This window comes from Camellia sinensis, chromosome 3 (assembly GCF_055761805.1).
Source record: "Camellia sinensis isolate YWXY chromosome 3, ASM5576180v1, whole genome shotgun sequence".
NCBI classification, from domain to species: domain Eukaryota; kingdom Viridiplantae; phylum Streptophyta; class Magnoliopsida; order Ericales; family Theaceae; genus Camellia; species Camellia sinensis.
In genome coordinates this window covers 144,006,010-144,078,098 of record NC_138963.1, presented here as the reverse complement: position 1 = coordinate 144,078,098, position 72,089 = coordinate 144,006,010, and the positions used below count along the sequence as shown (strand labels likewise).

The 72,089-nt window shown below is 36.9% G+C and overlaps 2 protein-coding genes across 4 annotated transcripts; both read right to left on the bottom strand.

Annotated features, from left to right (window-relative positions):
- Nucleotides 1–13,450: 13,450 nt before the first annotated feature.
- On the bottom strand, nucleotides 13,451–36,799 carry LOC114265009 (P-loop containing nucleoside triphosphate hydrolases superfamily protein). Of its 3 annotated transcripts, none has more exons than XR_014364549.1 (18): nucleotides 36,190–36,799; nucleotides 34,606–34,672; nucleotides 34,366–34,479; nucleotides 29,116–29,330; nucleotides 28,617–28,784; nucleotides 28,195–28,500; nucleotides 27,950–28,053; nucleotides 26,268–26,352; nucleotides 25,446–25,658; nucleotides 24,898–24,957; nucleotides 24,547–24,626; nucleotides 18,861–19,186; nucleotides 18,681–18,772; nucleotides 18,469–18,598; nucleotides 15,783–17,065; nucleotides 15,399–15,696; nucleotides 14,157–14,327; nucleotides 13,451–14,045 (listed from the first exon to the last, which is right to left on the bottom strand). XR_014364549.1 is itself a non-coding variant. In XM_028205742.2 (18 exons), exons 1-18 carry the CDS (start codon nucleotides 36,421–36,423, stop codon nucleotides 13,916–13,918), a joined length of 4,065 nt encoding a protein of 1,354 aa, XP_028061543.2. In that variant the 5' UTR covers nucleotides 36,424–36,799; the 3' UTR covers nucleotides 13,451–13,915. The 3 variants fall into 3 exon arrangements, 2 of the variants coding, with proteins under 2 accessions (XP_028061543.2, XP_028061544.2); XM_028205742.2 differs by having other exon boundaries at nucleotides 15,399–15,685; XM_028205743.2 differs by having other exon boundaries at nucleotides 15,399–15,685; nucleotides 15,792–17,065.
- Nucleotides 36,800–38,235: 1,436 nt separating this feature from the next.
- LOC114258409 (uncharacterized) lies at nucleotides 38,236–40,433 on the bottom strand. The gene is made up of 3 exons (XM_082918464.1): nucleotides 39,361–40,433; nucleotides 38,498–39,281; nucleotides 38,236–38,412 (listed from the first exon to the last, which is right to left on the bottom strand). Exons 1-3 carry the CDS (start codon nucleotides 40,431–40,433, stop codon nucleotides 38,236–38,238), a joined length of 2,034 nt encoding a protein of 677 aa, XP_082774590.1.
- Nucleotides 40,434–72,089: the final 31,656 nt, after the last annotated feature.

Genomic DNA, 72,089 nt, shown 5'->3' with positions numbered 1-72,089 from the left:
TGTCTTGAAAACCTCATGTATTGAATGATTCATATGTTGAAATTGTGATTTTTTATAGGCTTATTTTGGGCCAATTTTGAGCCCAAATTCAAGCGGGCCCACATGTCTTTTGGGGTGGATCCAAAGAGATGACGTATTCCTTGCCGCATGTCAAGTCACATGGTGCAAATGGTTTGTCAAAACCATTTATGAGTGAATGAGAAGTTGACATCATTTTCGGGTTCGTGGAATGGACAATTGAAGAGTCAAAAGTGGGTTTCCTTTAAATGGTTGTCCGACATTGAAACTTTAAGAGAACTTGTGTGTGTTTATAAGCTCTAGGTGGACAAACTTAGGTTGGGCCCCAAAGGGCACCCCAAGTTTGTAAAAGGGAGAAGTTATGGACAAAATAGGCTTTGTTATTTGTTATTGCTTATCGCATCTGCTATTGCTTAGTGCATCATCTTGCATGATCATGAGTTTTCAAAATAGCCAGCTTCGCGTAGCGTGTGAGTATAGCTTTCAAAGTTTTTTCCATATATATCATTTGCATGTTGCCCTAAAACTACGCTGGTTTGATTTCCTGCAAAGGGATACACAGGTAGCTTGCGAGCTCAACCACTTTTATGTATGTCTTGATTGTTTGCCCAAGTCTTACAGCCTTGTCAAAATTGTTCATCTTCGGGCTTTGCCATTCACTCACGTCATGCTATGATTTCGAGTGTCAAAGAGGGGCAACTGTAGACACCCTATTTTTGACCGCCTTTACGACTTGGGTGCCACTGATTGATCACTCAATAATGAATACGTACGCTTGCCGAATGCTTAACTTCCTCAGCAGGAAACCTCAGTTTTGAACCTTCAAATCTTGTACCTTGCTTTGGACCAAAATAGTGGTTTTTCAGGCCTGTGCCTTCAGGGACCTGCCGTTCACTAGTGTGGCTTGCCGCCCACTAATGTGGCCTGCTGGCCACCCACTATTAGTGGCCGGCTGGCCACTAATGCAAAAAAAATAGATATTTTCTACTAGTTGTCCTCCCCCATGTGCATGCACCATTTCTAGGAGTGTAAAAATGGCCTGTGGCCCGTGGGCGGCCCGAAGTCCACTCGCGGCCCAAGGTGGGTTGGGCCCATTTAGGCCCAAGCCCAGCCTGAGGTCTTGGGCCTAGGCTTGGGCCTTCGTTTTGAAGCCCGGCCCGACCTGTGGGCTAAGCCCATTTGGCTTGGCCTATCGGCCCGCTCAAGGCCCACTCAAAAGCCCGACCCGAGGCCCAGTGTTATTTTTAATAAAAAATAATAAAATTTTGGTGAAAAAAATAAAATAAAATAAATTGTTTAGGCCTGCCCAAGCCCACCCAAAGCCCGAGTCCAGGCCTAAGCCCAGCGGCTCGGCCTGAGGCCCGGCCCACTGGCTCGCCCAAAGCCTGAATACCCCTAGGCCTGTGCTTGGGCCTGGGCCTAGTTTTTTGGCCAGTGGGCCAGCTCGGCTCGTTTCAATTTTTTGTGGGAGCTCGCAAGGCCCGACATGGGCCGGGCCCAGCCAGAGCCCGGATAGGCCGAGTCGGGCCAAAATTGCATCCCTAACCATTCCAGTTGTATGTATGTAGATATTTTCGAGATAGGTACATGGTTTTCTATATATAGATGACCTCCCCTTTTAGTTTTAAGGTTAGAAAAATTAAAAAGTGAGAAAATATTTTTAGAAAAGCAAATTTCTCTCTCTCTCTACAATTCTCTCTCTCTCTCTTGCAACTTACATAGCCTTTACTCAGACACTCTAAAGCAAACCTAAAGAGTTCCTTATTGAGGTTATTTGGGCTTGAATTTTAGCTCTTGAGGCACTTAAGATTGTGAAATTGGTGATTTGTAACTCAAGGGTTCATTCCTCTTCAAGAGGTATACCTTTTAGTACTTTTTGTACCATCTTTACACTACTTGTTTTCTATTATTTCTTGCTGTTTTTGAGCTATTTATTACCTGTGTTTTTGGGTTGAAACTTGTGGTTTAAGGCCATTAAAGGTAGAGGGGTTGATAACCCTTCGTTAAACGTTGCTTCTAGGGCCTTTGCCCTTGTGTTTCCCACCTTCTCATCACCTTTTTTTGAGCTTTTTACCACTGATTTTCAAAAAAATTTCAGAGGTAAAAATCATGTTTTGAAGTCCCAAAAGTGGAGGAGTTAGCCTCCCATTATTGTGCTTGTGTGCTAGTTTTAATACCTCAATATTTTAGCTAGTTGTTTTAGTGGTTTTTGTCTTAATTTCAGCACTTTTTTGGGCTGTTTTAGGACTGTTTTTATGAGCTAGCTTCATTCATGCTTTGTGTGGTAGGCTTGTAGTGTAATGGTCCTCATAGGTTTGGTGGTTTAGCCCTTAGCCACCAACCTATTTGAGTTGATAGTGTTTATTTCTTACTTTCCATACTTGTATTCATCTCTAATCACTTCTGCAACCTTCCTCCTTTCTTGGCTTTTTCTTTGTTTTGAAAGTGGTTTCAAACTAGTTGCTTGTTTAAGCTTGAGATAGAGGTATTGTGCTTAATAGTTTAATCCCTTTGGAGGTTCATTACCAATGGCATGGTGCTTCTCTCATGCCCAAAACAACTCTTTGTTTGATGCTCCTTTCCATTATAGGACTTAAAACTCATTTTTGGACTTAATGAATTAAGATATGAAAGGTAATTAAAATGAAGTAATAAAACTTGGGACTAAAAGTGATGCAAGATAATAAAAGGTTTTAGTGTTCAATCGGACGTTAATTGAACACATGGAGACTTGGCTCATTTTATACTTGTTAGTGATGAAATGGTTCAAGTTTCCAAGGTCAACCACTTCCCTTGATCAATCCATGATAGGGAGGAGGTTTTGTTCGTCTTTTGTTATGCATTTATTGAAATTATGTCCCTTGATTCATAAGTCATCACGCAATGAGATTACACTGATTGATGATTTGCGAATCAAGCATACCCCTCCTTTGACCTGTTTACTGATAAGGAGAGGTAGGATGGACAAACATCTCCAGAAAATACTCTGGTTTGTGCTCTGTTTGTCCTCTGTTACTGCAGGAAAGAACCAACATCAGTGGCCGGCAGACCACTTTTCTGGACGGCAACCCACTTTTAGTGGGTGGCCGGCCACTACTTCTGGGTTGCCGGTCGCTTTTTTCAAGCAGGCAATGTCCTTTTTCCAGCAGAGCGGAGCAAAGGCTGAGGTAAAAAACAGTGCAATTTTTCAACTGTGCAACAGAGGTATTCTGGCAGCAAAACAAAGGGCTTTTTCGGTTGAAAATCCACATGCATACATAAGCATTCGTCACTTCCCGGGGCTGATTAGTTAGAGTAGTTAATTACTTAGCTTAGTTATTTCTTTAGTTGTATTCGTATTGTTAATTTGTAATTAATTAATTAATGTAATTAATTAGTTAGTTCCAATTTGTAATAGTTAGCTAGAATACTTAATTATTGTGGTATTGTAATAATTAGCTAGTTTAGTTAATTTATTTCATTTGGGTTTGTAATAGTTAGTTAATTAGGTAATTAATTAGCTAGTCTCTTCATTTGGACCCTCCTACGCGAGGGCAAATTGTAATAATGTGTATGTCTTCCACCCCCAAGTCTTTCTCCCTTTTATTTACTTGCTTTCGAATAGAACATCATGTTTCTTTTAGCATATTTCATGTTTGCATCCACTTATCTTGTATGCATCGAGGCTCGGTTCATCATTCTAATAATGCATTGTCGTTTAAATATTTCTTTGAAAAAGTGCTTAAACCGCATGCTATCAAATTGATTCACATGGCATAATTAGTAGCCAAGCCTATTAGTCGCACCATTGCATGTGTTGCATTAGTCATATTGCATTAATTAGGGACATGCATATTTTCTAATTATTTTGTTTGTTTTGGCTCGCCTTGGAATACTAGGTAAGCATTTTTGTGCTTTAGTTTATCGCATGAGTGTGATTGTTGCCATGTCTAGCATGCTTACCATGAGGTTAAGTTCTTAATTGATAAATTGCTTGAACGCCTATGGGTGAAGGCTATGCTATCACTTTTTCAAGTGGTACATATTCGAAACAATTTTCAAAACAAACATGAATCAAAGTGTTCCAATTTTTACAAATTAGTCTATACTTGTGTACGCATCACATAGTAATGTTAGCCTAATAACCGAAACAAGAGCATGTAATGTAAATAAGATTCACATCATGATTAGTAGAGGCCGATCTTTGATCGAGCGAGTGAGGTCATCAATTCATGACCTTCCCCTCTCATGCTTAGGTTCCCGAGCTGAAACAATCTTGGTAATGATGGACACGTGGCCTTTGACACGAGTCATAGGTTTTCTAAATTTTCCAAAATATTTAGGTGGCGACTCTGTATCTGGAAAAGTAGCCCATTTTTGGCATTTTGATTTAAAATCTATTTTCTAAAAGATTTGTCGGATTTAGACTCTTTGGTGTTTATCTATTTCACATTGCACTTGTGAGATCAGATTCAGAACTACGGGAGTCCGAACTGTAGGGCTAGTCATATCCGAAAAGAGCACGAAAAGTTGAGCTACAAGTATAAAAACTCTAATTATAATTTTGTTTTATAATTTGGAATTTATGGTTACTGAAACCAGTCAAACTAACACTGGTATGGTGACTGCTATTGCTCCAACCCCTCCTCCTATTGTGACTGTGCCAGTCAATCATGATGAAAAGCCACAAAAGTTCTTAGGAACTGATTTTAAAAGATGGCAGGAGAAAATGTTATTCTATCTTACTACTCTCAACCTGGCACGTTTCCTTCATGAGAATGCTTCTACTCTGAACGAGGATGAAGCCGACCAACAAGTGGTTACTGCGGTTGATGCCTTGAAACATGCTGATTTCCTTTGCCGGAACTACACCTTGAACGGATTTAATAACACATTGTACAACGTCTACAACACTATCAAGACGGCAAAGGAACTTTGGGAGGCTTTGGAGAAAAAGTACAAAACAGAAGATGCTGGCTCAAAGAAATTTGTGGTTGGCAAATTCCTAGATTTTGTGATGACTGATTCAAAGACTGTGGTCAGTCAAGTTCAAGATCTCCAACTTATTCTGCATGACATTCATGCAGAAGGCATGGCTCACAGTGAATCCTTCCAAGTTGCTGCCTTAATTGAAAAATTACCACAAGGTTGGAAGGAATTCAAGAATTACCTTAAACACAAGCGCAAAGAATTGACTTTGGAAGAATTGATTGTGCATTTGAGGATTGAGGAGGACAACCGCAATTCTGAGAAGCGGGCTGGTAAGCATCCAATGGAGTCTAAGGCAAATATGGTGGAACATGCTCCAAAAGCAAAGAAACATAAGTATTCTAGAGAAAGTTCTGCACAAGGCTCTAAAGGAGGGGAAACTAAGAAGTACAAGTTCAATGGCAAATGTTACATCTGTGACAAAGAGGGACATCGGGCCAAAGATTACCGTAGCAAGCGCAAAGGCAAAGGAAGATCAAGCAAAAAGCCTGCTCAAGTCAATATAACCAAAGTGAACAAAATTTTCAATGGTGTAAATGACATAAATCTTTCTGCAGTTGTTTTCGAGGCAAACCTTGTCGGAAATCCTAAAGAATGGTGGGTGGACACTAGTGGTACTCATCACATCTGTGCCGACAAAAAAATGTTCACATCTTATTCTGTGGTGGACAACGGCAAACAACTTTTTATGGGCAATTCCTCGACTTTTAAAGTTGAATGACAAGGAAATATTATTCTGAAAATAACATCAGGAAAGGAACTCACTCTTAACAATGTGTTGCATGTATCGAACATTCGCAAGAATCTAGTCTCCGGATCTTTGTTAAGTAAAAATGGGTTTAGGCTAGTTTTGTGAAAGTGACAGATTTGTACTTACCAAAAACGGGATATAATGACTGTTGTACTCACATCTGATGGCCTTTTCAAAATAAATGTAATGATTGTTGTACCCTCTATTATTAATGATAACACATCGTCTTCTTACTTGCTTGAGTCTTCAAATTTATGGCATGGTAGATTTGGACATATTAATTATGGATCTTTGCATAGATTAATTAATATGGAATGTTTACCTAAATTTGACATTAATCCAAATCCTAAATGTGAAATTTGTGTTGAGGCAAAATTAAACAAAACTCATTTTCATATAATTGAAAAAAGTACGGAACCATTTGAATTAATTCATAGTGACATTTGTGATTTTAAATCAATTCAAACTAGAGGTAGAAAAAAATATTTTATCACTTTCATAGATGACTACACTAGATGTAGTTGTGTTTATTTAATTCGAACCAATGAAACTTTGGAAACTTTCATTCAATATAAGAATGAAGCTGAAAATTAACTTGGTAAGAAAATTTAAAAAACTAAGAAGTGATAGAGGTAGTGAATATGAATCACCTTTTAGTGAGTTTTGTAAAGAACATGGAATAATTCATCAAACCATCGCTTCTTACTCATCTCAGCAAAATGGAATTGCTGAAAGAAAAAATAAGACTTTAAAAGAAATAATGAATGCCAAGTTAATAAGTTCTGGATTACCCCAGAACTTGTGGGGGGAAGCAATACTTTCTGCTAATTATATTCTTAATAAAGTAACCCGAAAGAAAGTAAATCAAACACCTTATGAAATGTGACATGAGATAATACCATCATACAAATACTTAAAAGTGTGGGGTGTTTGGCTAAAATAGCTATTCCTAATCCTAAAAAGACTAAGATAGGTCATAAAATTGTTGATTGTATTTTCATTGGTTATGCCAAAAATAGTAGTGCATATCGTTTTTTGATTCATAAGTCAGAACATTCCAAAATGCATGTAGATATTATTATAGAATCTCAGAATGCATCATTCTTTGAACACATTTTTCCTTATAAAACTGGACAAGAGACTAGTACTAATAAAAGATCTTATGATGCTATTACTAGTCATGATCACAAACAAGAACAAGAGCAAAAGTTAGATCAAAATGAGGAAGAGGAACTTAGACGTAGTAAACGTGCTAGAACCTCAAAATATTTTATTCCAGATTTTCTGACATTTTTGTTAAAAAATGAGCCTTTAACTTTTAAAGAAGCTATATCCAGTCCTGAGGCTCATTTATGGAAAGAGGCTGTAAATAGTGAAGTTAAATCCATCTTGCAAAATCACACTTGGGAATTAGTGGATTTGCCACCAGGTTGTAAACCTCTTGGGTACAAGTGGATTTTCAACAGAAAAATGAAAGAGGATTGATCAATTGACAAATACAAGGCAAGACTTGTGGTTAAAGAATATAGACAAAAAGAAGATCTTGATTACTTTGACACATACTCACCAGTTACTAGAATAACATTCATTAGAATGCTCATTGCCATTGCATCCTTGAACAATCTAGAAATTCATCAAATGGATATGAAAACCGCTTTCTTAAATGGTGAGTTAGATGAAGAAATTTCCATGAAACAACTAGAAGGATTTTCTGTTCCGGGAAAAAGAAAAAAAAAAGTGTGTAAATTAGTTAAATCATTATATGGTTTAAAATAAAGCGTCAAAGCAATGGCATGAAAAATTTGACAAGGAAATGATGTCAAATGGATTTAAAATTAATGAATGTGACAAATGTGTTTATATTAAAAGTACAGACAAAGGTTATGTAATAGTATGTCTTTATGTGGATAATATGCTCATCATATGTAGTAATAATGACATAATTAAAACTACTAAAAAAATACTGAATAAACATTTTGACATGAAGGACATGGGGATTGCTGATGTAATTCTTGGTATGAAATTACCAAAATATCATAAGGATATCATTTGTCACAATCACATTACATTGAAAAAATACTTGACAAATTCAGCAAAGATGATAATCATCTTACTAGAACACCTGTGGATGTTAATTTATTCCTTTCTAAAAATGTACAGGAAATTATTTCTCAATTAGAGTATGTCCAAATTATTGGAAGCTTAATGTACTTGATAAACTGCACTTGCTCAGATATAGCTTATGCAGTAAGTAAATTAAGTAGATATACGAGTAATCTAGAAGTAAAACACTAGAAAGCTATTATAAAGGTTCTAAGATATCTCTGATTTACTCATAACATTGGGCTATATTATACTAGATATCCATCAGTACTTGAAGGATACTATGATGCAAATTGGATTTCGGATACTAGAGACTCAAAAACTACCAGTGGGTATGTCTTTACCTTTGGTAGGGCAACTGTGTCTTGGAAATCTTCCAAACAAGCTTGCATTGCTAGGTCTACTATGGAATCAAAATTTCTAACTTTAGATGAAGCTGGGAAAGAAGCAGAATGGCTTCGTCACTTCCTTGAAGATATTCTAATGTGACCAAAATCGGTGCCTGCTATGTGCATACATTGTGATAGTCAATCAGCAATTAGTAGAGCACAGAGTCATATGTATAACGGTAAGTCACGACACATTTGTCATTGACATAACATAGTGAGACAACTACTCTCTAATGGAATTACTTCTATTGAATATGTGAAATCTAAAGACAACATAGCGGATCCACTAATCAAAGGGTTAGCAAAAAAGTTAGCTGAGAATTCATCGAGGGGAATGGGACTTAAACCTATTAAATAAGCATTACCACAACGGCAACCCAACTTAGTCGATTGGAGATCCCAAGATTTAGGTTCAAAAGGACAACCGAGTTGTGTATGACTCATAAAGATCACTAGGGAGTCAAACTTCTACCCATTTCTATGATGAAATAGTGATGTCTGCAGCGTTTTAGGTTAAGTAATATTTTTAATGATTCTTATATCTAGGAATACCTAGTGGAGTATGGCAGGATATTCTTTATAAGAATCACCTATATGAGTGTGAACTGGGCCGGTTATATGAGATTTGTGAGGAGTTACAATTCTCTAAAGCACTCATGAAAGACCAGGTTGTTCAGGATCAAAATGAGCACAATAGTGAGAACTAACCTGTGTCTGGTAATATACTGTGTGAATTCTATTGTCTTGGTTTGCACAAATGGCTGAACAGTTCAAGACGTCATGTTCACTGGTTAGCTAGTAAATTCGATAATCTCATAAGGGAAGGTTCAAAGCCAAAAACTATATATCCTTTGCAGAACATCACCGATTTCTATACTCTCTGTAATTAGATCATGTTATTACATTTTCTCTTTGTCAAATTCCATTCATGTGGGAGATTATTGGAATTATGATTTTTTATAGGCTTATTTTGGGCCAACTTTGAGCCTAAATTTGAGTGGGGCCCACATGTCTTTTAGGGTGGGTCCAAAGAGGTAACGTGCTCCTTGCTGCAAGGCAAGTCGCAGGGTGCAAGCGGTTCGTCAAAACCATTTATGAGTGAATGGAAAGTTAACGTCGTTTTTAGGTTCGTGGAATAGACAATTGAAGAGTCAAAAGTGAGTTTCCTTTAAATGGTTGTCCCACATTGAAAAGTTAAGAGAGCTTGTGTGTGTTTATAAACTCTAGGTGAACAAACTTGGGTTGGACCCCAAGGGGCACCCCAAGTTTGTAGAAGTAAGGAGTTATGGACAAAGTAGGCTTTGGCTTAAACCACCACACACGCGCGTCGCCGTCGCCGCTGCGTCCGTCCGAGCGCGGGTATGGGTTATAGGTTTAGTCGGTCCTAATATTAATTTTTTGGACAAAATTTAAGGGAAAATTATTTTTTCTAAATGAAATTAATTCAAATTTTGCGCCAAAATTGAATTCAAATTTTGTGTCCAAAATTGTGCCTCTTCCGGTCCAAAATTTCCTTCCACATTTTCCAGCAAATCAAATAGATTTGAAAAATCTACACCGCACCTGTTCAGTTTAAATTATGTTTCTGTTCAATTTGAATTGAACCTGTTCAGACTATCCGAACAGGCACCACTTGCCTATAAATACTAGACCATTCCAGCATATTTCTATATCCAAAAATCATATTCTCTTCCTGTTTTTGCTCTCTCTTTGCATTGTTCTTCATACTAGTTTTTTAGATAAAATTCTGAGAATATAGAACGCAGGTTCTAGTTCGTCGTACAGATTGTTTGGAGTGCTACTACAATCTATGTAAAGATCATTGTATTCTGAGAGATAGACGTCATTTATCTGTAAACACCGAAGCGGGGCGAATTTGTCTTAAGGATAGAGTGTTACACACTCAACTTGATTAATTTTGTACTTATTTGTTTCGGTAAATAAATTCTTTATTTATTTTACACAAAAGATTATACATATACACAAGAGAGATTTATTTTATTATGTTAATTATTGCCATTTTATTGTCACCAGAGTTTATTTATCGTGGCTTGGACCCTGTAAATTTAGGGTGTGACACTGTTACTACTTTTGTGATATTTGATTATGATTTGTTCTGGTGCTAGTTATGACTTAATTATGGCTCATGCGATTGTTATGACTAATATTAGTTATGACATTATTTGATTATAATTCAAAAATCCTTTAATTATGCATTATGTGATGTTTAGATAAGGTAAATGTCATAACTTGATATGATACAATATAACCGATATTGCTTAATTTAGAAAAAATAATGGGTATTCTCACTTACATAGAAAGATAAATGAAACACGAGTATAATCAACATTTTATTTTAACCCATTCTAACATACCAAACAATATAAAATTATAAATTATCCAAATCTTAAGAATAAAGATGATGGCTTTTGTATTGATAAAAGGTCTCTTTTGGGATAAGATATTTTAACCTAAAACTCACTATAAGGTGTTATATTATTTTTTTTAAAAAATTTTCTATATATCTTTTTGTAAAAAATTAAAATAATAAATTCTTAAAACTTAAAACAAAATTGAGGCCTAGCCATATTTTGGTCCTTTTTGTGTTTTGAGCTTAATTGTAATGATATAATTCTAATAATATATCCTAGATAATGGAATCATTATTAAAAAGACTATTTTAACTCTAATTACATAAGAAATTTTATGATACACATTTCAAGATGGGTGTGTATCATATGTCTTCAGTTACGACGTTTGTAACTTTTGGTTATAATCTATTGTAGAGTTGGTTGTAACTTGATTATATATAGGGAATGATTTTAGTTATGATATTATTTTGGTTATCATTTAAAAAAAAAATTAAAAATTAGATAGGGAGAGTAATTACATAGAAGAAGGAACCTTAGAAGCTACAAACGCCATTAAAGATGGAGGAACTTCCTCCATCCAAATGCGTAGTGAATCAAAGTCAAAGGTTAACCTATTTTAACAATAAGCCACAAAATTACCTTCTCTATAAACGTGTGAGACCGATAATGAATGAAACTGTAAAAGGAGCGCGTAGGCAACACCCACCAAATGATTATAGCAAGACAAATTATCATCCAAAATGTTTTAAATATAGCTTATGTAATATTTGATTATGACACGTTTTTTTATTTTTTTTTATTTTAATTAGGACTTATTCAATTATAATATTTATGATAATTACATAATTATCATAATTCAATACACATTTTTTAAGAGTGTGTATCATAGCATAATTCCCTTATATTATATATATAGTTATGTTTTTTCAAAAGTGAATAATGTAGGTGTTTAAGAAGTTGTTATTTTAATAGATTATTTTAGTTTTTGATTATTTTAGTAGGCTAAAATTTTTTGTGTTTGAGAAGATTGAATTTTTTTTATAGTTAGATATGATATTTGTGAGAAAAAAAAGTAAAATAATTATGAATTTAATATAATATTTTATTTTATTAATTATTTTAACCTATTTTATTATTTTATAAATTTTAACCTAAATTAATCTAAAATCTCACAGCCCAAACAGTTTCAATATGTAATATTTTAGTGTGGGGGGTGTGGATGTGTGTGTGGCAGATTACAATGCAAATGTTTCACTGCAGATTCACTCACTCACTCTCTCAAGCAATTTATCTCTATCACATACTTTTTTATCAAAGTGGACAGACAGAGAGAGAGAGAGAGAGTCAGCAGGTCTTCATGGGAATTTGAGCTTCCTTGAGAGAGAGAAATTAAAAATGGCCAAACTCACACTAGCAGCCATAAAACTTTCGAAAAATAAAAGAGAGGGAATACAGACGAATTAGCATTCAGCTGCACCTTCCTAGCTCCTCCTCCTCGTGACCATTATATTTTGTTATTTTTTCTGAGATTATTCTACCAACGTACTATTATAATATAAAAATATTATTTAAAACTATACATGTTAACACTATATAGCCCATTAAAAATATTCTTATTTGTTGGTATTTTTCATTTTTACTTGGAGATAGATCTTACTTAGACATGTGTATTTTTTTATTTGTTATTCAATTCTGTGTATTAAATCAAAGAAATATACCTGGAATGTATATGTAAACCCAACACAGTCCAAGGACAGTGAACTGGACCAGAAAATGTTCTTTTATTTATTTATCTATTTTGATTGAATCCTTTTTTTAAATTAAAAAACAAAAAAAGAAAAATTATTATCTGATCATATTGAATAGACTTAAATACTCATATCTTATACATTTTTAAAGAAAAACTAGTAAGTTATAAAATACTTATTTTGTCCTCATTATACATTCATCACGTTGTCTTCTTCTCCTCTCTCCAAGAGCCTCACACCGTCACTGGTCACCACCACCATATATTGATAAGTGAAAAAAAAAAAAAACTTAAGTAAATGAATTTAGTTAATAAGACTGGCAACTTATAAAGTGTCGTTTGGAAAGTGGATTGATTTTTTAATTTTTTAATTTTTTTGGCTATTTTAACCTGAGTTAAAAAGCTTAGTTTGAAAATGACTTTTTAGTTTTATTGGCTTTTTTTTGTGAGAGAATAGTATAATTATTATGAGTTGAATGTGATGTTTTATTTTTTATAACTAAAATAACCTATTTTGTCTTTTATGACTAAAATAGTCAAAAAAATCCCAAATAACTCTTCCCAAACGGAGCCTAAATATCCTTTTAATTGTAGGAAGTGGGTTTGGTTGAGGTGGATGAGCTACTTAATATTTGCTCAAATAGCTTGGTATTACAATATATGAAAGACATCTCTCTCTCTCTCTCTCTCTCTCTCTCTCACCACAGATGGTCACCCCTCCGTGCAGCTGTTTCAGTCTCTCCCACCACACCCCCACCAGTGCATTCACACACTCTTAAATGCACTTAAAAAAATCATCAAGTTGCTCACTAACAATTCAATTGTAAACTACCTTGGGTAGACCCATTTGTCCATAACTACCTCCCCCACAAACCCCATCATCCATCAGAGAAACAATATATAAAACATTTCTCAAACAATCATCACCAATCTTCATATTAGATAATTGCAGCTCAGAAGCAATTTCATAATCATGGTTGCCCTTATTTTTGTTGATATGTGGTGGGGTTTTAGTTCATAAGAGGGGAAAACATGAACTTGGGTAAAGAACTTGCGGCGAGGGTTATGCCATGTTGGAATTTTTTTGTAGAGAGACGTGTTGGAAACTTGAATTGACCTTGGAGTGTTTTTTATTTTGATATATACTTTTTTCCAATAATTTTTTTTAAAAAAATCAAACATTTTCTTTTATCAATCAATGACTTTTTCCTCCAAAAAAACAAAAATCAATGACTTTCGGAGTTTTACATTTCTAAAAAACCGAAGGAACAACCATAAGATCTACAATTAGGAAAATAAATAAATGTTATCCTAAGTTAGGCTCAATGTACCTTCTTCTGCTGACTTTGTTTTTTTCATTCTTCGTCCAAAAATTTTGGCATCCATTTGGTGAGGGAGCATGGCCATCAACACATGGCAAGATAAATAGCCACCTCGGTCATTTTTTATGGCAAAAGGTCCTGTCTAAAATTCTCTCCATTGAATGATGCTTTTCTGTGCTGAGCCAATAACCACTTCATTGAATTTAATTGAATGGTTGATGCATCTAACTGTTGGATTTCCTTGATTATCTCCAACTTGCATCCATGGATTGAGATGAACCCCTTCCATAGCAATTATATTTACCAACCGTTGACAGATCATTGGGAGAAAACATCAGCGCACCAGTACTCAAGTAGTTTCGAGCAACACGTACCCTGTAATGTCATTGTGCAACTCTACTCAGAAAAATTTAATCCGCGCCATCAAATTTTGTGCAATGATATTTTCACACTACACTTTAAGCCTCACACAAGACAAGCACAGACCTTTTTTGCTTCGTGTTGTCAATGCTTTCAGATAAACGGGAGGCTTCTGATCTTGAAATCTGGCCCAATGAAGACAGGTATTCGTAGAGTGCACCGCCTTTTGTTGTTGCTAACAACGATCTTGACGGTACTATGGACTGAACTACAGAGATAAGCCGTGAGTCCAATTCACTGCACCACAGGCACAAACAGAATGTTTAACATATAATAGATTCTTGATGAGTAGAGAAGCCGAAGAGACTCAGACTGGAAACAGAATTTTAAACTAATGTTGATGCCTCAAGCTGCAAGACAAGTTGCATCATTGACCAAAAAGGCAAATGAAGGAAAATTCACTTGGGTTGGGTGCATGGAATGGCTGGTCATTATCCATAAACTACATCCACAGAAATGTAAATCATACAAGAAATAGGACCTTTCGGAGGTGGGGCTTGGACTATTCTTTACTAGCCTTGGCTCTACCATGTCGATTTCCCCCTATTCCCCACATATTATGAGGATGAAAAAAGTTATCTAAGAAATAGACTCCATTGTACATCTCGAAAGAAGTGACTTTCAACAACTAATAATTCTTAACCAAGCAGCCCTCATTTATTACCAAGATTTTTCGTCTTTTGCTGGGGTTGATAAGATTACCCATTACCACTTTTGCCCCATGCATAGCCTATACTCCCAAAATCAATGTGTTAATTTTCATTTTGATTGTCCCAAAACCAATGTCAAAATGAAATTATTCTTCTTTTACTTACAATATTATATATATATATATATATATTACAAATGCCATTAACACAAAGCAATCATTATTTCTCGACTTTGTTAAGGGAAATTTCAGAAAGGTAATGCCAGAAAGATGAAGTGACCTGCATTTCTTGAAGCTTCCTTAAACCTCACATTTTCAACCATGACACTTGTTATGGGATGGAAAAAGTATGTAAATTTTATTGCATTAATGATTAATCATGCATATTGTTTCCGTCTTTCCACAGGATAAACTGTTTTCACTAATGCAAAACCTTCAAGGCAGCTAAGTATCCTACAAGGAATAAAGGAACAAATATGCCAGGGACAGGTCCTTGAAGTTATGACTTGCAATAAGCACTGCTTTTAATGTTCATCGACAAAGCAGGAATTTTGATTGATTATTTATTCACATCAATATGTTGATGCAATATGTACAGAATGTGGGTGATGTGTGCAAGTACAACTATTAAAAAAGAATCTGGGCCCACGATTCTATACCTTTTTGTGGAAATGACACTTTTCAGTCTTCCCATCTCTGAATTATCAATTCTCCTATCCCGCCTGACCAATTTCCCCAATGCAGTTGTATTAGTTGAAGAAGCCAGCATCTCCAAAGCCAAATCCATTCTATTCACAGAACTGCCGTTTGATCCTACAGCAACAATTTCTTTTGCATAAAAGCAAAACCCATGTTGTGCAATTGTGGATGCCATCCACAATTGATCATCATACCAGCTGAATGAATGAGATTTCTCAGAGGGAACCATTGATGGGTCCAAAGAGTCCTGCAGAAATACTGACCTACCATCAGGGAAGGCACATGCATAAAACAAAAATTAAAAATTCACTTGATGTATAAAATCCAAACAACAAGAGACTTACACAAATTACCGGTTGGCAGTCACCAAGTAACATATCAGCTTCTGATATCAGATTACTCATTTCATAAGTAAGTTTCAGTGCTAGGGAAGCATCTTTCTGTTTGGGGGTGACATACTGTCTCAGATCTGTATGACAAGCGCGAAATCTTCTCCATGTTTCTTGAACAGAATCCATTAACATGCAGGACCTATGCTCGTCCTTGGACTTGGCACCCCTACTAAAGTCCATGCGGCTACACTCATCCATTACTTGATACCCTCTTGGAAGAGCATCCACATGCTCAGTGTGTGAGTCCCCCACCTCCTCTCCATGAGTTGATTCCTTGTAAACATCAAAATTTTCCACCATTTCTGGAATTTTGTGTAACCCAGACGTATGAATTAGGTTATTTGTCTCCACTGGCTGCAAATTTTGTATCAAATCATTAAATATAGAAACCGCTTCCGCTATATCAGGAATGTGATCACAAGAGATTGTCTTACTTAACAGTGATGTTCCATCATTGATCTCAGTTTCAGGAACAAAAGATGATTCTGGCACACAGGATATTTCAACTGATTTCCGTGTTCCATTAATCTGTGTACACACTGCAGTTTCTGAACAGTTATAACCATTTTCCTGCAACTTCTCCCCTTCAAAATTAAGAAGCTGCTCAGGTAAGGGGTTGAAGTTTTCCTCCAACTTCTCCCCTTCGAAATTAAGCAGCAGCTGCTTCTCAGGTACTGGATCAAGGCACGTTTCGGTTGCCAGACAGTAAGAGAGAGATTTGCTATCTACTTCAAGGAACATTTCACTGTTAGTGTCCTCAAACAATTTATCCCCAACTACAGGAAATCTATCATTTAAGCTCTCGTTTCCAGAATTCGAAGACAATACTGTGTCAAGTTTTCTCCGAACATTTCGACGAGTGAATGCAAGTGGTGACCCTGAGGAATTTGAAAATTCACAAGCAGTTTTACATGGACTTGCAAATTCATTCCCATCCTGAACGAAGCAATGCCTTCTTAAAATTGCTTCTTTCTTGGCCTCAATACTATCAGTTTCAGATTTATGCCTCTTCAAACGGTTCTGCCTTTCGTTTTTATTTAGCTCTCCCTCCTTGACTACCTCCATTAATTTTGAGCTTTCTTCCATCATCAACAATGACTTAGTGATCTCCTTCTCCACAAATTCAGACAATTGAGAAGGATAACTCCAAGGGATTATCTTTGGTAGTATCCGATGCCCAGCATCAAGATCAAAGAGTAGTGGACCATATCTATACGTTCTCTGCTCTTCACTATCTGAGCAATTTAAAACATGAAATTAAATACTTTTCAATGTTCTAAGCTAGTATGATAAAAAGTAAATTGAACAGAACAATTTCTGCAAGAGAATGGCATAATTAAATTACAGGATCCATTGCATTATTATTCACTGAGCATTCATTTGAACACCATGTGGTCTTAAACCACCTGATTTGATTCTATACAGCATCTAAAGGCACAAAGGCAGTGTTCAAAACAAAATGACTCCATTATTTTATGTCAATACAACTCAGCAAACAAAAGGAATTTATGAACAAGTAATAGTCATTCCCAAGTAGGTCGGGATCAAGGTTTTGCAAAGATTGTGGGTTTCTTGGTGGGGGTGGTGGGGAATTAAACATAACTTTCGATATCAAAATTTGCATATCTCTATGTAAGTAAACAAGTCCCCAAGTAGTTGGTGTACTGAGATCTTTTTGAGGTTCATTTGAATTACAAAATAATGGTTTGACTGGTTTCATTTTCTCATTCTAAATGCATTAAAAAATATAAGGTAAACGTATTTAATAATTCTTATTTTTTTTTATGATGACAAGATACAAAACTAAGCAAAAACAGAAAAGAAAAGAAAAACTACTCCTGAACATGTTATCTACATTCCTTCGTAAAATAATATTTGTTGTTAATGAATTATGTGCAAAAAATTTAACAAATTTTTTTCTCAATCTATACAAATAATTTAAGATGGGGAAAAAGAAAAAAAAAAATTGTTCTCCGTCCTTACTTTCCTTTTTTGGATCAAAAACAAAATATTTCCTGTCCTTCCTTTTCATTTTTACTGACAATGTTTTCCTTTTTTCAGTGGCAAGGTTAAACTGAGTGAAGTTGCCGAAGGTGAGGGAGATGACTGTGGTGGCTAGGCTAGGGAGAGAAAAACTAAAAGGACAATAGTGACCCTAAAAAGGGTCAGGTGAGACACGAGGTTGTTTCCGTCAACATACATAACAATTGTTTTTAATTGGACTAACTTGACCCCCAAAAAAATTTAAGGGGAAAATTGGTAAAATTGGAACTACAAGGGACCAAAATTGACGCAGAAAACTACAGGGATCACTAGAGTAATTTTCTCTAAAATTTGGAGTATTTTAGTTGTTCCTTATTAAGTACTTGTACTTGTACTTGTACTGCTTACATTCTATCCTTGTTCCAGTAAAAAAGAGGCCGCAACATGTGAGAGAAATTGGAACCTGTGTACAATGTTTCATCCAACTATTTATTAATTTAATAAAACAAGTCAACCTTTTTCTTTTTCTCTTTCTGTTATAATTTAGAACCAGTGAGAGGAATTGCCACTGCATCCTTCAGCACTGTTACGCACAAGCCACATTCACAATCAACATGATGCATTCTGCATCAATACATGTGTCTATGGGACTAACCTTTTCTATACTTCTGGCCCTGGCACCAGAACTGGAGGTGCATAATGGTTTTACGAATATCTCCTTGACAACAGCCAATAAATTGCTCCACCAAGCAAGGTTGAATTTTTGTTTTTTCTGTGGCACAAACCTACATAGAAATTACAAATGATGTAAACAGACTTCCATGAAGTAAAATCTGAGTAAAATGAAAATACATTTAAAATGCATACCATATTTACATGGCAAAGGAGCTCCTTCAGTGATGGTTTTGTGAAACACAACTCAAGCCTGTCCAAATTATTTGGCAAGACAGGGTTGTGACCTAAAATTTATCACAATAACAATCATTAAATCATGAAATGCAAGCTTGATTTGAAAATATAACTACTTCAACCAATAAGCCCTCTTACTGTTGCTGGTCAATATAATTGGCCGCTTTGCTGTCTCCGCAAGTTTTTGTATAGTGGCAATAAGACCATGATCTTCAGAAAGAATAGCATCCACATCTTCAAAGAGTATCAAGGGTTTACTTTCTTTATGATCAGTAGCAGTTCTGTTCTGCTTGCAGACAAATTTCCCTGGCGTTCCAGTGGCATTTTGTAAATCTTCCTCATCTGATAAGTGAATCAATTCAATTACTTCACTGTCACACCCTTGCACTGGCACGGTATTAGACATGATAGGGAAGGACTTCAGTATTTGCTTGCTTTCTGAACCCACAGGAGTTTCCATCGTACTGGAAGAAATATCAACAATTAAAGTGAATAAGTGATCATGTCGAATTAGAAGAAAATGGAAAGAGAGAAAAAGAAGGAAATAGGACAAGTAACTACACAATTGCTTGAACTTAAAAAGTGACGTGGTTTATCTTCAAGTCATTATTGGTCACCAAAATTGACGGCATTACAATTTCCGTACTTTGCATGGTTTCATAAGTTTTGAGTTCTCAATATCAGGCAATTCTTCATGAAATAGTTTAATGAACAAGTGAACACATGAGGCATGCAATTTAGCAATGAATTTATAAGAGAAACAAAACATAAAGAAGCTTGTTCAGAAATCATTATGACCCAGTGACTAATTAATCTCAAAGTTGGTGTTCTTAGGCGGTGTTTGGGAACTTGGTTTTTTGGTTTTTTTTTTGTTTTTTTTCACTAAAAGACAAATTGGTTACAAAACCAAAAAAAAACAAATTCAAACAAAATATCACAACAAACCCCATAATCATTTCACTTTTTCTCTCACAAACATCACATCCAACTACAAAAAAACCAACTATCTTCCCAAACACAAAAGAAAATTTCTCCAATAATATCCTACAACTAAAAAAAACTCACTTCCCAAACACCCACTTAGACAACGACTATCTTAGGGAATTAGGGAGCACATAAGCGCACATCAATACCGGCCCAATCCATTAGGGAAAAACTCTAGAGTCCACAAACGCCATGTCAAACATACATGTTAAAATTTATCACCTACTTCACCCACTTAAACCTACTCCACTAAACCTAACCCACTACACCCACTTAAACCTACTCCACTAAACCTAACCCACTACACCACTACCACCTCACCTACTCCACTAAACCTAACTCACTACACCACTACCACCTCCACTTCACCTACTCCTTACCTACTACACACTCACCCTCTTCTATATATAGGAATCATGAATCATTGTAATAAAAACAACAAACATAAATCAATCAATAATACAATTCTCTATTTCTCTTTATACATTAAATTTCTACATGGTATCAGAGCAAGGTTAACAACTTAGTCATTCCGCTTCACCGGCGGGCGGCAACCTCGCCTTGGCCGTCCGCCGGATAAACACAAATTTCCTTAATTTCTTCTTTCATGGCAGATTCAACAACAACAACAACAACCACCACCACTGTCCTCTTCTCACTGTTGTCACCACTGTCAACCTTAACCCCTCGATGTCGTCCCTTCATTGCTCACGGGTGGTCTCGTTTGCGGCATGTACCAGCTTGTTACCTGGTGTGTTCGTTACAGTCGTGGTCGCCGGTGGGCTGTTTTAATGGTTTGGTGAAGAGCTTCAACGTTGGCCATGGTGTCTTGTACCAGCTCCGGCGCTGATACTACAGTGCGTGAGGAGGGTGTGTTTCATGCTCCATTGGTGAGTGGTTCTTTTAAGTGTGATACAGCATGGGTTCACGTGCCATTGGACAGTGCGTTCCCGCCCATACGTGTGTACTGCAGTGTGTACAAGTGGGTGATATTCTGCCCACTGTTTTGTTCAAAACTTATAGCTGTTTTGTTGGGTTTTGTGGTTGTATTTGACTGGTTCATGAATGGCTCACGTGGGGTCCAACATGGGTAGCTTTTTCTGGCTGTCATTGCATATAATATTATATTTAAAAAAAAAAAAAAAAAAAAAATCCAGTGTCAACAAATTCTTTACAACCCAAACTTCTCTCTCTCTGCCCAAAGTCCACTTTTAGTTCAACATCTCACGGTCCACACCCATTCTTCTTTTATTTATTTAATCACACCCATTTCATTCTCATTATCACATCCATACACACAGCCATCATGTTGTTCCAAATTTTCTTTATTTTATATATATATATATATATATCTTTTTATTATCCTATATTATTCAAACCCTCTCCACTTTCACACCACGCCGTCTGATCCCACTATACCCTTTTCTTTATTTTATTTTATCTTCCTTCTTTCACAAAAAAAAAAAAAAAAAAAAAAAAAAAATCCATTCACACGCAACTCGTTTTCCTTCCACAAACTTGTCATTTCTTCATGCCGGGGATCAACCCCGATCAGAATTTTACACCAAAAAAAAAAAAAAAAAACACAAAACACAAAACAACTACATCCACAGGTGGGATTTTTCTTCTCTATTCAGCCGCCAGTCTCTTCTTCTTGCCTCTGTCTTGGACGGCCCTTGCCGGTGTTGCCTCCGTGTTTCCTTGTCCACCGAGCACGTTCACTCCCCCATACTCCTCCACTGCAGCATATGGAGGACCTCCAAATCGGAACATCACGGTGGCCTTCCGCTTCAGCTCCTTATTTTCTGTCTTTAGCACACTTATCTCTGCTCGCGCATCCTTATACATGCGTTGGAGCAGAGCCAGCTGGGAGTTTAACTGTTGCACCTCATTTGTCCTGCTCTGCAGCCGGTGCGACAAGTTTGTGACCGCCGTCATGGTTTCCACACATGACTTCAGAGTATACTGATTGGCCTCAATATCAGTTTGCACCGCCATTTTTTGCTCCACCGACCGCATCGGAAAGTTCAATGGAGCAAAACCAGAGGTGTTTGGTTGAGGTTCACTGGCCATCGCACCAGTTATTTCTCTTGTGGACTCGTTCAGTTCTGGAAAGAGCGTGAGCAGACCACGGGAAGAGGAGGCCATGTTCTGGGTAGCTGGACGGGAAGAAGAGGCCATGTTGCTGAGTGTTTCAGAGACGGGTTGGTTACAGAGTATTACAGAGTTTCTCAGCAAAGGAAGAGTTTGTTTCAGAGGATTTTCAGAAGTTTTTTGTCTGCCTCAGCCTCAGCCTCCGTCTTGGTTAAATAGCCGAGGCAGCCACGCGCATCGCGCGCCTCTTGCCACCAGACGACAAAACGGGCGCGCAAGCCAAGGCGCCCACGTGCCTCGCTATCATGTCCGGCACACCTTTTGATGAATTAGGCACGCCTTTTGACAAAATTGGGCACACCTTTTGAGGGTGCAACTTCTACAACGGTCCGACATGACCCTATAAACTGTCCCGACATTAATTCCGGTTAGCTCCTTTATGGGTCCGACAAGACTCTGTAAACTGTCCCGACATAGATTCCGGTTAGTTTCTACAAGGGTCCGACAAGACTCTGTAAACTGTCCCGACATTGATTCCGGTTAGTTTCTACAAGGGTCCAGCAAGACTCCGTAAACTGTCACAACAACTGTCACCACATTGTCTGCTACAACGGTCCGACATGACCCCATAAACTGTCTTCTACAACGGTTCGACATGACCCCATAAACTGTCTTCTACAGCGGTCTGACACCGCCATCCAGTGTCCTCTACACCATTATGACACCACCATACAGTGTCCTCTACAACGTTATGACACCACCATCCAGTGTCTTCACCAATGGTCTGACACGACCATACAGTGTCACCTATCCTCTTTTATTTTTATGTATTTTCTTGTTTTGTAACTCTCTCCAAACTCAAGTTGGCTAGTTCCTATCCCCCTTGAGTTTGCGGGGGGCTGTTAAAATTTATCACCTACTTCACCCACTTAAACCTACTCCACTAAACCTAACCCACTACACCCACTTAAACCTACTCCACTAAACCTAACCCACTACACCACTACCACCTCACCTACTCCACTAAACCTAACCCACTACACCACTACCACCTCCACTTCACCTACTCCTTACCTACTACACACTCACCCTCTTCTATATATAGGAATCATGAATCATTGTAATAAAAACAACAAACATAAATCAATCAATAATACAATTCTCTATTTCTCTTTATACCTCACCTACTCCACTAAACCTAACCCACTACACCACTACCACCTCCACTTCACCTACTCCTTACCTACTACACACTCACCCTCTTCTATATATAGGAATCATGAATCATTGTAATAAAAACAACAAACATAAATCAATCAATAATACAATTCTCTATTTCTCTTTATACATTAAATTTCTACAATACATTATTTGGAACTCATATCCACTTAAAAGGTTAATCCTACAAATAGAAAGCCCATCTAATGTATGTTAAGACTCATCTCTTTTACTCTTTATCCGATGTGAGACTCTACCTTCACACATGCTCCAACAGACTAATGTGATAACCCGTCATCTAACCATAGAAACCAATGCCACACCTATTGTATTTTGGAAGCCTATAACAAAAGCTACAGACCCCTTGAGAAGCAAGTAAGTGTCCAATGCCCATGGAAGTTTAGGGTTCTAATCTACTTTTATTCAAATTAATTTTCTTTTACACATTTTTATTTATGTTTTAGGGGTCAACAATAATTTAGTATATTTAAATTTTGATGGACATGGACTCTACATGGATCATATTTTGGGTCTAATTATGTTATTAGGTTATCATATGGTTATTGTTAGTTCTAGAATACTCTTAGTAGTCAAAGTGCGCAAGTCTCTTATTTTAAGGTGTTGATCCTAGTTGGAGTAGTTATTCTAGAGTCTATGGGTACTTATTTTTATCTCCCAATCAATGGGTTGAGTTTATAGGAATAAATCTTGAGCAGGTAAAGTTCTTAGATCAAGACCAAGGGGTTGACCTAGTGGATGAGGTACTCCCTAAACAAGCTTGATACCTTACCACCGTGCTATCCCCTATGCCCTTCGACCAATTTTAAAAACAAAATAAAATAAAGTTCTTAGATCTTTTTCCTTTTTCTCCTCACATAGTGTCAGATTACCTTTCAAAGTAGATCGCTGTGAAGTGTGAACACAACATGGACATTTAACGTACAAATCAGGTTGAATAATGTTAGAGAAGTTAAAACTCTTAACATGATCTACATATCTAATAGGCAAATCATGTAGACCCATTTTATGGGCTATACCCTTTCAAGGTCAATGTAAACCCTTTCACACCGTCCAGGGACAGACCCATGCTTACGTCTTGTTTTTGGGATAGCAACCCTTAATTGATCCCACCAAGTAAAGATTTTGTCTTACCATTGAAGCCTTTAAACCTCCATTCAAGCATTTTCTGGATGCTAGCATTTATCAATCATCATGCTTAGATTGCATTTGCTCCTAAGGAAAAGTAACAGGTCTTTGAAAGATAGGAAAGTTCTAAAAATCTCATACGAACGATTCATGTAGACCTCTATTCTCATTATCAATAAGAAGTCTAATGGGCAAATCATGTAGACCTCTATTATCATGTTCAGTAAAGAAAAAGTGGTCTAATTTTCAAAACAAATTACACTTCAAATCATGAACAATTAAGGTAAGGAAAAGCTGTTGTGGGCATGTTATCTACAGTTCTAAAACAACAGTTGAGAAGCAACATTCAAAATGGAAACAAATAACAAAGATTTTAACAAACCGTTGAACCCAATATGATTCTACACCACCCCCAAATCTTTGCATCACATTAGTTCGCGTTCGCCAATCTGATGCATTGACCTAGCAACACAACAGAACATATGTTAGAGCTTTGCAGTCTATGGATGCTTTCAATGGTTAGATAAAATTATAGAAAAAGAAAAGGCTTGATTTTAATTCACTTCGGGAAGAGAAAATTGTATCTGATTGAATGATAAATTGCGCATTCAGAAGTTTCTGTGTGGGTTGGACAGATGGTAGGGCCATCACTCAAGTTGCATGTGCCTTTAATTTTCAAAAAGATAATAAGCAAAATGGTCCAATAACAAGGATATCACCAATTTATCAGTACCTCAATAACATGAAAACCTTGTTCTTTTGCACAAGCATAGATAGCTGCAGACTTCCCACTCTGCATTTAAAGAGGCATAGTTTTAGCCACTACAATCAAAATTGCACATATATTTAACTGATAAAAATAATTGGCAGTAATACTAAACAGAACCCTACAACAGTGCAGTAACATGATCTTTTATTCAATCAAAGAAAATTTAATGGAAAAATAGGTAATTTTTAAAAACTAATATGATCTATTCCATTGGATCAAAAAGATGGTAAATTTCCTATAAATTCCTTCAACACACTAAAAGGCAACAACACTATAGCCTGGAAAAGTATGGTTGCAGTAGTATGAAGTATAGATTTATCAAGTATAACAAGATATAAGCATTCAACAAAAAACATGAGAAGTTATAATGTATCAAATATGCAATGAAGATGGTGACCCTAAGGTGCAAACACATATTGCAGTTTTCACTATTTCTACCTCAAAAGTGAGCATGTGTGTGCATGTGCATATCCATATCCATAAAAGGAATGGAAAGGAATCGAGATGTATACCCCAACTGGACCCGCAACTAAGAGAACATTCTTCAGGCCATTTTCTTCATCTTTATTTTCAGAATCACAGTCACTTTGGTAACAGTTATAATCATCGTCTTGGACAATAAATTTTTTACCAACATTACGATCTTTGCTGGATCGAAAACCACTTTCATGCCAAAGGTGTAGCCACTCACTTAAGAAATTCACAGATTCTTCGTTACCACATACCTGCAGAACCACACATCATAGGCAAATATAGCTTATCACATACATAATTATTTATGTGAAATGGATATATGTTAAGAAATATGTTTCATTTTAATTGACTGCAGCAGTTAGGAAAGGGGCAATTCTGTTAAGAAGAGATTGTTCACACTTTACAGCATCACAGTGAAGTCAAGATCATATCTTGGAATGCAAGGAGCATGAATGATCTGGGCAAATGGCGGTTATGGAACATATGATCCAATCTTGAAAGTTCATTTGGTGTGGTGTGTTTGTGAGAAACATAAAGACAGTCAGGAGTAGATTTGTGGATTGGGAGTTTTTGGGGGCAATGGAACGGTTGGTGCCGAGGTGATACCTTATGTAAATGTATGTATGTGCAAATAAAAAGCCACTCCATCCCATCTCCTCTCAATTGTTGATGATATCTTGGGTACTTTTGGAACTGTATGGTTCAGTTATTGATGCCAATAGGAAAGCGTTATAGGTGGAAGTGGTGGCAGCTAATTAAAGGTGGAAGCAGGAATGGGTGCCCTTCTATCATGATAACTATAAGCAAATTTTCTAATTTCATTGAAGATTTTTTAATTGATACATTTCAGGATATCTCACCTCCATGGCCTTTTCAGGCAGGTATTTATTTGTCCACAGGCTGTTCTCTGGGTGATTGCGACAACCATGATAATATGCCATCATCCTGTGCAAGCAACAGTAGAATGGAAAGCAAATGATCACTGAAACACAATGTTGTGCATGAATAACTGCAAACAAGTACTTTCAAACCTATCAAACAATAAAAGGTCAAATCTAAGACAAAATCAGCAATTAAACTCTGCTCCAAAAAATATAAAGCAAATAATAACAGTGGTGATACATACCACTAAAAAGAGAGCATTAAGCCAGCTCTAATGAGCTGGCAGTGCAGGAAATAAAAGAAAAAAGAAAAAACAAAGAGCAAAACATCAAATCAATTGGAGCTACAGTGTGTTTAGAGCTATTAGAGCTCATTGTTTTAGAGCTCTTAAACAATTTTCAAATAATAAAGTTGACACTGCTATTTTATGGAATATAAATATCTTGAGCAGCATATGATCTACTGAATATAGTCTACACAAGTTTTATGTTCGCAAATTGATACTAGAATTTATAACTACATCCTGCCTTCACACAATCATATCCAAAGTGGTACAAAATTTAGCAAATAACATAACACTTGCACAATTTCCACATTTTTTTAATCTATCAGCCCAATCAATCTAACAAAAAACGAAGAACGTTTTTAGAAAAGTGAAGGAAACTCTCTTGCTAAATTAACTCCCTTCAATTTTCAGTAGTTGAAGCTCACAGCGAGCTTAACATATAAAGGGGGGGAACTATATATATAAATAAAAATAAAAGAGTTTCTTCTTTGAATAAGAAGTTCCATGGCAGAGTAATCACTTTGTTCTGTATCTCTTGAGCTTCGGCATCTTCCCTTCAAGTAGGGCACCTATCGACAGAATGGAAATCGAAAACAACGTTCGTAGATAAATATCCATGAAGCCAAATCTTATGTACAAAGAACAAGTTTGTCTAATTGGTGCATCTCCAGTTTGTCTCTTGCAATTTGCTCACATCAGCAACCACCAAGTACAAAAGAGGAGAAAAATATACAGGATGCATCCAAAAGCATATGCAGTGTACTTAGGTAACATCCATCAATCTAACTTTCTAAAAAGTTTTTGCAGTTTTCATGAAGGATCCTTCAGAGAGTGATGAGTGGATGCATTCTAGAGAATAACTAGTAATGGTAGAGTTTTTCTCACAAGGTTCCATTTTCTCCATAGAAGGAACATAGCAAAAGTCAAATTTCACCTCAGCTGAGAAAGAAGACACAAATGTAGGAATTCAAATGGAAGTTCCATGCTAATAGCTACAATACATCATTATCTAGCGAAACCAATTAATATATACCATATGATACGTAGTTATTCCAAAATTATTCATAGCACCATAAGTAATAGTTGACTCCTTTCTCTCAAGGTGGAGGTGAGGGGGAAGAAAGTATGTGATAACTGCTTATCCAAACTTTTTCTTCAGGTAGTTTCTCCTTTTATTTGAAATCTGTTACCATGCAATGTTCCTTTTAGCTATTAATAAACCAAACCAAATGAAGCTCTTAAGGTACCTTTCAAACCTTGTAAGCAATGAATTAAATATCTCCCTAAAAATAAAAAATAAACTGTGATAACGAAAAATAAGTAAAGGAAACTCAAGCATACATGGGTGCCATGAAGAGACTAGAGAATCCTCACCTTTCATGAAGAAATCTACCCTCCCACTCAACATCTGAGTTTCTTACACAACCAACATGCCCAGAAAAGAAATCAGCTTTCTCCATTTCATGATCCTGCCAATTCTGCAGTAACGATGGTGAAATATGAATTCGTAAATTGTGAAGTACAATACAAACAGGCAACAATTGTTTACATTATGGCAACAGTAGAATCCACTGAAAATTAAAAACATAGTATCCAGTTTAATAAATGCAATATGTTACCACTTCTATATCCTTTAATAGTTCATAGTGCACCACTGGCTCATCAGCTGATAATGGTGGCGATACAGCATGCCTATGTTTTCGTTGAACAGGAGACTGATCCAAAGAGACCACTTCATGTTGAACAGCCTCATGCTGAAGCAATGATGTTCTACTTGGATCGAGATTTAGAATGTCATCAAAATTTAAAGGATTGACAAATCCTTCAAAAACCGATGAGCACGCACTTTTTAGATCACAATGGGTACCAATAAAGCTTCTTTCAGAAAGAATCAAATTCCCCCAATCAAGTAAACCAGCATCATCCTGCATAAGCAAATCTCAAATTTCACTCTAGGTGAGAACAATGAAAAAATTAAATGAAAGCAATCTATCATAAACCTAGATGATCAGGAAGCTGCCAATTCAAGTTCAGTATATACCTGAAAATTTTCAAATACATGAATAGGGCTGAAGATAGTGCTTTTATCCTTCCTCTCAACAGAGCAGCAATTGCTCTCCACGTCAATCGTCTCCTGGTTTTTCTTGGCCATTTTCTGTGATAAGAAAAATGGATGTATTTGCTTTCCTCCAAACATACGTGCATTTTCCTGATAAAAGTAAAAGAAGTGCACTTAGCGACTGAAAATATCATATTGTAGTAATAACGGAGTAAATAAGCATATCTGTGAAACAAATTCATTATCTTCCAAGCTAAAGCTCACATAATCAAAAAAATTCAAAAAAAAAAAAACAATAAATTTCAAACAAGTGCTAGACAAATATGGATTCATCTCTAAAATGTGTCACTACAAAGGGTGTATACACAGAAAAACATAAATAATATGCGCTAGGATCAAAGTCCAACAACAAGAAATAAATTTAAGATAAGGGGAAAATTTAAAAAGACATAAAAGTGAACAGAGCATAGAAGCGACTAACCTCAGCTTTCATTTTTGCCTCTAACCGCAGATCAGGAATTGATTGTGTCGCGTTTCCACTCTGTATAGGACTGTCTGATATTTGCTCAGGGACACCATTCATAATTTTTTTTTTGGGTGTAGTTTGCACCCGCTTCTTTCTTGGTGTAGTTTGCACCTGCTTCTTCTTTGGTGTACAATTCGCATGTCGCTTCAACTGCCTAGGCGTCTTCATATCTTCCAAATAACATATTACATATCAAATTTATTCAAACAACAATGGGAGTAGGGAACAGTGTAGCACCTAGCAATAAATTACAATATCGAACTCAAAGCATGATGAAGATGAACACAAAAATGCTTCACAAAAGGATTTAGTTCCCCAGTTGCAGATTGACCTCAAAGGGATTTGGACTTTTCGATAAAGGTGCCTATAGACATTCTTATAAATACGTATTGATCAAAAGGATTTCATTTGAAGATGTGATTCATTTTGAAGAGGTGTGATTGCTTATTTGGGCGTACCTCTTTCCATATCAAACTAGCTCATTTTGCCAACAAAGTTTCAGAAGTAAAGTTATTGTTTGCCTTAAGTTATCCTAATTTACCTCCCTTTAGAACTAAGGGATCTCAGTCCGTCTGGACATCGAGGCTCTTTGGCTTTAACCATGGTGACAAATTCAAAATCCTAGAATTCACCATACTGTGCTAATTTAGAATCATGAAATAATCAAGACATAAAAAAGGGGCAACCCAATGCATCAGGCTCCTACTAAAGCTGGGCATGGAAGGGTAAGATGTACATAGCCTTACCACCATTTCCAGGCTTCTGAGAGGCTGTTTACTCAAACCCATGCCACTAAGACATTAACACCAAGCCTTTATCATTGGGCCAACCTGCCCTTTCATGAAATAATCAATACATGAAGAAAATTAAAGGAAAATCCAAGAACATGGTTGAGGAGAAGAAATGAAGCATAGCACTGCCATCCCGGAAAATTCTATATATAATTTGGAGACTTTGGCAACATCAAGGATGTTACCAATTCAGGTATCAGGATATTGGCTAGCTGAGGTTTCACACACTTTCTGGTACAACAGTGCCAGACATGTGATGAACAAATTGACCACAAATTGGGGCTTTTCTTCCAACCAGCAATAGGCCCTCATAATTGCTTTCACAGGTGTTCTGGATATCCATCCTCAATATGGTTCTACATATCCCTTCATCTGGATATTAAGGCTCTGTACATTTCTCTGTGATTATCCCAAGGTTGCATAAATTTTATCCAGCCTTATCACAGACCTATCAAATGGCTATGGTTACTACACTGCCAACTATGGACCAGATTGGACATGTCATGACCCAGGGCAATTAAGAAAATTGTACACTGTTCGATTTTTACACCACAAAGAAGATGTCAGGGGCATCAAAATGTAAATTCTCTAGAAACTTCCATGTAGTGGCAAATGTCAGTTTTAGGTGGTGTTTTCAAGTAGATTGCTTTCTGCAATGTATACTAATTTGCGATTAAAACCTTATATGGATTTCATTTAGAAGCCACAGTACTTTTCAGGCATTCAGATGCACTTAATATTATTATAGTTTCTCTCTGATATTTCCCCAAATTTCCTAGTTGATTTAAAGATGAACTCATCTAAGTTGAAGGAGGTGCTTTCCTCCTTTCATGCTTATCTCCATTCAAATGAATCCTACTTTGAATCGTTTAAATGCTAGGTCGTTTCCCTCAAATGACGCGTTGTGCCTGCCTCCGGGTGTTTGGAAAAGTGAGCAAGGGGTGCCACATCGGCAACTGGGTGCGGTGAAAAATGGGCAAAGGTTCCCGCGTTTTTCTGGACGAGCGCGGGTAAAGAAGCTAGTCCAAAACTATAAGTTTAAGGTAGCTACTTGGAATATAGGAACCTTAACTGGTAAGACGATGGAATTGGTAGATGTTATGATTAGAGGGAGAGTTAGTACAGCTTGCGTACAAGAAACTAAGTGGACAGGTGAGAAAACTGGGGAAATTGAGGATGCCGGTTTAAAATTGCATTATAGTGGTAAGGATAAACGCAGGAATGTGGTAGGAATCATAATTGCTAAGGGTCTTATGGAGAGTGTAGTGGCGGTCATTAGGAAAGGGGATAGGATTATGCTAGTTAAACTAGTTATTGGAGGAAATATAGTGAACGTTATTAGTGCATATGCCCCTCAAGTAAGATTAGATGATCGAACTAAGAAGGATTTTTGGGAGCAAATGGATGAGATTTTAGAGGAGATACCCGTATGAGAGAACCTGGTTATAGGTAGAGATTTTAATGGCCATATTGGCATAGATAAACTAGGCTATGAAATGGTGCATGGTGGATACGATTTTGGTGACAGAAATGAGACTGGAGAGAGTATTTTAGATTTTGCGTTCGCTTCTGACCTTGTGGTTGCCAATACTATATATAAGAAGAGAAAGGAACATTTAATAATCTTTAAGAGTAGGTCAGTTAAGAGCCAAATAGATTACTTAGTGAGAAAAGTAGACCGCCTATAATGCAATGATTGTAAGGTGATTCCCAAAGAGAGCCTGACCTCTCAACATAGAATTTTGGTATTAGATTTATGTTTATGTTTTAAAGGGCTATACCAAGCTAGGAAGGATGGTGGATGTCGTAGGACGAGATGGTGAGACCTAAAAGGTGATAAACTAGTAATATTTAAGAATAGAATGGATAAGGAAGGTACTTGAGACTTGGAAGAGGATGCTAACACTATGTGGAACTCAATGGCCAATTGTATAAGAAGAATCTCAAGGGATTGTTTGGAGAGTCGAAAGGAACGGGACCCAGCTCTAGGGAAACTTGGTGGTGGAGAGAAGAGATTCTAGCGGTAGCTAAGATAAAAAAAGAGTGCTTTAAAAAATGGCAGAATAATTGAACTGAGGAAAACCTTAAGAGCTATAGATTGGCTAATAAGGAAGTCAAGAAAGTAGTGAGAGAGGCTCAATTGAAAGCTTATGATGACCTATACACTAGACTAGGTAGCAAGGAAGGAGAGTAGAGGGTGTACAAACTTACTAAGATACGGGAGAGGAAAACAAGAGATTTTAATCAAGTTAAGTGCATCAAGAGTGAGAATTCTAAGATATTGGTGAAGGATGAAGAGATTAAAGAAAGATGAAAGAACTATTTTGATAAACTATTAAATGAGGAACATGAAGGTACGTCAATAGGGGAAGAAATAGCCAGTAATACAATAAACTAAGACTATAGGTTCTATCATAGGATTAGGAACTTTGAAAAGAGATTGCACTTACGAAGATGAAATCAAATAAGATTTTAAGAGCTGATGATATCCCTATTGAAACTTGAAAGTATTTGGGTAAAAAGGGAGTTGCTTGGTTAACTAGGTTGTTTAGCAAAATTTTGTTGATTAGGAACATGCCAGATGAGTGGAGGAAGAGTATTTTAGTGTCAATCTATAAAAGTAAAGAAGATGTCCAGAATTGCAACAATTATAGAGAAATCAAGCTAATGTGTCATATGATGAAAGTGAGGGAGATGGTGATAGAACGCCGATTGCAAGATATAACAGAGGTGTTAGAGAATCAATTTGAGTTTATGCCTGGCAGGTCAACAATGAAAGCGATCTATCTTTTGAGAAGAGTAATAGAAAAGTACAGAGAAAAGAAAAAAGACATTCATATAGTGTTTATCGACCTTGAGAAAACATATGATAGAGTGCCTCAGGATATAATATGGTGGGTGTTAGAAAAGAAAAGGGTGACAAAATGTTGCATTGATGTGATTAGGGACATGTATAAAAGGATGGTAATCACTGTTAGATCGCCTGCTGGAGAGACAAATGAATTTCTTATCACTGTAGGGTTACACCAATGATCTACTTTGAGTCTTTATCTTTTTACTTTAGTTATGGATAAGTTGACGAAAAATATTGAGGATGACATGCCATGGTGTATGCTATTTGCAGACGATATCGTGCCTAGTAGATGAGACTAGAGAAGGAGTTAACACAAAGTTGGAGATTTAGAAAAAAACACTTGAATCTAAAGGATTCCGGATAAGCAGAACTAAGACAAAGTATATGGAATTTAAATTTAGTAACAATAACAATAACAATGAAAACAGAGGAGAAGTGAAGGTTGAGATCCAACTTCCAAGAATTGCTTAAGAGTGAATATTTTCGTTATTTAGGATCGATTATCATAACAGCGGGGGAGATTGATGCGGATCTGGCCCATAGGATTAAGGTGGGATGGTGTAAGTGGAGAAGTACATCTGGAGTACTGTGCGACAAACAAATACCCACTAGACTAAAAGAGAAGTTCTATAGAACGGCTATTAGACCAACGATGTTGTATGAAACGGAGTGTTGGGCAACCAAGAAACAACATAAGATAAGTGTGGCTGAGATGAAAATGCTAAGGTAGATGTGTGGCAAGACTAGACAATACAGAATTAGAAATAAGTGTATTCGGGAATGAGTAGGAGTAACACCAATAGAAGATAAGTTGAGAGATAATCGATTGAGATGGTTTGGCCATATTCAATGGAAACCAACAGAGACAGTAGTAAAGAGATGCGATGCAGTAACTGTAGATGGAAGTGTTAGGGGACCAGGTAAACCTAGATTAACGTTAGCTAGCATTGTAAATAGAGATATGGATATACTTAATTTGACTAACAAAATGGCCTTTGATAGAGCCGCGTGGGGAAGAAAGATTCATGTAGCCAACCCCATTTGATGGGACTTAAGACTTGGTTTGGTTAGGTTGGCTAATTCCTACAAGTGGTTGCAAGTCAATAGCATGCATGGTTTGCTCTATCACAGGTCTGTATTTAGCCCAAGCCTGGTTTACATTGATAGCACCCAACCACCCACCCCCCAACCCCCACCATTAATGGTTACCCCCAACAAAGTTTGAGTAAAGAATAATTTCCATGGATGCATGCATCAGGTACGCCCATGAAGAGTTGAATGCAAATACTCCTACTACTGAGCTTTTCCTCAACAAACTTGCCTGCCTGTCTGGCTTCAAATAACCCTTACACTATAAGGCCAAAAACAATTGCAGTGTTCTTGTACATTTTACAGCGATATGGCATTATCTGCCAAAACTAAGCCTGATGTCTACCATGTCCTCCATTACTTGAATCATTTTTCTCTTCAAAAGCTTGCAATATCATCACGTAAATTTGATGAGTTAAAGGCTACGGAAAACTTAATCTGGAGGCATATAACATGAGAAAAGAGACATACTGGTTGGAGATTCTAAAGGAGAACATGTTTTATCATTTTCTTCTGGTGAAGCAACACATTGCTGCTTTTTTTGTGGATTTTGTCCTTCAGAAGCTTTTAAGAATAAATCAGGATCTGCATGAAATCCAAAATATTTGTCGTATTAAACAATTTGCAGGCCTGCTAAGTGCAGTGGTTAAGAGTTCATGACATCCTAACTTGAAAAACAGTGAAAAAATTTCCAGCATGGCGTGCACTTACTCTCAATAGCTGGACAATCTTTGTCATCCACCTTCTTGCTCGGGATCTGTTTGCCATTTACAGCAACCTATATCAAATTAAGACAGATAAGTGCAACTGCTTTGACATCTAAAATAACAGCACTAAAAATAATCGGTGAAACAATAAACTTGCATCCAATAAACTTCCTATGAAAAAATTGAAATAATGAAGAAGAATGACAATCAGTGGCGGCTCAAGGCAATTTAGGTACTCGCCTAGTAGAGGAAGGCCTCACTTATTATATCATTACTCTGCAGTGTGTACATACATAAAAGAAAACAAAAATATTTGCATAAATAATTGTTATTATCAAAACAAAATACTACTTTGCCAAGCATTTTAGTATAGGGTTTAAGGTTCAAGAACCCTCTCCCTCTTCTTCACTACAAAAAGAAATTGTCCTTCTTTACTTGGTTATCAAAATTATAACATGTATATTCACTTCATTGTTTATTATTTTTGTTTTCCACAAAAGTATGAAATCTTACATGATTTAATTTATTAATTATCAAAATTGTTTTGATTGTGAAATTAGACATATCGGATAATTGTCCATCAAAAAATTAAAATTACAACAAATAAAATTGTTTTGATTGTGAATGTTGTGAATTTTAAATAAAAGTGGTAGTATAACAAGAATATAATTACAATGTAAAAAATTATTAAAAGCCTCAATAAGATTTTCCACCTTGGGCCTGACAATAATGATAGACTGCAAAATAACTTACAACCATTACCTGTTCTTTAAAAAAGCATAATCGATATTAAGAGTTCTTACTGTTCACTCACGCCCACTATCCAAGGCAAAAAGTTTTATGTTTTGTTTGATGATTTGACCGAACTCAGTGACTACTCCATCACTTGGATAAAGTTCTTAATTCTTAATGTACATCCTAGCGAATTGATAAACGGCTTGGTTTTGGTTTAATGGGTGCCTATATGAATGGGTGGGTTTTTTCAAATGGGTTGTGTCTTTCTACAAAGACACTTCTTTATCTATTAATATACTACAGTCCAAATTTTTTCAACACAATCAATCACTCTGTGTCAGCATAATTTCTATAAACCAAAACGATTTCATGGAAATTTTCCGACTTTGCTAGTTACAGTTCTTTGTCGAAGCAGCTTTGTTACATCCTGTGAACGACTTTGCCTGCAACCCAACACCAAACTCTTCGGAGTGGGGGCAAATAACTTTCAAAATAAAGTGTCACTATATACACCTTAAAGCCTGTATTTATTATTTTCCAGATTGTTTACAAATTGTCCCAACACCCACTATCCAAAGGAAATTTTATTTTTTTCTGTTTTGTGTTAGATTATTTGATCAAAGTCAGTGACGACTCCATCACCTGGATTAAGTTAATTTACACCCTAAAAAATTCCATACGTTGATATTCGTTTATATTCCACCCAACCAACTAAAATTAGTCTAAATTCAAGCATAATTTTGAATGCCTGGACTGTATCGTCTCTATCTTTTCACCCTATTGACTAACAATCAATCAAAATAAATAACACCAAACCAAGCAAAATTAACGTCGCAAAATTTGAGAAACTCACCTTCTTAGGAGCTCTGGGCTTTCGCTGTCTCTTCTTCTTGCCTTGACTCGCGCAATACTCTTCTTCTTCTTCTTCTTCTTCTTCTTCGTTGGGCTTTTGATCGCCTTTTTTGTCCTCTTTCTCTGTTGCATTGTCTTGAGACCTATGCGGGAACAGTGTCGACTGGACCAATCTCCGGCGGACGGGTTGCTGTAGATCACCGACACGGGCAACCTCCGCGGCTGAGTTGTGCATTGGATCAGCTCAATTAGGGCTGGTTTTGAAATTAGGGTTTTGTTGAGGGACACAATTTGGGGATTTGGGAGTAGAAGCAACAAAATCTGATCTAGAGAGAAAAAGGATGGAGGGAACGAGGATGTTGTTCCCGCCTTGGAAATTAATTCCGGTGTGATACTGATATGAGTTACGTTTATGCTAAAAAAAATCAAAAATAATAATAACAATATAATAATTGTTATTTTGTGAATTAGGTTAAAATTTTGTTTTTTTAATTATTTTTTGATTATTTTAAAGGGAAAATTATCCAAAAAATCTCAACATCAATTTTCCCATTTAGTCCTAAAGTTTTACACATGCACTTGTAGATCCCATCAGTGGTAACTTTATCACCCGTGAGTTGGGAGCTTCTATATATACACACCCTTTCCTCTCTATACAAATCTTTCTTAATACACATACTAAAAAAATAAATCCTAATATATTTGACTCACTACACACACCTATCATTCCACATATACCCCCAAATGTAAATCATACACACACACCCCCTCTCTCACACACACACCCGTGAGACCCCTCTCACACACACACCCATCTGAGAACCCCTCTCACACACACACACCCATCTCTCACACTCTCCACCGTTCCTCCCCAAAAGCTTCATCCATCCATTTGTGTCATTGAAGTTTTGGCATTGAAGGGCATTGAAGAACATTGAAATTTTCACATTTTAGGTTAGTTTACACAGATTATAATCTTCTCATTCCTATTTTATTTGTAATGTAGGGTTAATTTTTACCATTTTCGAAATTTTCAGTCCACTGTGATTGCCGTGTTTCATTCGGAACTGGTTATTCGAAATTTTTGTTTTTGTTCGGCAGTAGAGTTCCGAAATTTCTGCTTCCATTCGGCACTATAGTTCCGAAAATATTGACTTGGTTCGGCTTTCAAGTGCCGAAAATAATTTTTTTTTTCAGTTTTCAACTTCCGAATATGAGCTATAATTTCGGACAACAAGTTCCGAACAGAACAGGTATTTTCGGACAACAACTTCCGAACAGAGTAGGTGTTTTCGGACAACAACTTTCGAACAGAAAATAATTTTTTTTTTTCCTTCTAACACTTAATTAAAACACTTAATTATAACACTCACTACACACACTCTCATTAATTTTACACACACTCTCATTATAATTTAAAACACTTATTATTTACACGCACACTCTCATTAATTTTGCACACACACTCATTACACACACACTTATATTTTAAAACACTCTCATTAATTTTACACACACAGACCGTTATTATTTACACACACACTCATTACACACACTTAGTATTTTTTGCAGATAATATGGATTCTGAATATCAACAACGTGTCCCACCTACTGCTTCAAATAGACGACGTCGTGAATTGGATGTAGACCATCAACGAGGACGAGGGCGTGGGCGAGGACGAGGTCAAGGTCGTGGTCGAGGTCGTGGTCGACGTCGTGAATTGTTACATGTTATTTTGTTAGTTGATGAATATTGTTTGGTGTTTTTTGTAAGATGACATTGTTGTAATGGTAACAGTGGTTAATATTTTCTTATTAGAATGGAATGACAACAAGGGTATTGTAATGACATTGTAATGACCTTTTATTATTAGAATGAAATGGTAACAATGGTCGTTGATTTTGTAAATGATATTTTCTTATTACAATGGAATGGTAACCATGGTCGATAACATTCAATCCACATTGCAAAATATAACACATCAACATAAAAAACACATTCATTAATTTCTTCCATAATTGTAACATTGTCAAATGCATACATGTGTCATGCGACATCAACAACATCAAAAGTCTCTCGAGTAGCTACATTATCATGAATAATGTCCTTGAAATGTTGAATGCAACGCACATATGCATCATCCCAGTCCACAGCGCAAGGGTGACGGTATTTTCTCCAATTAGTGGCAATAGGAGGAACTGGATGGCCTGGCTGCAACAAAACCTGCACCAAATATCAATTGACTTAGTGGTCATACCTCATAACTTCTTGTACATGCATAAACGCAATTGATAAGTTTCTGTTATACCTGCACGAAATGATTTCCGTTGACAAACCCAATGGCAATCTCACGTCTATCAAGTTGAGGTACTGGCACGGTTCTAAGAGGTAAAAAGGTGAGACATTGCTGTAAAGACAAGTGGTATAACACAAGATTGTAGCACGATGCAACAAGATGGCCCATGTCTGGCATAGTCATCCAATGTGAGTATCCAGGACTGTCTTCAAAGTATGACAATATGCTTGTCAATTCTTCAAACCTTTCATAGGACCCATAAAGTGTAATGTATTCCTCTTTGTGTGTGTGCAGCTCACCCAATAGGTCACGCCTAACCTGAGCCCAATCATCTTCTGTATGACCAATTGAAGCAGCTATAGCCCTGAAACCACAATTCCCATCTGCAGCTACATCCTTGACAAACTTAATATATGGTTTTAACCCAGTAGGGAAAGCATCAACATATGCACCAGGTTTCACTGCTCTAGTAATGTATGCCTTCCCTTTCGGGTTCACCTTCTCCTTTCCCTTAACAGGTCGCTTCGTCTTGGTTTGCAAAGTAGAAGCTAATGTAGTGATTTGCGTGTCCCTAGGTGAGAAGGAATCATGTCCAGATTGCACTAACTCAAATGCACACGGGTCACGACGGGTAGAAACATTGATCTTCTTATGATCCCGAGGACGTGTTTTGGGCTTCACCTCCGAATCAGTGTGTTGCAACTCAAGCAGACTGTGTATTTTCTGAAATGATGCCTGAAATGAGACTTGACATGAACCCAATTGTCTTTTAAGTTTTGCATGTGCACTCTCAGCCCTGTTCAATTCAATGTAAGTCAAGTTAAAATCAAGTACATGGCAGTTATTAATAACATATTTAACAAAAGTAATGTTACCGGTTCGTTGTAACATTGCCACAATGCATACACGTGTCTGTCCATGCCGCCACAAATTTGTCCTTGTAAGGAACCAACCAAGTATCCATGACATATTTGACTGCATCAGGATAACTACTGAATTCCTTAAGTAATGATTTAAGACGATCCTCGTATTGAATTTCAGAAGATGAATACACTATAGAGTTCCACTCATGGTTGAACTTCTCCCATTTTTGCTGTGTCTCAAACATTTTCTTGCATTTGGTTAACACATTCTTACTGATATGCCAACGACATAATAAATGTCTGGCACTCGGGAATATCTTCTGTATGGCATTCATCAAGGCTAGCTCTCTGTCAGTAACAATAACTGTTGGCACAACAAACCCATCCATGACATCACGTAATGTGGCTAACACCCACGCATAGTTATCGACTCTCTCATACTGTAAGTATGCAAAAGCTACAGAGAATGTCATTTCAGTTGATGTCACTCCCACAATTTCAAGAAGAGGAAGCCGATATCTGTTGGTTTTATATGTGCAATCCATAATTAATATACGTGGGAAAGACCGAAATAAGTCCAAACTGGTAGGATGTGCCCAAAACAAGTCAGTCACAGTCATCGTGGACTCTTCAGACCGATGGCGCTCAATGTAATTATACTTGGCCAATTCACCCAATAAGTGTTGCATCTGTGATCTTCCAGCTCTCTGTACCACCCTGTTTCGATGGCGTACATTGTAAATGGTTTTAAGTGTGCTTACATTGAGGGCATCTCGCTGTTTCAAGGTTACTAGGATTTCTTTTGGCCGAACCATGCTCTTTGACATATCCATTAACAATGCTTTCTCATCCTTTGATAGCCTCCCCGCATATGAATGTCCCTCGAGGTGCTCCGCAGGTGGATGATTATGCAATCCGCATACTACAGTCAATGTCCATTCATCATATGTGGTAAACCTGTGAGCCCTCATATCAAAAAGACAACCACACTTCTTCGTACCGGTTATTCTTGATGTATTGTTGCCATCATGTTTTAACTTCTTTGTTGCTTTATATTGGCCACTCCTCTCACAAGCAAGATACATCCTGGGTCTTTTTTTCCCTCCACCATAGTCTGATGTTTTGATTACAATGACCAAACCATTTCTCTTTCCAACTTCACGTACCCAGTTGAGCAATTCATCCTTACTTTTGAATACCTACAAAGTTAAATAAATATTATCAAACATTTACATTTGGTGAGCAATTCAAAACATAATCGTTAGAATTTCGTAGACTGAACCTGTTCAGTTGTGAAATGAGTGGTGTAATCTAACACAAAATTCGCGCAAACCTGACTTCTTTGAGTTGACACATATTCCTGCATGTTTTGTATAACATTACAAATTTTTAATGGCATTATAAAGATTAATTTGCAATTTGAAACTGTAAATTTGGTATGCAGTTTGCAAATTTGGAATATAAAATGGAAAAAAAAAATTTACTTCATTTGGAAGTAGTTGTCCGAATTTTTTTTCAAATTTCGGAAGTTGAATGTTGTATAAGTTAACATTTTTCGGACAACAACTTCCGAATTTATATATATTTTTCGGACAACAACTTCCGAAATTTATCAATTTATTCGGACATCAACTTCCGAAAATACATAATTATTTCGGTAGTACATTTCCGAACAAAATAACAAAATTCGGCTCTGGTTATCCGAACGACGCTGCGAAAAAAAAAAAAAATTAAACTCACATTTCCTTCGCTCTGCTTCACATGAATACTTATTTGCTGATTTTCAGAAGACAAATCCTCCATCACAAATAAGTAATGAAGAATGAGGAAGGAAGAATGAGGAAGACAGCTTGTGGAAGGAGTGTGGAGCTTGTGCAAGGAGTGTACACTAATGAAGAATGGAGTAACTTTGGAGCTCTGGTATGGAGTAACGTGTGTGTGTGTGGATCATTTAGCAAAATGAGGAAGCAGAGGCATTGCAACGTCTGTGTGTGTATTGAGAGGATGTGTGTTTATTTGAATTGTGAGAGATGTCTATAATGGTAATTTTATTTAGGGATAAAATTGTAATAAAAATAAAATTCATTAAGTGTGTGCAAAGAGTGGAATTGGTGTGTGCAAATAGAGGCTCCCCCGTGAGTTCCATTTTGATTTGGATGTTTATGTTATGGACATTTATGCCCTTTCCTTGATTGGGTCACACAAGTTTAAGAATCACGTCCATATCCATCACCTTTCCTTGATTGGGTCATACAAGTTTAGGGATCATGACATGTGATTCTGTTTGAGGAGTGGAATATCGTGGAAGATTTTATAGCCATAGTCGCCGCACAGAGATTTGCACATGTGTGTGAGGTCATTGTGCGACATAACGAAATCGCATGCATATTTTTCTTTAGGGGTACGCCAAGGTCGCCACTACAGCGCCATCAACAGGCATGTCGTCGACGTTTGAATCGGTGTTGTACACACACTAGGTTTCCCGTGTATATGTTTGTTTCATATGCTTTCCATCTTGTTTATGGCACCACCCATCCCCAATGCTATTTTTGTCATGTCCATTTCACCAAAACGTGTGTACGAGATCGTGGAGTGCTTGTGGACTGCATACATACGACCATGTTTGTGTGTTTGCAACTTCTTTAATAAATTCTAATCAGTGTCCTACTATTTTATATGCAGGAATGGATGTCGCTGTTATGTTGTTGTGCTATTTCCAATCCACCAATGTTGCATATAATCTGAAACCTTCGTACGCATTTGTAGAGTTGGTTACTTTTGTGTGTGACAAATTTGCTGGCCTTACGCCAGGTAATATTTGATTGTTCTTCAAGATGCTGGGTTACAACAATTTCTCCTTACAAAATGATGTAGATATGTAAAATATGGTTTGAAAAATCTAGAAATCCCCTATATGTTGATTTGTAATTATGTAACAATTTTAAGCAATATATAACAATTCCGATCAAATAATCAAGACAAATCGACACAACGATTTTACATGAAAAATCACAATTGGACACCTCCAATTGTAATAAAAAAAAAACCGCGGGCAACAGCCACAAAACAATCTACTAAGAAGATATAAAGGAATTACACAGGTATACTCTCAATTACCTAGCGAATCCACGCCGGAATTGAACCAACCCCTATGTGTCTCTTCCAACCCCATCTTCACCTCGGAATTGTCTTGACGATGAGTCACTCCAGAATCCACCAAAGCTTCAGGCTCGAATTCTTCAGAATCTACTGAAGAACAACTCTCTCTTTTGTGTAGAACAAACAAAACCTTTGATGTATTCTTTTTAAACCATGAGTTGAATACTCAATAAAACATCAAAGAAAACTCTCTTAATATCTCCAAATATAAACCTTAATATCCAAAAAGAAGATCTGGAGGAGTTAGTCTAGTTCTGGGAGAAAACCAACTACTTAAAGGGTTGGACAGAGGAGCTGACCGGTCAGCTCGACCCCCGTCATAATCAGTGAGGTGGCAATATTGAAAATATTAACATCACAAACTTCTTTGCAAGGCTCAATTCGGGTTGGATTCGCATCTAATAAACTCATAGCCTCACTGAAATAAAAGTGCGAAAACAAATACAACTGAAAAGGAGTTTTGTCAAACGGGATTGCCAAGAATAAAAACCTAACAATCTCGCCCTTTGGCAATGCCGTGACAAAACACACCTAACAAATAAAATCCTAAACACCCCAACCCATTACAGCCAACAAAAGCCAGCTTCTTTCTCAAGGTCATGATCTGCAAAGCCGTTATTAGTGCCACAATCTCTAAAACAACTATTAGTCCCACAAGAGTATATGAAAAAGCAATAGACATATGACACGGTTATCTTGAAACATGAGATGGAAAACATGAAAAACTAAGACTCATGAAAAACAACTCTCAAACAACAAAAGCAAGATCATAAACCAACCCAAGCAATGATATGATGATATAAATACCAAGAACATGCAAGAAGGAAATAATTAGCAAACAGTGCATAGAAACTTGCAAAACATAAAGCCAATCTCCCTTACCAAACATATCAAAATGAACCAAACTCCCCTTCACTAAAATCAACCACAAACACTAAAAACTAGTGAACAAGAAGAAAACGACAAAAATACTATGGTGGAGCAAGCAAGGAATTTCTGATTTGTACCTTGAAACACATAAGATTATCCAAGAAGCACCATTACAAGAAAACACAATGTGCACAGTCTGTAGAAGATTCCACATGAAAGAAAGTGATGCATTATGTGAAAGCATAGATCCCATGAGAAAAGTGTGTGTGTGACTCTTGAAGTTCGACAAACACTAGATTCAATCCTAGTAGTGATCTGAAAGTTGGACCTCCGTCAAGAGAATCTAAGCACAACAAAGGAAAGTCAAACCACTAGGAATCAATGGGTATTTGGTGAGTAAAGGCGGAGGCTCCCCCTCAATCAATGAATCTTTTTTTTTTTTTTTACACACTATTTCTTTTCTTTCTTCTGCACATTTTTTTTTCTTTGTTGTGCACATTTTTTCTTTTTCTTTTTCTTTTTCTCTTTCTTATTCTTTTGCACACTCATTGGCGGCTGACACGCTCAAGAGTATGGAAACCGAACCAGAGAAGCATGGATATAATAAGGATGGCCTAGTTGGTGACTCTGAGGTAGCCTTTTCCTCATGGCTGGACTACAAAGAATTGAGGGGAAAGCCGTAGAGGTGCAAAAAGATGGAAGATGGTTAAGAGACTCAACATCACCCATGATATGCTAGTATAGGTCAATTCCTCTAGAAAAACAAAAGACACAATGCCAGAAGTCCATAAAAAAAAATAATCACTAAGGCGGAAGACTCCGATATTTGCTAATCCAAGAGTGTGTACAGAATGAGACATACTAATCAAAAAACACACACTCCAAAATGAGTAATGACCACAGAAAGCACACATATATTAACATGTAATGGATATTCTCATCAATTCCAATATGCACCAAGGACCACTCAAAAATTTTAAGCTTGCAAAACCATACTAAGAAAATCTTTTTGGGATTTTTTTTTTTTTAACCAAAGCAAGACAAAAAACGAACAAGCACACATGTAATGACAAATACAAAAAAAACACACAGAAACTCAAAAACTAAAAAGACAAAACAAATTAATACAAGTCAAGTTTTCTTACCCAAACTGCTTTAGTACGAACAAAGTTGTGAGAATTGTAGTTCTTGGGTGGTGTCTTGACGTTGTGGTTCCCTTTCCCTTCAATGGGAACCCGTCTAGACTTGGTGTCCAACTTCTTATTCCTAGGTCTAGGCAAATACACTCTCCCATGCAACTTATAACAATAAGGGCGAATATGACTATGCATACCACAATGATGACAAATAAAAATAGGGTGTACAGGGTGTACCTTATTTTCTTTTACCTTACCAACTCTAGGAAGTTTGAGAAGTCCATCCTTATGTTGAATTTTTTGTTCCCCCTTTCCTTGAGTTCTTGTGTCATGAGATGTAGATGCACTCTGTTTTTGCTCTTTGTTATCACCAAAGCCAATGTCACTCTTGTCAGAACAAATTTGTTGAGACCCACTGATATTATCCAAAGGCTTTGATCCTTTGTTCCAAAGACCAATGGTAGCCATAGCACACTCGAGTTCTTCCTCTTTCTTGATCATTAGTTCTTCCAAAGTAACTTGAGACATCTCGAGAGCTTCAATCTTTTCTTCATATGTTGCATAGATTTGCTGTAGCTCATTCCTCTCTGTCTCACAAGTCAAGAGTTTTGCACAAGGAGCTTGTCGATCATTAGAAATCTTAAGGGCATCATTCATAGCCTCGGAAATCTCTTTCTTTAATTTGACATTTTCACTTTCACATGCTTTGAGTTTCGTAGTGAGTTTGTCGTTCAATTTGGATAAGTTAAGAGACTCCTTATACAAATTTTCATAAGCTTGCTCAAGCTCTTCATCATCACTCTCCGAGGATTCATCATCAGTGGCATTCTCAACCGACCTCTTCGGATACTCTGTTCGTCCTTCAGTTTCGGAAGCAGCCATGAAAGCAAGGAATTGTTTATGTTCCTCTTCGCCTTGATTTTCGTTGTCATTTTCATCTTCATCAGATTATGATTCATCATCCCAAGTGATGGCGAGGGCTTTCTTCTTCCTCAACCGAGTGGGGCATTCTAGAGCAAAGTGGTCATATCCTTGGCATTCATCGCATTGGACTCTTTTAGAGTTCCCTTGTATCTTTCATTTCTCCTTCTTGGCTATAGAATTAATTTTGAGTTTATCTTTGCCTTTAGATTTATGAGTATGAGTAGATTCCAAAAGATTAGGATTCTTTTTCAAAAAAGATTTTTTAAATTGTTTAACAAAAGCAGCCGTAATCTTGGAATCTACATCACAATCCTCATCAGAATCCTCTCTAACTCTATGAGCACTACTAAAAGCAATATCTTTTTGTTTCTTTTTAAAATTCCTATGTGCCTCATAAGTTTGGAGATTTCCAACCAACTGATCCAGCTTGAGGTTGTCAACATCTTGAGCCTCCTCAATAGCCGTAACTTTTGGTTGGAAAAGATCGGGCAAGGATTCAAAATTTTTCCCACAACTTTGGATTCTGGTATTTTTTCACCTAAATTGAAGCTGGAATTTACAATGTCACTCAACTTCGCATAAAATTCATCAAAGGTCTCACGATCTTTCATTGAAAGGTTTTCGAAACTAGACGTGAGCCTTTGAAGTTTTGAGCGTTTAACAGAAGGAGTGCCCTCATGAATAGTTTGTAAGATATCCCAAGCCTCTTTTGCGGCTTCAAAATTACAAATTCGACTAAACTCTTCAAGTGTGACAGCGTAAAAAAGAGAATTGATAGCTTCACTATTCCAGCTACTATTTTGGTAATCAATTGTGTCCCACTTTTCAATTGGTTTAGGAAAAATTACTCCATCAACAGTAATTGTCGGTTCAGTCCACCCATACATGACAGATTGCCAAACTTTTTCATCAATAGATTTTAAAAATGATCTCATCAGAGCTTTTCAAAATGAATAATTGGATCCGTCAAGTAGGGGTGGTCGAACCATAGAATTTCCCTCACGAATTGAATCCATTATCACAAATCAAACAAGATCTCGTTTTAAAAGATATATATATTTTTTTAAAAAATAGAATGACCCGCTCTGATACCAATTGAAAAATCTAGAAATCCCCTAGATGTTGATTTGTAATTATGTAACAATTTTAAGCAGTATATAACAATCTCAATCAAACAATCAAGACAAATCGACACAACGATTTTACGTGGAAAAACCACAATTGGACACCTCCAATTGTGATAAAAAAAAACCACGGGCAACAGCCACAAAACAATCCACTAAGAAGATATAAAGGAATTACACAGGTATACTCTCAATTACCTAGTGAATCCACACCCGAATTGAACCAACCCCTATGTGTCTCTTCCAACCCCGTCTTCACCTCAGAATTGTCTTGACGATGAGCCACTCCAGAATCCACCAAAGCTTCAGGCTTGAATTCTTCAGAATCCACTGAAGAACAACTCTCTCTTTTGTGTAGAACAAAAGAGAGAGTTGTTGACGATGAGCCACTCCAGAATCCACCAAAGCTTCAGGCTTGAATTCTTCAGAATCCACTGAAGAACAACTCTCTCTTTTGTGTAGAACAAACAAAACCTTTGATGTATTCTTTTTAAACCATGAGTTGAATACTCAATAAAACATCAAAGAAAACTCTCTAAATATCCCCAGATATAAACTTTAATATCCAAAAAGAAGATCTGGAGGAGTTAGTCTAGTTTTGGGAGAAAATCAACTACTTAAAGGGTTGGACCGAGGAGCTGACCGGTCAGCTCGACCCCCGTCATAATCAGCGAAGTGGTAATCTTGAAAGCATTAACATCACAAACTTCTCTGCAAGGCTCAATTCGGGTTGGATTCGCATCTAATAAACTCATAGCCTCACTGAAATAATAGTGCGAAAACAAATACAACTGAAAGGAGTTTTGTCAAACGGGATTGCCAAGAATAAAAACCTAACATGGTTCACCTTGCACACTCTTTCCGCTTGCATCTAATCGACGTTATGGTTCAGTTACACGATTGTGTCAGTGTCGCATCCAACGATGATTTCGTTAACAACAATCCAATCTACGGGGTGGTGTCAAACGGAGTGTTCGCATGGTGGATATAGATTACGATGTTGATTTGTTGCCAAGTTACTGTCTCCATTATGAAAACACTTTCCTATCGACTACATGGCTAACGAAATTACTCATGTTGGACAAAGTTTCGAAGGGGAAGCACATGAGTTTCGGACAGTACTTTGTAAGTATGCAGTGGAGTGTGGTTTCGAATTCAAGTATTTGAAGAATGACTCGATACGAATTACTACTGTGTGTTCGAAGCGGAACTTGAAGGGTTGCACATGGTTTGTGCATGCTCGAGTGTTAGATGCTAATGGGTTTTTCTACCTTCGTAAATGGGACAGTGAACACATGTGTGGCGTAATTGTTCGCACAGTGAAGAACCGACACCTCGGATCAGACTTGGTGTCAGATATTTTTGCACAACGCATTCGCGACAAGCCTTTAACCAAGCCAACTAATGTTGCATTTGATTTGAAAAAAAAACTATGGCCTTGAAATAAGTTACCGTGTTGCTTGGTTAGGTGTCGAGAAAGCCAGAGGCGAGTTGTTTGGCGCCCATAGCGCATCTTTCAACCAACTACGTTGGTATAGTGGTGACGTGATGGAACACAATCCGGGAACTTACATCAGTATTGATTGCTACGATCACGACAACCGTCTCGAACGATTTTTCATATCATTCAAAGCGTGCATCAACGGATTCAAACATTGTCGCCCACTACTTTTCCTAGACGGCACTTTCTTGAATGGGAGGTTCAAAAGGAATTTACTTGCTGCCACGACTAAGGATGGAAACCGAGGTATGTCTCACACTAACATATATCCTGTCACACAATTCCCAAACCACTCGACAGTGTGAATTGATACACACACAACACATAAAATGCATACACAACTGACCAATATGATTCCACACAGGACTTTTCCCAGTCGCATTTACGATTGTCGGTGCGGAGAATGCAACGAAATGGTCATGGTTTTTGTAGCATTTACGTAATGCACTCAGTGAAAACAGGACGTTGACATTCATATCGGACCGCCACGTTGGTCTTATGGAGGCCGTGCCCATCATATTCCCGAATGCTCACCATGCATTTTGCATGCAACACCTTCAGAGGAACCTAAGGGACAAACTGAAATATATGCATAATTTTTGTGATGACCCCGACCTCCGAACTAGTATATTATGTTATTTTAATGAACCTAATTGCATGATTGTGTGTTTACTTATGTGATTACATGCTTAATTTCGTAATTATCTATTATTACATGGAATATATGTTCGAATTGACAACTTAGAGGCAGACATTGAGAGCTTAGACGACTTCAGAAACTGAAATTGACTAGCCCAATAGGCTAATTAGAATATTTAGGATTTTATGGCAACTTTAACTGAAATTTGATTTGGATCAAAATAATTAGAATAAACTAATTGAATTAGTTAGATTATGCCTAGTTAAATAGCCTTAATCATATTAATTAGGCTAACTTAATTACATCCTATATAAGGCTCTAATTAAGCGTTAAGTTCACATATACAAACTTTTGAGCTGAGAATTTGAGGAAGAGAGAAAAGAACTCAACACCTTAGAGAGAAGAATAAGAGATTTGAAAAGAATTGCTAGAATTTTGATGAATTGAACTAGGCCAACACCTGAATTCACACATTAGGTATGAGACTCATCCTAAATTCTTGGAATTGAGTCATGTAGAAACTAAGTGCATGGAGTTATAGGATCATTTGCTTGAATTTGAGTAGCTTAAGCATGAATTACCATGAATATGATGAATTTGAGTTGAATTATGCACATACATGCTTAATGTTTCGTTTTTGAGTTAGATTTCTTGAAATTCATACATGCATGAAGCTTAGGAGGCATGAACTTGAAGATCATCCATGGATTCATGCATTTCATATCACTTTGTGGTGTTTTAACATGAATAGGACTCAATCTATAACATGTATGGTTTTAACTTGATAGTATAAGCTCAAATTTGGACAATTAGAGCATGATTTTGAATAAATGGTTTCAAATTGGAAGTATTTTCATATTATACAATGTTTTTCCAAGTTTTTGTACCAAAAACACAAGTTTTGGACCTTTGAATATCAACTTTGAAGCTTAAACATAGTTTTGGAAATTCCAGAATTCGTCGTGTCCGCTTTAATCGAAAAGAGTGTTGCTTAAGCATGAAAATCGAGCTCCCAGAAGTTTTGCAAATTTAATAGTCCGCTCGAGCGACCAAAGTGGCACTCGAGCGAGGACCCTTCTTACTCAGTCTTTTGCTCGAGCAACCGTTGAACGGGAATGTCATGCAACCAGTACTTTTGCCAAGTTTGCAGACCACTCGAGCTACCACCTTTGTTTTTGAGCCCCCGCTCAGGCGAAGGAAGTTGCGCTGGAGCGAAGACCCTGTTTTTAGCAAATTTCGAGGAAATCTTTTAAGTGCATATTTTGCATCCTCATGCCACTCCAAGTGTTCTTAGGCACCATTTGGACTCATTTAATCGTAGAATGAGTTAGAAACACATGAGAAGAATTGAATTAAAATAAATTGACGCTTTAACTGTGCTTCTGTTACGTGTTTTGTTTAGGTGGACGTCCGAGGCTTAGTGACAACTCAAACCACTGTGAGTAGTAACTTTATAAAGATATGTTCAAGTAATATTATTTTTGAAATTGTTATTGTTCTTGGAATCAACATGTGATTGATTGAATGGCTTATCGAAAAGTTATTTTGTAATGATGAGTGAAGTTCATTTTCGAAATGTATTTGTGGCATCCATTGAGCATAGGCCCTTGCCTGGGGTAATAATACCACGGCTATTGGTTGTAGGCTATTGCCTGGGAGTAACAATACCATGGCTATTAGATTATTTGAAACACAAAGATCTCTAGTGTTAGACCCTCCGTGATCCATTGGTTTGACCATTCATGGTCCACTGGTTTTCACTTCACTGTGATTAGAATATTATTGTTCATAGATGTGCCACTTAATTTGATATTGAATGACATTGATCATGAAATTTATTGAATACTGAGAACTGAAATAAGAATTTGATTAGCATGTTATCGAACTTCATTATATAACCTCTTTATTCTGTTATTACTCAATGGGTTCTAGCTCACTATTTATTTATATATATATGTAGGCGGGCAAGCTGAATATCAGAGTTAGAAAGCCTCAAGTCTACCCGGGTCAACCCTTTTGAGGATCTTCCAAGTGAAGTGATCAGGCTCAGGAGGAGCCATGCTAGTTGAACCCCTTTTGTGTGTCTCGGTGGTTTTGTATTTGTGTATAGTTGGGGTTGTATATTTACAAGACATGATTTTGTTCAGTTGCGATTGATGTATTTTTGGAAAAACTTTGCTTGTATACTAGTTCTCTACATATACGTACAGCTCAATGGATAGTTTTTATGTTATTTTAAACTTCCGCTAAGCCCCATACTTTATATTAAGAGATCCATTTGTATGTAGGTCGTAGGTAATCTATAATTACTGGCCGGTCATGACACTAAACCTATGGGGGCAGGTTTGGGTCGTAACAATTTCCATTGGTTTGGGTTGATACAATAACTGTGCCTATGCAACAACTGTTACTGCATTTTAAGAGATGGTTGTGAAATTCACCAATTCCGGTAAAAAAATTACAACCAACTTCCTCGAAAATCTACCCCCACGGCACTAGGCGAACGCTTGTTTCAGGTGCATATCTTTTCACTATCTAGTTCTACATTTTCATATTTCAACATACCCTGTATTGTTCTTGGATGGGGGCATTACCCTGTAATGTAGGGGCAACCGGTATAGCGAAATGTCCTCCAATGCTGTTGAATCATTCAACAACTGGATTGCTTAGGCACGTCATCTGCCAACAACTCGTTTAGTGGACAGTATAAGAACACAAATAATGAACCAGATGTCCACCAAACGGGAAGCTTCAAGTAAATGGGCTGGTGTGATATGTCCGAAGATGGAAAAAAGGCTAGAAAAGTCATACACCGATGGGCGAGCGTGGACTATAAGCCAATCAAGTCCCACTGTGTACGAGGTCCACTCACACCTGTCCGTAATGGTTGATGTTGACAGACTCACATGCTCGTGCTTTCAGTGGCAGATTAACGACTTCCCGTGCGTGTATGCCATAATTGTTGCACGCAAGAGTGGACGAGATTTGAACGCACTAATTGAGCCATATTTCCATATCGCAAAGTACCAATTGTCATGCACACCCAGCATAACACCTATATCAACGGTCGAACAACCACAAATCCATGGCAACAACTTCGTCATACTGCCAAACGGCCACCTTGCAGGCCCAAGAAGAAGAGGGTACTATCACGTGGCGAGCAAGTACAACCAATACGTTATAGCAGATGTGGCCACATAGGAAATCACAATCAGAAGACATGCAAAGAACCAATATAGCATATTAACACAAGCATGGAGGAAACTACTACTTACCAATTTAAACTATGTTATGCTTCCAGTTAATAATCATGAGTTACACATGTTTCCCGTTTATGCATTTCAATTTCAAGTACTTTTGAGGCAATGACTATGTTCGCACATTGCCAACAATTAATAATGTAGTGGGACCTTATTTTTCCCATGCAAAATCGATTTATATATTCCATTTACCTTACTTTTATAGCCTTTATAAGTAACTGTGATTGATGAAAAACACACACCATGTCGATTTCCGCTGTCCTTCATATTTCATGTAAATGTGTGGCAATGACACATGCAAGAAAACACTACTTAAAACTACTTTTTGACACAGTTTAGAAGTATGGATTACACATATTTCCCATGTATGCATTTCATTTCAATAGATTTAAAAGCAATGCCAATGTTTCCACATTGGCAACAATTAAAATTTTAGTCGGACCTTATTGTACCCATTATACGTCGTTCCACATACAATGTTATGTATATGTTGAATGCTAGCAACTGTGTTGCCGGTGTGACACTCCATATCACCACCAACATTCTCACTTTAACCAAACAGAAAACAACCTCTTCAATATTACAAAATACACATACTAACACTTACAACATGATAACGCACAAACACTTACTTAAATACACATCAAAACATCAATTTAGTTTGTACACAGTTCACCAATCCACGACGTACCCACAAACGTATAAACAATACACTGCAACACACAATCTAATTTGTAACAAAACACATTTTTGTCTGACGGCCATTGCCAATTATTATTAGTAATTAATACCCCATGCACGTTTCAACAAGCGACTAAACCATGTGCTAAATAACGTTATATGCAATTCCAACATTAACAAAACACTAACGCCTAATAACTAAAATGAGTTCATCATAGTGCAAAAAAAAAACCCAAAAAAAACTTCAAACTATACAACCACCAATGTCATGGCCAGCAACAATTCACACAAAAATTCAGCCATAACTGCAGCACCACACATTGTCATCCTTCATGCAGTGTCCTTCAACCCCCTCGCACGGTTATTCACAAACCCTTTCACCAAGTTGGCGCGCAAGATAACACAGTTCTCCTCTTGCAATGATCTGTTCACATCGACATGGTGTAATACTGACGCATCACGACACATACAATGATGCCACAGTCCTCCCTAAAATGTGGAACACAACAAACCCAAACATATTATTAACACCAACAAATCTTCGTACACAAAATTACCTTCTACTATACCTATCAATATTCGCACATTTAAAAAATACGTACGAGTCAGCCTTCGTGGACAATCAATCACTGCCTCCAGACTCGTACCGGCAACCTGCGTCATGTCATCGTCTACTAACTCGTCAACGGCTGCCCATCATATTTCGAGTATGGTGTTCTTTTACAACACCAAAAATAGCACATCAACAAACCAACAAAAACCAAGCATACTAACAGCAAACCAACCCCCGCACATATCAATACAATTTATTCACCACAAACATCGCCTCATTAAAGTGTTTATCTTCCATACCAGCCTGGGGAGGGTTGTAATGTTTCCAGCCGCCATTTCAGTGTCATAAACCACCGGCGTCCAGTGTGATCGGAAGCAAATTGGGAAGTGAATGTAACGACAATCTTTATACGCTGCGAAATTGTTCAACACAAACCTATCCTGTGCATTAGTGTTGTCGTTCTTCAACATCTCCTGTATCATTATTTAACCCATTACATTTTCCAACCACACATGTCACACAACAAAATCACACAAACACTTGAAAATAAAAATTCCACACTTACAAGGCATATACTGCTAAAAATATAAGACTTTTACGGGAACTCCACCCTGTCGGCTAGCCTATCTTGTTCCTCCATCAACAACACTGCGTAGGCGTCGATCACCTGCTACACAACGACATATACCTAAACAACCCGTTCACATATTATGTATGCATACAAAATATAATCAACAACTGCTATTACATTACTTATATTGCTATGTAGTGACGACAGTCGAACTAGCGACTTAATATCTTTAAAATACACACACGCCTCATGTTCACTGCTATACCACATAACCGCCCCTACAAATACATGGAAAATGCATGTCACATACACTTACACTCACACCATATCACTACGCATAAACACCAAAAAAAAAAATATACCCGTCCCCATTTCTGTTGTAGGCATCTCTAACTTTGTCTTTCTCTGCTTCACTCATCAATTTCCACACACCTAGCCGGTTGTTTAAATCAAAACCTGACCACTGCCTACTCTTCCTCTGAAACGCCTCCACATAAAAAACGTCAACATCGCCCAGCTGTCCCACAGTACTGTAGACGCGCCTTGAACATCCCGGGAGGAAATCCCCCCCCGTTTTGTTCATTGGGCTTACTACAGTTCAGGACTCAATGTCACGGTCCTGTATCTAATCTCGTAGAGTGCAATGCAAGACCGATGAAATCATCAAAGAGTCCGAATCCAGCAAATCATTTTTGAAAACAGATTTTTTGAAAGAAGTGCCAAACATGGACTGCTTTGCCAGATACAGAGTCGCCACCTAAATATTTTATTTTGGAAAATTTAGGAAACCCTGACTCGTTGCCTAAGGCCATGTGTCCGTCATCACCAAAGTTGCCTCGGCTCGGGAACTTGGATACGATTGGAGAAGGTCACTTCGTGAGCACCCCTACTCGCCCGATCAAAGATCGGCCTCTACTAACCATGATATCTAGTTTTGAAAACGTTATGCGTTCTTATTCCGGTTATTAGCCTAGATTTACTACGTGATGCGCACAGCATACAAGTATAGACTGGGTCGCCTGAATTGGAACAAAACATTTCATGTTTGTTTATTTGAAAATGGTTTGCTACTCGCAAGTAGGCTTAAAATGCAGATTTTGCCACCCTCAGGTGGGCTTAGAAAACATGGTTTTGTCATTATCTAGTGGGCTTAAAACTCACATTTAATGAATTATTCCAATTCAGATAATCTAACCTTCATCCACAAGCATTCAGGCAGTTATATCACATAAGCACATAGCCTCATGGTAAGCATGCTATCATGACAGTCATTCACACACATGCAAGGATGCTAAAGCATGAGTACTTACCGAGTACTCCAAACCAAAACAGAAGCTGATTAGAAATCATGCATGATCCTAAATATACAGAAATGCCTAATGCAACACATGCAAAATGCAACTACGATAGGCTCGGCTATTCTAAAGATGGTATGTGAAATGCAACAGATAACATGTATTCAATTTGGAATTGAAATACAAATGCAGTTAGTATGATGCGCCGAGCCCGGTGCATGCAATACAGATGAATGATGTAAACATGCAAGCATAAGTATGTTAATTGAAACATGCCCTAATCTAACCATCATAAGCGGGTAAATAAAAGGGAGAAAGACATGGGGTTGGAAGACATACATCACACACACGCACACTTATTACAATTGTGCCCTCGCTTGGAGGGTCCGAATAAATAATACAGCCCGAAATGAATAACGAATTACAGCTAATTATTACATAACCACTAACTAACTAACAAATTAGCTAAGTAAGCTATAAACTGGCATGCAAATGGACTGCCCCGACTCTGTTTTGGATGACAATGAATGCATGCATGCTCGATGCGCTTTGTCGGTAAATTCCATCGCGATGCCTTGTCCCGCCATTGTTTGCAGCTGATTTCAGAAACTTACACAAAGCTCCAGGAGGCTGAAACTCCACCTGGGGAAGGCTGCCGACCAGCTCTTGGCTTGGGAAACACCTGTCGACCACCCCTCATGGTGAAAACCAAAAAAAGTGGTCGGCCTACCAGAAAACCTGGTCGACTGACCACTTTATGCCCCTGGACTCTGGTTTTTCTGCAACAAAGGCAAGAAAGAGAGAAAGTAATGTATTTTCAACATATGTGTGCGCGGCCACTCCTCCCCGTCCTTGCACAAGCTCTAGGGAGTGTGGCCCTCGGTTCTCGCGCCACCAATCACGTATCTCGATGCATGATGGCCGAGAGACCGAATTGCACATTTTAATATGACATGAATGCAGGTATGAACATATGAAGCCAACAATTCTATCATAGATAATCAAGAACGTCGGGGACCGAGAATCGAGGCACGTTTCGTCACTTGGAGTACGAAACGCCCCTCGTTTCCCGTGCTTGGACTAAATCCTATTCCAAGCACCATGCAAATGGAATAGCATGCACAATGCGACTAACATGCAACCTAGCATACGCAATGCTCTGTACTAAAATGGCATACACAATGCGCGTGATGCAATATGGCATACACAATGCTCTAAGATGCAACCTAGCATACGCAATGCTATGGATTGAAATGGCATACACAATGCGCGATGGATTTACACCAACATGAGTGGACCTCAGCCACACTTACATCAGTGGCCATTAGATGAAAAAGAGACAATCGAAATGCGTGCACATGTGCACATATACCGAGGACCGGACCTAAGGCATAAAATACCACTCTACCAAGGCATGACAAGGGATGAAAGATGGCATACAAACATGTAATTTCCAGCACTGAAACATGATGCTAAATGATCCTGAAACATGAAAATATGGCACCTGATGCATGAAATAAGCCCCGAAACTCAAAGTTAGGCACATGTATTGAATTGTAACTATGCAAAGCAAGCATTATTTGGCCATGAAGTATAAAGATAGAGCCAAGGCAGTCCCAAAACATGCACACTTCTAGTTTAGAGCATGGCCAAAAGATGCTAACATGATGGACTAAAATAGCATGCAACATTGACTAGCAAGCATGGTTTACATGGCATGTATATGAAGCAAATGAGAACTCATCAAACCAGCCAAAAATAGTGAATAAAATATGCCAAAATATGCCTAAATAATCACTGAAATATAGTCAATGCATGCAAAAATGAGGGGCTTCTTTGGAGGGCCTTGCAAGGGGTTGTTAAGCACATACAAGATAGACATGAAGCATAGTAAAACCACCTCTGGAAATGGACTATGACAGCCCTAAAACTTACCAAATTGGCCCTGGAATGGGTCTAGGAAACATGCAAAGAAAGGCCCCTTTAAAAGGCCTTGGATGAGATTGCTCTACACATGCATTGTAGACATAAAATATAGCCAAAAGAGCCTTGGACAGAGCCAAGGCAGACCCCAAAACTCACAGAATGAGGCCTGAAACATGACTTCGATGCATGCAAAATAGGGTCCCTTTGGAAGGCCCAAAAGACCACCAAACAAGACAAGGAGAGAAGGGGTCACCCCCCTCTAATTTTGGCCCTCAAAAATACATTTAAGCCACTGAAAATCCACTGGATTTCAGTGGCTAAGAGGCCAAACCATGGCCAATGCAAGTGCTCTAATGCATAGCCTTAATCATGAAGAAATGAAGCTGCATAGGGGGAAGATGACCCCAAATAGAAATGGGACCTTAACCAAACTTGAAGAGGATGTCAAAAAAAGACTTTTTCCAGTTTATAGAAAATCTCGAAAATGCTCACAAGTAAGGCTAAAATAGGATGCAAAAATAGCCCTAAAAGAGAGATTGAACAAACAAGGAAGTAAATGACTTCAAACAGTAAAGCGCCCTTAAAAAAAGTTGAAGAGGGGCTCAAAATAAGTCACTTTACAGTTTATAGAAAATCTCTAAAGTGCTCACAAGTAGGACTAAGATATGATGCAAAATAGGCCTACAAAGAGGGGTAAAGCATGCAAGGGTGTAGGAGGCCTCAAACAGAAAAGTATCCTTAATCAATATTCAAGAGGAGCTCAAAATATGACACTTTTCAGTTTATAATAAAGTGCAGAAATGCTTGCAAATGGAGCTAAAACATGGAGCAAAACAATGACCAAAAGAGGGAACTAGTGTCTTACCCTTGAAGCTCAAGAAGACAGCAGCAAAAGGGGTCCAAATTCTGAGCTAAAACCAGATTTTGGAGCTCAAAATGATCCTCAAAGAACCTCAGCCCAATGGTAGTTGAGTTTGATCAAGGGTGCTTAGGCAAAGGAGAGGTATATCTATTGCTATGCACACAAAGGCAAGAGAAGAAGAGAGAGACAGAGATTTGGCTCTGGAATTTCTAGAGAGAGAGGGGTTTTTTTTAGAGTGAGAAGCTTCCAAAGCTTCCTTAGCCAAGATCCCCTTGAAAATGAGAGATATATCTCATATATATAAAAAATGAGAGTTGGCTCGAAAATATCTGATTATAGGACAGCTGGAGGTTGTGGAAGACAGCTGGAGATTGTGGAAGACAGCTGGAGGGAAAATATCTATCAATTCTGAGCTTTCTGGGCATAAGTGGTCGGCCGGCCACCTTCCCTGGTCGGCCTGCTACTTTTCCTGGTCGGCCGACCACTTTTTCAGGAGAGGGTGGTCGGCCAGCCACCTTCCCTGGTCGGCCTGCTACTTTTCCTGGTCGGCCGACCACTTTTTCAGGAGAGGGTGGTCGGCCAGCCACCTTTTCTGGTCGGCCTACTACTTTAGGAAAATTCTGTTTTCCAGGTCCAACTTCAAATGGCCATAACTTCTCCTTATGAACTCCTTTTCAAGTCATTCTTATGTCCAAATTGAAGCCCCGGAAGTTAGCTTTCCAATGGTGCCAACCTTGTATCAAAATTTCTCCTGTACAAAAAGTTATGCCTGTTTTGGTGAAACCGCGCAGATTCAGTCCAACCGGATTCATGCCAAACTTTCTTTTAAACTAGTTTTCTTATCTCCTTTCCTCTTATTTTCTTCAAATCCAAACCCCTAAGTAAGGTGTTTTTGAAATATTTTTCAAAGATTTCATATCTCTTTCATTCATTTCCACTTTGTCCTTGCTCGGTTTACCGAAAAGCGCAACATTTAACGAAATGCGAGCGACGGAATATCGTAGGAACTTTATTTTCAAAACGTTTTGAAAGAGAGGGTTTCAAGTCTAAGATCTTTTGATCAAGATTGCTTCGGTCCAAAAAAGGGGTATGAAATTGAGATTTGACTCTCTCCTTGCCGAAGAAACTGAACCTTTGCCCTGCACACCTTTCTCCATCAAGTAAACCATCAGTCGCGTCCAAGTCTTAAGGGCGGTCAAAAATGGGGTGTCTACAAGTACATCCTTCAATATCCACCACCTTATTCTCATTCACAACGTTCGACCCCATCCCCATTTTTCGCATCCCTACGTATTCAAACTCAGGCATTCTAAGTCCCTGCCTCACTTTACACTTCAGTTTCCTCACAAAAGATTTTTGCCCACCTTCCAAACGACCAACTCCAGGCACACACCTACCTACTTCAATGACATCGGATTCATTTGGACTTACTGGCACCAACTCACCACCCGTCACGTTAGCGTCCCTCCCAGGATTGACATGCCCACCTGTCCCATCTCCCCCATGTCGCCCACCATCAACCATTATGGACCGATCCCTAATGTTCACATTTTCGACATCCACCCTCTCAACGCAGCTAACATCGACCGTACGGAATGCTTGTGTTACTTTGTGCACATCTTGTTCAGCTAACTGCTCCTCAAGTATGCATATTGTGTTCCGTAACTCACCATTTTCCCACATCACCTTCTTAATCTCGTCGTCTTCCACTTTCAAAACTAAAGTGAAACCACCTTCTATATCCATAGCTTGTTTTTCTTTTAACCTCTTCAGCTTGTCAACCTCTGTTCGCAACTCAACTATAATAGAATCTTTCAGTTTACATTACGTCTGAAGTTCGTCGATTTCGACTAATGCTGTATCTAGTTTTCCCATCTCACCACCCACATGCGCAGCACTACTTCCACGAACTGTACAACCACTGCCACCAGCACTTGTGCCATTAACCCGGACACTCCGTTCACCCCTTCCATCCCCAACCAGATATGCACCACTTCTGCATGAATCACATATTCCACGTACACTATGTTCCACACCCAAATCTTTTCCATCCATACCGTCATTGCCTTCATCACCCAAACTCATATCGTCATTGTCTCCGCTACCACCCGCAACCTGATCAGTACCAACAACCCTGTCTTCAGCACCTACTTCTCCATATTCGTCAAAATTTTCATCTTCTCTTCCATCAAAATCTTCCCCTGCTATTATAACCTTCTCATACAGTTCACTCACAAGTCGATCAGGCCTCACCTGCTACACAAAAAACTCTTATCAATAAACTACTTATAACACCAAACATAACGTAACATCAATTATGTGCACATATATAACAAACATGAAACCCGCACGTATAAACCTCAAAAAGCGACGTGGATGTCAAATCCAAGCCACGTGTTCTCGCCAACAATGTGCTCACGTTCCATTTCAAAAATTGCAGGAACATTATAGGTTTGGCAGTAGTTACAATGTTTGTATGTTCACACAGCCAATACTGTCCACAAACAATGACAACACCATTCAAATTGTCAAACAATCATAACGTTATACACTTATTACACTTTACGCTAAAGTGATATTGTTCGGAATGTAATACAACATCTATAAATACTAGCAGCTAACATGAATTACATGCCAGTAGCGCGACGACGCAGCCTGTTACTTTTTTCGATTTCTGGCAGAATTCCCTTACAAATCCCATTAACGTGTTCAGAATTGCAACCGTTTAATCATAATATTGCACCGTCTCTAAATTGTCAATGTACCGAACGAACACCCAGTTGATCGTCTCCCGGGACGTTGAGAAGAAAAACTTCATGCACAAATACAAACACAGGAGTTTGGCAGTGTCCTCCTCATCGCGTCTCGACTTGCCTTTCACCGCATCATCAAGTAAATTTCTAATCAGACTTGTAGTTATCCGTCCTACGCCACTACACCACCGCTAAATAAAATCAGAAGTAGGACACATGCCTGAAAATAAGTCTAACTGCTGGACTCCACACTACAACCAAAAAACCAGCCTAATGTCGACTTTCATAACTTTTACGGGACACCCACCAATGTAAAACGCATCGTCCTATTGATTAAACGTCCTAAGAATTTTAACCACCAGCTCGTCACATTTTCTGTACTCATTCTAGTCTGGCTTATTGATAATGATGGCTTCAAACATCAGCCAAAAAGGCGTCCACCTAAGCTGCCGAAAGTGTCTTTCATTCAACCCCAACTCGGACACTACCTTAATGATACTGGCCATGTTCGACCTGAAATTTATACGTTGTGTGGCTTTCCCAGGTGATACACCTTCCTGAACACTAGTTTGTGCCTATTTGAACAAAACGCGACCATGCAGCTTCACACCTAGTCTGGACAATGATGTCCCCCTGCAGCCTCACAATGTTTACGCTTAGCTGACCTAGTCCACGGGCTCCTCATCCGCGCAGCTTCTACATTTTAACAAACAAAACTAGTCACAATGTGACCCCAACCATTAACACTATGATACAAGAACAGTACCATAGCCATGTCATTTTAACATAAATTAATTCATGTACTGTATATAAGACAATGTTAACACGTAAATATGGTCCAATCCGACTCTCATTCTCACCACCATTGACAATCAACAAACAACATACACTTTCAAATCACACACCTTATCCCCCTTTTGCAAAACTATTGCCACCTAATAACAAACTCATGACATTCGCAGTTAAACTCACCCACCAATGTGCCCCAAGCACCGTACAGACTACATTACGTCACACACAATATCTGCACATTGACTTGATATTATTGGGAATCTAATTATGTCCGGACAATACCCTATGAACAACATCATTAACTACTTCAAAATAACACGCACACCCACTACACATGTATTAGTTTACTATATAAATGCTAACATGTGCCACATAGTGGTCTTACATAAATGGGTCACACATTTCAACTACCCCAAGTGGGCGGACATGGTGGGGACCCAATATCTGTATATCACAAAAACAGAGCGATCCCCCTTACCCCACATATTGGTTCTCAAACAACATTCAGTACCCAACAAACAACCCCATCGACAGACATGTAGACATACACTAAATCTCCTAACACAATTGAGGACAAGCACATTGGACAAAAAATGGAACACACAATGGAAAAACAAACAAACACAACTATCACGCATTCATATCGTACACACACACATGACACTCACACACCACATGCGCAGTGAAACCCTCCAATCAATTACTAGCAAAATACGCACACCTTAAACCCCAACCAATCGGCTGCACAACAAAACAATGAAAGAAACACACTTACGCTTATGATCCATGATCCCTGTTACAGATCGTCGACACGTCACCATCACGCCCAACACAGAGCACACAAACCATCCTCCGTTTCAAACCCTAACCTCTATATCCCTGTCACCAATATTCAACAACAATGACACACAGAAACGACAACACCCCTAACCCTACCTTATTCTACAACCCCCAAATCCAATTCCACACACCAACCCCAATTCCACGATCACGATAATGACAACACCAACATTCAAGGGATGCATCGCTACTTGTCTTCCGAAACGAAAGCTTGATTTGGGGATTCCATATCTTAACACGCGGGTCAATTCAAACGGGTCGTATAATGATCGGAACCGCGTCACACCGTTTCATACCCCAAAACAAAACAAAACAAAAAAACCTACTATACAACTTTTTGCCAATGTGACACCCCAAACACGTCCCACACCAAACAAAACAATACAATCGCCCAAACACACATTTCGAGAAACATGGGCTTTTTGGTAACCACACATTCAAAAGGACCAAACGGAGTAACAAATATCTTTAAGGACTAATTGGACCACCTCTTCACATTTTAGGATTTATCCGTAACTTTCCCTTTTTTAAATGTGTAAAAAAATAAAGAAGTGATATGGCTCAAAAAAGTTTAAATGTCAATTTTTGTTTGACCTAATTGCCAAAGTAGGCCCGTATATGGCCGTTTGAAAATAAACTATTTTAATTAGTTATTTGATTTTTTATAAAATGATGCCTAAAAAAATAGAGAGAATGATGTGATATGATATTTTATTTTATTGATTATTTTAACTTAGGAAACTCGTATGCATCCTATTACAAATTGGTATAATTTTATCACAAAATACGTAATGTCATTGCAAATTGACATAACAAAAAAAATCGTAACCAAATTACAAATTTTTGTAACACGAATCATAAAATTTTGGACATTTTATTATGTCAATTTATAATGCGGTTGCACATTTTTTTATTTATTAATGTCATAAAATTATAACAATTTATAATAGGGGCATAAACTACTATAGGCTTTCTTACAAACAAAACTTCTTGTGGATGAGATTTTCTTTATTTTTAAATCTACTTGTTTTTCTGTCTTAATTATTTCACATTTCGATTTTTTTGGTCAAATAAGGTCTCGTTTGTCAACTATATATTTTAGTCAAAAAATCATTATAAGTTATCACATCACTCTCTCTAGTTTTCTGTATATATTTTCATAAAAAACTAAAAAATTACTAAAATAGTTTGTTCCTAAACAAGACCTAAGTCATAAAAAATATGAGAAGTTTATCCAATCTTCATCTAGATTGGGGGGATGCTAACCTTAAGGGTGGACAAATATCAGATCATGCAGTATATAGTAAAGGATGTTACCAGTCGATCATATTTTATCAACTTATTACCCATTTAGGACTTTGAGACTTTTCATATGCACCACTAAGTCCTTAAATGCTTTTAATACCCTCATTAAATATCTTCTCTTCTCTTCTATTATCTCTCTCTCATCTTTCGATCATTTTTTCAAGTTCACACCACCACCATTCATCGTCACTATCACCATCTACCATCGGCCGTTGCTGCAACCGCTCACACCACTGCCACCGACTACCGCCATTGTCTATCGACCATAGCTGTCGCCACCTCATTGTTCGATCTCCGCCATCGTTCACCAACGATGTCTATCGTTTTTTTTCCTCCATCATCACTGATCTACACATCATCACCGATCTATACTATACAACTTTCGATCTATACGTCACCATTACCGGTCCACTACTCTTGTTCATTAACCACCTCTTTTGTCACTGATCTACACCGTCATTATTCAAACCTAGCCATTTACAATGTCGATCTAGTACTATAGTCATCTTCATCATCAGTCCATTACATGATCGCTAGAGCTCTTTCTAGTGAGATCGGGTCTCTCTCTCTTTCTCCCTCCCTCTCTCTCTATACTATGTGATAGATCTCCATGAATTTGTTGGTGAAAATCTAGTTAAACCAAATATATCATTTGTAAAATTTAAATAAATCTATAGTGATAAATTTATCAGCCTTACATTTGTTGTATATTTAAATGTGTAAATGTCTTTGTGAATGAATATGTAAGTGAAACTGTATGTATATGAGTATGAGGGTGAGAGTGTAAAAGAGTACTGATTAAATGATTTAGTTATTTATCAGTGATAAATTTATCATGATTAACATTTATTCGTGATAAATTTAACACTGATAATTTTTTCTCCTACTTTTACTTTCTCTTGTTGTGTAAGTGTAAATTAGTTTTCGTGAATGAATAAATGAACGAGTGTGTCTCAAAGTATGAGAGAATTATTGATTAAAAATGGTTTGGTAAATACTAAAAAATTTATCACTACTAAATTTTTCTCTTTTTTTCTCATTTCTCTTGTCATATCATATCTGAAGAGGTGGTTGAAGTATTGATGTTATGGAGATAAAAGTTGTTCTAGCTGTAAAAATGGTTTGAGAATTGAAAAAAAAATAAAAAAATAATGGAGATGTTCACTGAAAAATGTTTTCAGAGACGGCAGTCAGAGATACTCGCCCAAAAATATCTCTAGAGTCCAATGGTGGTCAGAGATGGTAACCGAAGATGATCGTTGATGACCTGATTGGAGGTGGTCGCAGGCGCCAGAGGTGATCACCGTCGCCATCAGAGGTGGTCGTGAGTGACCCGTCTTGGTTGTTAGCGGAGAATGAGAGTGTTGATAATAGGAATGAAGAAAACAAAAGAATGGTATTTTTGGGATATTGATAGGTGAAAAAAGGATAAAGACTTGTAGGTGAATAAGTCTTCTATAGCGATTATGGTTTGGACTGGAACCATTTAATGTTTTGAATCCGGGTTTCATTGACTTGTATAGTCATTTATGTCTTATTTCCCTTATACCTCTTTGAGTTTGGCTTTTGGGTTGTGTTGATTGCATTTGGAATAGGTTGGTACCTTATTTTTCAAAAACCTTGTTGCCCAGAATTTTGCTTATACGCTCGAGCGTCACTTCTTGCGCTTGAGCAGTCTTCGCTCGAGCGACCCTTATTATGCTCAAACGTTGGTCTTCTGTCTGTAAAATTACTGGGAGTTTGTATTTCACGCTCGAGTGACAACTTCTTGCGCTCAAACGATCACATTTTTTGTGTCTTACGCTCGAGCGTCACTTCTTGCGCTCGAACGGACTGCGCGTATATCAGTCAGTAAAAGTCATTTTTTACATCACTTTTTCATTTCACTCTCTCTAAAACTTTCTAAAAACCCTAGATCTACACACTCTCTCTCTCTCTAAAACCCACAGTTTCTCTCCTAAAACACCTAGATCCATTGATTTCTCTACCCTATTCCCTTTAAGAATAAGGTAGAGCTCACTTAGAGCTTCATTTTCATCCAAACAAAGTTGGGTTTCGGCGGTGTTGAAGTCTCTTCACTCTCTCTCTTGTCTTGTAAGCTTGAGGTAGCGATTCTCCACACTCTTGTATAAGTTTTACCTTAGTTATTTGCTATTTCAAAGGATTATAGTATTTTGGGTTGTTTTGGTAAAACCTAGGGTTTGAAATCAAAATGATAAAGATGGGTTCTCAAATGGTCTCTTGGAAAAGCTTGTGGGTATGAAATTGGGATTGATATATGTTGAAATGGGGTATTTCCCACATTGAAATTGATTTTCAAAGAAAAATAGGTTTTTACCCAAAAATGTGAATGTTTGAGATTGTAAAGAGAAAATGGAATTGATATGGAAATTGTGAAATTGAAATGATGATAATGATGAGGGTGAAGTTGGATATGTATTATCACTCCTATTTTGAGATTTGTGGAAAAGTGTATTCTTAATGAAATTTATTTATCTGCTTAGAGATATGTGTTTTAGGTTATCGGTGAAGGATAGTTATGAGTATTGTAGAAATTGTATAAGAATTAGGTGAACTAAAACTAATTTTCTTATCCATGTGCATTGAACATTGTTGCTTATTTACTACATTGAAAATGTATATGATGTTGAGAAAAATGGGTGAACGTTGGAAAGAAGTGTATGTCACCAAATCAAGTTGGCCTGTGTATCCAAGGTGGAAGTCCCGAAAAATGCACGTATACATGGGTGCCGATTTTCGCTGATGAAATATCTGTAAAGTGGCAATAGTAACGCTTGTATAGGCTACGTTTACATGGGTGCTGTTTGACGGTTTTTCGCGGACAAAATATCCATGAAAGATTGTACTGGTTTAAGATTTCCCTTTTGTTTTCTATTGTAAAAGACATGATTTTGAGAATTGTAATGTAAACTGAGCATGCCATTGCTTTTGAAAAAAAAATGTAAAATGTTTTGACATGGGCATTGCATACATAAAACCTTATGGGTCTATTAAGATTTATACCTTGTGTTGTAGTGTTTCTACTGGGTTTTGGCTCACCTTATATAGGAAAACCATTTTCAGGTGCTGATGATATGCCTCCACCAAAGACTTAGCTTGGAAGGATTGTGGAGCTGAAGGCTTAGTGTTATTATTTTGTATTTAATTTTGTACAAGCTTAGGGCTTTGCCTGTATTGAGCTTAAAACTCACTTTTGATGTACCCAAGTATTGCCTTGGAAATATGTAAGCCTTTAGGGCATATGATTATCTGTTTAGCTTTCATTTATTTTCACTATCTTGCAACACATGCTGTAGATTCAGGATGTACTTTTTATGAATGTATATCGCATGTATCACCTTTTGTATATCAAACTCTGGTTAATGAAATTTTATCAATTCAGTTGTTTGTTATGAGATGGGTATATTATAATTATTTCGGGGTTACATCTCCTCAATAGGACTAGCTCGTAAGTCCCCTTAAGTATCTGTATCATCCCAAGCTTGACTCAAAAAGAATATCTAAATTCCAAACCCGTCCACTTAACATAATAAATATGAACTATTCATTTTTTTTCCCGTCTTCAAAGGTTATTAAATTGTTAAAACCCTTTTAATAATTATTTAAATTTAAAATATTAGTAAAATTCAATTGTAAAATAAATACAATCTTTTAAGAAGTGTTTTAGTTGATGCTATGGAAAATAGTATACATATTTATTTTTTCTTTACTTTTGATTATTTTAAAAAAAAAAACATAACTAACTAATATAAAATTTAATATTCATAATTTCTAAATGGTCGAATCGGACTAGGCTAAAACTCTTCCAAATCTAGCCCCAAAAATAAATGGGTTACAAAATTTTGTCCACCTTAGTCCTATGGGCTAAATATTTTCTTTCAATCCCTAAAAATATTAGGTTGAATTGGGCAGGGCAATAGCCACCCCTAGCTGGCTCCTGCTTCGATGATCTAATTTTAGGACTTTTCGTGTATATCATCCACACACAAAAATTATACAGCTCTAATAATCGCAATATCTTTATCTTATCATGTTTGTCTTCAAAAAATAAACGGTCTATTTTTAAAAATAGACTTGTTGCTCATTTTTTAATGACAGATGTGATAAAATAAAGATGTAATAATTATCGAATCGACCTAATTTTTTTGTGTGTGTTGTTGATGCACACATAGTTTTAAAAAATGAACGGTCTAATTCATCAAAATAGAACCCGTAGTGGGCCTCACAGGCCCCAACATTACCTCTCCAGTCAATGGTGGAACTAGAAATATTGTTTAGGAAGGGTCAAGCCTAGGTGTAAGTATAAAAAAATCTGACTTAGTTTTTGGTACATGACTATTAAAAATAATTTTTTATACAAACATTGGGAAAATATAATTTCATAAGGATAAAATTAAACAAATCTAACAAATAATTTTTTATTTTATAATTTGAAATAATTAAAAAGCATCTCATTATAAAATAGTGATAAAATAGAAAATTAACAAGTGATTTTATAATAGGTATCGCCTCATTATATATTTTATAAACAATCATGAAATATAGGGGTAGTATTTGAATTTTATTTCAAAACTTGGGGGGGACATGGCCACTATCCGTCCTACACAATTGCGCCCTTGTCTCCTATCCAAATAAGGACTCAAGATAAGGTTCTCCCTAAAAAATAAAGAACAAAATCCTTAACTTATGTATAATAAATCATATTGTATATATATTATCAAAAGTAGTATTTTTCTCATGCTTAGGTGGCATATTATAAGGGCTTTTTTTTTTTTAAGACAGTCACGTCAGCATGTATTTTTTAATTACATATAAAGTTCTACACAAACACCTAATTTAAATTATACCTATTTCATATGCAAATATTTGTCTTCCATTTATTTTTCATGACAAATTGAGATAACCCACAAACCCAATGCCAATTTTGCACTTTATGTTTTTCTTCTTAATTATTTCAAGGGTATTAGAATTTTTTTTTTAAATGCTAAATTGTCTTTTTTTTCCCGTGCATTATTCTATAGGGTAAATTATTCATAAGTCCTATTTGGAAGACCTATACAAGATATGGTTCTATGAAAAATCTCATAACCCAATAGGTCTTGTGATTTTCTTGTGGACACATCTACCCCTAATCTTAATTAATTAATAACCTGATTAATAATAATACCATATATAGGAAATCCAATGTTACCATAGATTGTGATCATATTTATATGGTTGGAAATTTGAAATTTGAAACGTAAGTGTAACATGTAACATCCCAACTCCAATGTGACATTCCCAAACCCAACGTGAAATTTTCATATGCTTATGAAATTCAAAACAACTTGATTAATGGCAATACCATATATGGGAAATCTAATAGTACCATAGATTTTGATTATATTTATATGGTTTGAAATTAGAAATTCAAAACATAAATGTAACATGTAACATCCCAAACTCAACGTGACATTCTCATATATTTCCCATCCTAAACCCAAAGTAAATATAACATGTAACATCCAAAATCCACCATCATTCCAATATGCTTCTCATCCCAAACTCAACGTGACATTCCAATACTCCGCCGTTGAATTATGAATAATGCAACCTCTTAAATGTAACATGTAACATCCCAACCCAACCCATATATTGAACCACCATCACCCCCAACCCAACGTAACTTCAAGATCGAGCGATGGGATTCAATCCACATTCAATTACAAACCCAAATCCCCAATAATTTTGTACAACGTACTATGACATGTATGTAAATACTGATTACAACAAAGACAATACAAATTCAAACACATATACAACTGAACAAACACACAAATATCATCTATTACATGCTATATGTGGATTAACGTTACACACTAAATGTAACATGCATCGTAACACGATCATCTAGGTCCCAATATACAATTGCCATCCTACGACGTGGTTCATATTCGATATCCAATTAACAACTAAAACCAAATACCCCTAACCTAACCCTTGAACCCATACACACCCCCCATTCATTGAACATATCAAAATGCATCAACCATCACAATGTCAAACACACACATTTAATTAGAACATTGGCCAAAGTGTGACTATCAATGAGTGCAATAGATTGTCAATGCCATATTAAAGAAGAACAATCCATACTTCAACAAACAACAACACACTTTAATAAATAAATAAAAACATACATCTTCCCCTCAATCGATTGGAGTCGAAATCGGTTGAATGAATCAACACACAATCCTCAAACTTCATCATATCATCGACAATGTCCACATCCATTTAAGCAACATTTTGAAAATGTACTGGAATCCTGTAATCAAGGCAAAAAAAACTTGCATAGTCATTGCTTATAGACTTGTCTTTCCTAAAAACCTTCCCAAACGTGACATGATGAATGAGAAAATAAAGCACAATATGAAAACAAATTAGAGATATAATAGTACACTAATATCATTCATTTACAATTTATAGGATCTTATAGAACACATTCCTATTTAAATAGGACTTCAAACTCTAAAAGAATATTCATAGGATTTCACATTAAATAAGTCTTCCAAATAATACTTATAAATAATTTTACCCATTCTATACCCAATACCAATTCTATATTATTCTATATTATGGATTTATCGTTTAAATTTTATAATGATTCTATATATGAATCGGTTTTTATTTCCTACATTATTTTATCTAATCATAACTCACAGGAGGAAAAATTTGCACAACAATGATACTCTTAAGGAACCTCTAAAGTTTAGATTTACTATTTGAGTTACTTTTTAAATTGTTGAACAGTAAATTCTTTTATATTTTATATTTAACTTTTAAAATAAAATTTATATAATTTCTATTTCTACATATTTTTATTTTCCAAATAAATATAAAAGAAAATTAAATAATTAGAATTACTTTTAATTTTATGTTACTAATTCTTTTTCTAATTTAACTATTATTTTTAACATCAATGTGAGTATTTATTTTACCTATTATAATTTAATATATGATAATTACACTTTTATAATATGATAAAATTAAAATTATCAAAATATATAAATAATTTAACTAAAATTAATATATGTAAGTATTCAAGTAACAATTTTATAGAACGATAGTGTCAATATTATCAAAATAAATAACTAAAATCCTACTTTAATTTTAATTTAAATTTTAAATTAAAATTAAAATTATTCTTTTATAACATATTTTTTGAAAAAAAAAAAATTAACACGTGTATTGTATGGGTCAACTTCTATTAAAGGAAAATTATTGAAAAATGGGAAGGAGAATAAATAATTGCCAAGAATATAGGAATCTAAACTAATTGCATGTGACATGGGAACTTTAACAAAATTACACAAGGGTGATTCTATTTACACACCATTAATACTTTCAATACATATCATTAATAGATTAAATTTATATTCCAATAATATTCTTTAATGAAATGACCATTAAGGGTAACATGGAGTGTATTCTACCCATTAAAAAATTTTATATGTAAAAACATAAAATACTTTTCACATACCATCATCCCTATAGGGTTTAGGGTTGTGTCTTCTATGGAGATGGATTGATATGGAGGGTTTCCACTTCTTACCTATTCACCTCTACTATAAACATTGTATTTGTTCATTATTTTTACCATTAACATGCACTCATGATGTCATTTATTATCAATTAGCTCACTTCATTCGCTTATCCATTATACTTAATTTTCAAACTCAAAACATTATTGCTTTTAAAGATTTAGGGTTTAAGAATATTGAAATCAATTAGTTTTGAATATTTGCACACCATGGATGACACTGAGATGATTAGTTTCGATATAAACATTGAAAACGTTGATTTGAACATTGAAAATGTTAGTTCATAACTTAAATTTTTGACTTTTTTTTTTAAAAATTTGTCTCATTTGTATGTTGGGAAGATGATTTTGTTTAGAGTTGAATTTTCACACAATGTTCGATTATTTATATTTGAATAACACAATTTTGTTCAAATTATTAAGATTGATCAAATATTAAATGTTCATATATAAAAAATTGAAAATTTTAAATTAGTTCAGTTAAAATAAATTAAACTTTTATTCGTCGTTCAAGTTTGTTCAACTCTGTATTCTTGAACATGACTACTATGATGAATTTGTTATCTTTTTTTACAATATTCTATACCCACCCAATATAACAATGTTGGAACTGGTCATGAGAATTGAAGGTGTGAATCAATGCTGACAATGTCAATTTGAAACAACGATGAGAGGCGAGAGTTCAACACCGACAATGAACATCAACACCGATGAACATGGAGGCTGAATAAAACACTCCGCCGACGATCTGAAATGATGAGACGAGGAGATAAGACATGACGAAAGTTTAACACCAACTATGGAGATCAACACCAATGAAGATGGAGGCCGAATGAACCTCTGCCAGTGATGAAGATCAAGATAGATGAAAATGGTCGCTGTTTTGAAGATTGTGGGGGCTTTTGCTGTCTGTAGTGGTGAAGATAAAGAGTTTTTTATGTGTGTAATG

What these genes read in the sequence shown, in the direction of transcription:
- LOC114265009 (XM_028205742.2), bottom strand. Translation starts at nt 36,423, where the DNA reads ATGCACAACTCAGCCGCGGAGGTTGCCCGTGTCGGTGATCTACAGCAA. An exon ending in TATTAAAGGATATAGAAGTG is followed by an intron (nt 28,054 to 28,194) that starts GTAACATATTGC and finishes TCGTTACTGCAG; the next exon opens with AATTGGCAGGATCATGAAAT. An exon ending in GGTAGATTTCTTCATGAAAG is followed by an intron (nt 26,353 to 27,949) that starts GTGAGGATTCTC and finishes TTGCTTGCACAG; the next exon opens with GATGATGGCATATTATCATG.
- LOC114258409 (XM_082918464.1), bottom strand. Translation starts at nt 40,433, where the DNA reads ATGTATCTTGCTTGTGAGAGGAGTGGCCAATATAAAGCAACAAAGAAG. An exon ending in GGCAATGTTACAACGAACCG is followed by an intron (nt 39,282 to 39,360) that starts GTAACATTACTT and finishes TGAATTGAACAG; the next exon opens with GGCTGAGAGTGCACATGCAA. An exon ending in ACGGAAATCATTTCGTGCAG is followed by an intron (nt 38,413 to 38,497) that starts GTATAACAGAAA and finishes TATTTGGTGCAG; the next exon opens with GTTTTGTTGCAGCCAGGCCA.